The following is a 72,089-nucleotide window of genomic DNA, read 5'->3' as shown; positions in this document are numbered from 1 at the left end:
TTTCATGTCTATGCCCTTATGCTCGACCTTTATGGGGTGTATGACCGGAGGCTGGATCTTGTCTCTTCATCTCTTTCGCAATGAATATGTTTGCCTCTTTCAGTTGATAACAACCTTTACGCCACTTAGCGGCACTTTTTCTATCTTGGTTTATCTACATATCTCGGTCGCTAGGTGACAGCAGTTGTGTTGTTTACATTTTTCACGCAGCCAACACAGTCAACACAAAAACGTGCTAACATACCCCACCCCGTCAATCCTAAGTTGCGTAGGATTTACTCAAAATACTGGCACGTTTCTATGCTATGCTTCTTCTAAGCGTTAAAGTGTGTATGGACAATATATGCTGTAGGGGTTCAGTGCAGTGCTAATATATATGTTCATAATTCCGGTGCTAATATTTCTGTTTCTATAGAGGCAAGTTTTACCACTGCTCGTTTCAATAGTTTACCAGACGCTGTCCTTACTACTGCTTGTCTCACTCGTCCGTCTCGCCCAGTTATTGTTTCTTCTACAATTGCTCTCACCCAATCCTTTCGACTTCCTTCCGTAATAAATACCAAGTTTCCGACCCTGATTGGTATGTTGTCATCTCGCCACTTTTTCCTAAGATTGAGGTTAGGAAAATATTCCTTCAACCATCGGTCCCACATTTCGCTAGATAGTTTCCGGCTTCTTTTGTAGCTGTTTTGGAGTGTATCAGCCAGATCTGGGCATGTTGCTAATGTTGATTTGGAGCAGGAATCTCCTAAAAGGAAATGGTTTGGTATCAGTGCTTTTGCATCAGTGGTATTGTGTGGCATATAGAAAAGTGGTCGAGAGTTTATTAGACATTCCGCATCAATCAAGGCAGTATTTAGAGTTTAATCATTCAATTTTCGACCATCAACAAATGCATTCATGGACTCTTTAACGCTCCTTACCATCCCCTCCCATACTCCGCCCATATGTGGTGCTGACGGCGGATTAAAGTTCCAGTTTGTGCGTGAGTTTGTGAAGGTGTCTGCCAATTTAGAATTTAATGCTGTTATTTCTCTTTTTAGCTCGTTGTTTGCACCAACAAAATTGGTTCCATTGTCGGAGAATATCTCAATAGGCGGGCCCCTTCTTGACACAAACCATCTGACAGCCATTATGCATGAATCAGTGGAAAGGCTGAATGCAACCTCTAAATGAACCGCCCTCGTTACAAGACATGTAAACACAGCAACATATCGTTTTTCGGTTCTTCTGGCGTTGACGACATCTAGCGGACCTAAGTAATCCACTTCAACATAGCTGAAAGGACGAGCATATGATTGCAACCTCGCGTTAGGTAGAGGTGCCATTCGGGGATTATGTGGTTTGCATTTTTTTACCTTGCAATACTGACAGTCTCTCGCCCTTTTTCCAACCAAAACTCTCAGGTGAGGTACATAGTATCTTTGGCGAATCTCGTTAACTACAGTCTCATGATTTGCATGTCCTAGTCTGCAGTGAAATGCATTGATGATAAGGTTTGTCACTGGATGTTCTTTAGGCAAGATGATAGGATATCGAGCATCGTAAGCGAGATGATCAGCGTTTGCAGTACGGCCATCGATTCGTAAATTGCCATGGTCGTCTATAGTTGGTGTCAGCTGGTACAATTTGCTATTGTGCTCACGATTTTGTTCATGTGTTTCATTTGCTATAATCTTTAGCTCTCTCGAAAAGCTTTCTTGTTGCGCCACTTTTATTAGAGCTTTTTCGGCCTTTTGGTACCCGGAATTTTGTAAGGGCATTTGTTTGGTGGTTTGTGAACTCTTTATCATTTTTGCTTGACGTTTCGTGGGTATTAACGTTTCTAGTGGTAGTTTCAAAATTTTCCTGCGACAGTTACTTATGAATCGATATACGGTTGTTATAGTACGTACCAACACCGTCCATTTCGAGAACCTTTCTATTTCTATCAAGATATTATTTGCAACTTCGCTATGCACATTAAGTGTTCTGCGTTGTTCGTTTGTCTTCGCTATTTCCTTCTGTTCGGGCCAACTGTATGGCGGGAGATATAGGAATGAAGGACCATTGTACCACTTACTGTCCTTGACTAGAAGGGTATCTTTGCTCCATTTGGTTAAGCAGTCCGCTTGTTTTTTTTAGGGAATGTATTTCCACATGTGAGGCTCTGTTAGTGAGAGGATTTCACCTATCCTGCACGCTACAAATTGTTTGAATTCTCTAGTTGCTGATGCGATCCAAGAGAGCACGACTTCGGAATCAGTACGAAGGAATTTCTCACTTATGGGAAGAGTATGGTTCTCACTCACAGTACTCATTAATCTCGCGCCCATCAATGCTCCTTGCAGTTCCATTTGCGGGATCGTTAAAAGTTTTAAGGGAGCTACTTTGCTTCGAGCCATCACTATCGACCAGTGTACGCCGTGTTCATCTTCTACCCGTAAATAAGCTACACAGCCGTACCCGAGTTCACTCGCATCGGTAAAAACAAGTAGCTGTAGCGATTTGTATGCTTTAGAAGCTGTATTTCCAAAATAACACCTTGGTATTTCTATTTTGTAGATCAGAGGAATTAGGTCTACCCATCTATGCCATTTTAAAAGTTCGGCATCAGCCATTTCTTCATCCTAACCAAGTTTTGTACGCCAGAGGTCTTGCATGATCATACGACCATGTATTAGGATGGGAGCGAGTAGTCCCAATGGATCAAAAAGACCAAGCTGCAGTAAACTTAAACGTGTCTCTTACTGGATCCCAGGCCATTCCTAACACTCTTTGTTGTTTTTCTACGTCTCCGTATTTGATTGCTACAGATTGGTGTGAGGTGTTTTCGAGACTATTTAATACAGTTTGGCTGTTACTGATCCAATTTCGCATATTAAATCCGCCCTTAGAATAAATTAATTTTACTTCTTGTGCTCGTTTAATCGCTTCTTCTTCTTTATTGCAGCTATCAAAATAATCATCCATGTATGTTTTCCCTTTTATGGCTGCAGACGACTCAGGAAACTCAGTTGCATTTTCTTGCGCATTTCTATGCATGACATACTGTGCGGAGCAGGGTGAGCAAGATGCGCCGAAGGTTGCGACATCCATTATGTATACTGAAGGTGGTTGGCTAGGATCAGACCGAAACAGGAAACTTTGTGCGTGCTTGTCCTCTTCACGAATTTTTATCTGGTGCAACATTTTTTCAATATCCCCGCCAAAGGCCACTCTCTAAATTGGCTTAAGACACTGGGGAGCGTTACTAGTAGGTCTGGCCCTTTAAGTAGGAATGAGTTTAACGATACTCCGTTTACTTTTGCCGCTGCATCCCAAACTAAACGTTTTTTGTGGGGTTTACGCGAGTGCCCTACGACATTCAATGGTATCATACCCGGGAGGGGTTTGCTCCATGCACTTCCTTCTTTGTTGCCTTATGTGCGAATCCCATGTCTAGATATTGCTGAATTTGTTGGTGAACGTTCTGTCGCAGTTCTGGATCATTTGACAGCTTTCTTTCGAGACTTTGCAAGCGTTTTACAGCCATTGGGTAACTGTCAGGGAACACCACTTCATTTGTGTTCCAAAGTAGCCCTGTTACGAACCTCTAATCTTGACGTTTAGTGGTAATCTCAAGCAAATGTCCGGCCCTAGCTATCTCACTTCACAGCTATCAGGCAATGCGTTAAATTTAACACCAACCTCTTCTAACGTGAAATAATCACGGAGCAGCGTGTTCAGGTCTCCGTCGCTGTCTTTAGTGTCGCGTTGCACCGCATTGTCGGGTTGTACCGGACTAATATGCTGCATCAAGACGCCGCTCGTCGTGTTGTTGTACGGTCCGTACACAGCCCATCCGAGAGGGCTCCTCACAGCAACCGGCTCGCCTGTCTGCCCCGTCCGGGTCTCCTGTGGTGTAAGCAGCTCCATATGTTGCAGCCCGATCAATAAATTTGGCTCAGCTTTCAAAAACGACGGGATCGGCAATTTCTGAAAGTGAGAAAAGTTATTTGTTAGAATTTTGCGGTTTAGTTCTTGCTTCGGTAGACTTAGCTTTTCGACCGTACGAGCGCCGGAAAGCTCGTAACGTCTATCGTCGCCTCGCGCCGAAATCTGCACGTTTACTCGTTGTGATGCATTTTCCTTTCTCGTCACATCAGCTCTCCAGCTTAGTTCCAATAGCTCTGGTCTTCTGCTTACACCACTTTTCGGTCGATTACGACTGATACGATTCGGATCAGCACACCAGCCTTTGTCGTACCGCTATGAGCTAGTACCTCTGCACAATGTGTCGCTGACGGCAAATGCAGCAATGCGTTATGGCGAACTTCGCACCCGTTTATCTCGCATCGGAATCGCGATAAGCAACGTCGTAGGCCATGTTTGTTAAGGCACAGCTTGCATAATCCATGCCGATCTACTACATCCAAACGGTTCTGCACATTAATTTGTCGGAATTCTTGACAGTTCCTCACTCGATGACATGTATCACCACACGCAGGACATTTTCGCTCTTGACAGGGGTAACGTCGTGGTTGCGCCAGGGTTCCTCTTTCAAGAGTATCAGTGTGATGGTGTGTTCGATAGCAAGGAGGAGGAGGGTTTGTGGGTTGTTGTGGAATATAATTGCACACTTCGCAGGCATGCTCCATCAATTCATCCATGAACTCACCAAATTGTTGCAAACTGATATGTGGAAGACCTCATTTGTATCGCGACCACTCCAGTCTCCTTGATGCTGGGAGTTTCTCTACTAGTTCTCCTAGTATTGCTGGGTTCTGTAGGTGGTATAATAAGTCCGCTGCTACTAGATGGTCGCAGAAATGTTGCACTGCTAGCCCGTATTTAATCAGCGACTCTAGATTTTCTGGTTTGGGCGCTTCGGTTTGCCGTGCCTTGCCGATTAACTCTTGTACGATTAGGGCAGGACGTCCATAGAGTCGTTTCAACACTTTGATGATGTCTGGCACTGCGTTTGGCGTCGTGAGTTTTGATTGCACTACCTCTCTAGCTGCACCATGAAGGCACTCTTCGAGGCGCAGCAAATTTTCTCTATTAAAGAATCCGCAGGCTTCATTGGACTCGTTGTAGCAGCTAATGAACACGGCCCATTCTTTAGGAGAACCACTAAATTTTGGCAGCTGTTTTGGGTAGTGGTTCCTCGCAGTTATTTGGCTCGGGGTCAAGCCGTTTCTTTCCACCATCGCGTTTTCCAGATTATTTTCAGTCATTCGCCTTTTCGTTACTGGTGACTCTTCAGTTTGCGGATGAGTCTGCACTTGAGCAGGTTTAGCCAAGGCCTGATTTTGATACCTTCCCCAAATTTTTGCTCTTACATTTTTGCCACTTATGCTGGAACATTCCGAGCCTTCGATGTCGAGCTGCTCCTCGAGTTGCATCCTGAGCTCCTCCTGCTCGAGCTCCATTTTGGCCATCTTTAGCTCGAACTCCTTCTCGGCCATTTTCTTCTCAAGTTCCTGTTTCTTGGTCAGGCACTCTAAGGCGTTTCGCACAGATAGTTGAAAAGACGCTGAGCCGCCCGTCTTGTGCTTGGTACTTTAGATTTGGCCGTTTGGGGTGGACTTGGCTTATCCTGCACTACGGTTCGCTCCGAACTGCCACCCTCGCTATCAGCTGCTCCCTGCTTCTCTACGTTCTGGCAACTTTCGGCGGGCTTGTTGTCCTTTGCACTAACTTCCTCACGTAGCGTCGGTTTTGCCTCGCTTTTCCCGATCACAGGCACTTTCTTCACACACCGAACACAGAACCACTTTCTTTTCGCTACGTTTGCAGTGACGCCAGCACACCCGTAGTGATACCACTTCGCGCAACAGTCGCACAGCACCATATCGTCCACGGTGTTCGCCTTATCGCAGGCACCACAATCGAAGCGATTTTCTTCACTCTGAATTTTTATGCCGTAAATTAATAACTCGCAAAATTTTAAATGTGTAAGTTAAAAACTGTGTTACTTCGGTAACAATTTCTTTCCAGGTGATCGAAATAAGAAAATGATCTTTGACGTATGATTCAAATTCTATATTTTTCACTTGTCCGGTCACACTCGCTTTTGCTACCTTTAGTAAATTATTTAGCGGTCTTACCAATTCAGCAAAATGTTTAACGAACTTGGGATAGTAATTGCAGAACGCTACACTCCTTCTAACTTCATCAATATTTATTGGTACCGGGTATTTCTTCATCATTTCGAACTTGAAATCATCGGGATATATGCCTTTATCTGTTATTTTGTGACATAAATAGGTCTTTTATTGAGTTTTGTTAATGATGTTGCATTGTGCAACCCGTTATAATAATATCATATCTGTAAACAAAAGCACTCCACGGAGTTAGTCCCGCCATTGCTATCGTTATCATACGATGAAAGCTGTTAGGCCTTATATTCAACCCAAAAGGAAGTCTTGTAAATTGATAATGGCCTGAAGAAGTTAAGAAAGCAGTATATTTTCTAGAGTTCTTGTGTAAGGGTATCTGGTGAAACCCGGACATAAGGTCCAATGTAGTAAAATATTTTGCTCTTCCTAATTGGTTTAATATATCATCGATTCTAGGTAGCGGGAACTTATCAGGTATTATTTTTTTGTTCAACTGCCTGTAGTCTGCTACCAATCTCCATTTTTTTCGTTATTTTTCTGGCTTTATTTGGTACCAATAAAATTTTTGAATTACATGGAGAAACCGAATGCTCTAATATTGTGAACATGATTTTTTACCTCGTCACTTTGAGAAAATTTATAGTTATTTGTAATTTGGAATATAACATGGTACGTTATCTTTCAATTGTATCGATTACTCGTAAAAATGATTAGCTGAAATTTGATCATTATCGGTGCAGAAAATATCATGGTGTGGTAAATCACTTCCTATGGTACAGTATCGGGCAATAAGATAGGGCCTTTTTTTTCAACGCACCATGCACCCGTTTGGACAGGTTTATGTGTAATTTGTATTGATAGTAGTTTTTATTTGTATTTTGGGTTAGGTTTTTGTTGTTATTAGCAGGACCACCGCCCTCGCGATCAGTGTTTCTTCGACATATTAACAATCTTACGCTCTTCCTTCGCCGTGGTCTTCCGAGGACGTCCGGGTGACTTGCGCGTTTCGGTTGTCCGAAGCGCGTTTGCCACAAAAGTGCGCGATCGTTCCATCACGAATTCGATCGTTTTGCGCTTAATGCCAGCAGCCGCCATTCGCTTTATGATATGGCGCTGATAATCGGTACAATGTTTACCTCGACCTATTGTTGCTAGAATTGCTTTCTTGGACCGTCAAGAACGCACTGGTTAAAAACTTGGACACGACTGATGCCGTGCACTGCCTGCGTTCTGCTTTTATAAGCGATGAATTACATTGTTGTCGAGCAGTAAAAAAAGCGTATGGATAAAAACTATCAAAGAGTAAGCGAGTGAGCGTCTACCCAATCAAGTCGAGAACGGAATACTGCCGCGCTCATGAAACCAAACGAGCATTGAAAATAACACATGCGCGCTTGCTCAATGCACGTACTAAGTTTCCCATGCGCACACAACGTTCAACGCAGAGATGCACGCAGGCCTTTGAGTGGCGTGCACTGGCGAAACACCTGTGAGGGAATGCCGAGTTCATTGCTATTGTGCGCACGACTGTCGCATTCACATTCATCGAACAGAACACCTGCGTTCTCGTCCGACACACACATACACACACACACACACACACACACATACACACACACACACACACACACACACACACACACACACACACACACACACACACACACACACACACACACACACACACACACACACACACACGCATACACACACACACACACACACACACACCACACACACACACACACACACACACACACACACACACACACACACACGCATACACACACACACACACACACACACACACACACACACACACACACACACACACACACACACACACACATGAAGACTTGTCGTGGGAGTTGGGAGCAAACAGTATTTGTAAGGTATGTTTTGATCTAATCCTATGCGCTAAACTCTTTATAGTAATACATACTACATACATTCATTATTGCTTCATTCAGCCCCCAGTGAGGACGTCATTACTTAACAGAAGCTGGTTCAACAAGCGCAGCTCCTGTTCATGACGTTATCACGGATGGTACCCCGTCCGCGGTAGGAGGAAGGAAGAACGAGAGAAGGAAGAACGGTAAATTTGGAAGGGGGAAAGCGTTCTGCCGTCTACACAGCGGGAGTATGACAAAACACATGTGGGAAGGGAGAGAGATACTATTCAATAAACAGCATGCGAATGTGTGCATAAAGCAAATGTGAACAGCCTCATCATTTCTATAAGCAATCCAAAAAGGGGGTGGAGCAAACACATTGGTATGCGTGAGCGGCTGACGAACCCAAAACGTTTAGATGTGTGCGTGACGGATGGTTCGAGCGCCTGTGGCGAAGCTCTCGACAAGGCTGCAAACGAGAGCTTCGTGGAGAGCTTTGTAGAGAGCTCAGATTACACAGACCGCCGTCGGTTTATGCGTCCTTGGGCGAGAAACGAAAGAAACAAATATCTTTGGATGTGTTGGTAGCATGACTGGAAAGAACACGAACACTTTGAGAACTGCAGAGCGCAGTGTGCGTTACGGGTGGGGAGGGGGAGGGCTCGCGCGAGGGTGTAACTCATTGGTCGAAGAGACACTGTATTTCGCTAGCGTCACTCAAATCACTCAAAAAATACACTCATTTTGCATGACGGGAAATCACTAAAAAAATACACTCATTTTGCCGGACGGGATCTCCCGCGCGTGAGTTCCGGAAATTTAATGAGTCCTCCTCGAGGGTGATACAAAGGGGCATCATACTCGCAATTACGCATACTGTTCCATATGAGATGGTACGATACGCGCTAGCAACGCGTATGGCCATTTTTCTTTGCACCTTATTTATAGCGTACTGGTTCTGTTTATTTATTAGTATGTGTGCCCATACTGATGCTGCATACCTTATATTAGAAATGGCTACGTCGGCATGTAGGCGTCTTATTGTGCTGCTTGGACCACCTATGTTGGGTGTAAATTTAGCCAGCGCGTTTGCAATTTTTGTGGCCTTTATGCAAACTTTCTCAAGGTGCTTTCGGAAATTTAGTCTGTCATCTATGATAACTCCAAGGTATTTGAGGCTTCTTATTGATTCTATTTGCTTAGTGCCTACCATTATGTGCGCTTTTTGGACCTCTTTGTGGGTACTTATGAGAATAAATTCCGTTTTGGCGTAGACGGCTATTTCCTACTTCATTTCTCGCATCCAATCGTCAATCCTGCCGACAGCATCCGTAGACAGCAACTCAACCTCCTCTACACTATTTCCTACGACAGTCAGTGCAATATCGTCTGCAAACCCGATGACCTCAGCTCCTGTGGGTAGGGCCAAGGTCAATACTCCGTTGTACATAATGTTCCACAAGGTGGGGCCAAGTACTGATCCTTGCGGTACGCCAGCAGTGATGGTAGCTATTTTTGTTCCCTCTTCCGTGCTATACTGTAGAACGCGCCCGCTGAGATAGCTTCTCAGTAGCCGACACAAATGCAAGGGGATTTTCATGCGCTCTAGAACTTTTGCTATTTCCTCCCAGCTAGCAGTGTTGAAGGCGTTCTTCACATCAATGGTGATGATCGCCCAGTAACGAGTCCCACATCGCTTCCGTTGAAAGGCAGCATCACCCTTCACCAGTACCGCTTGTATCGCATCAACCGTGGAGCGCTTCTTGCGGAAACCGAACTGACGCTCTGATAAGCCGTGTTCTCCTTCTGTATAGGGTGTCAAGCGATCGAGAATTACCATTTCCAGTGCTTTGGCCAGTACGTCGATCAGTCCCAGGGGTCTTAGGGCTGATAAATCCCCTGGAGTCTTCCCTGGCTTTAGTATCAGGACTAACAACTGCTTCTTCCAAACTGTTGGAAACTGTCCTGTTGGAGAACGTAAACATTACAGAACGTAAACATTGGGGTGACGGGACGGCTCATGATAACAAGTAGTGGTTACACGCGCGAGTCGGAAAGCTGAAAAGCGTAGGCGGCGCAATTCGCTATAAAAAGGGCTGGGCTGGCGCCGTAGGGCCTTTTTCGACGGAAATTTTCTGTAGCTTGAACAATCACTAAAAGTGAGTAATATTTTGGCGTGGGTTAATAAAACGCAAAGTACCACTTATAATATTAACACTTTTCACACACGACCTAAAAAAGACTCACAACACAATCCGAAACGCTACATTCCAAAATATTATTCGAACTTTTCCGTGCTAATCAAAAAAGACTAACCGAGTGAAAGTGAGTGCAGTGAAATGTTCGGAGCTAATGGTGATAACCAGGAGACGGGAGCCGACTCGATGGCGGGACGCGTAGAAGTCCAAGCCAACCAAGCAGCGCCATGGAGTGAGCCAAGCCCCTCGACTGCGGAAGGGTCACATCGGGCATTGACCCCAAGGGTCACGCTGATCAAGCAATTCCAAGGAGCCCCATCACGCCTGTTATGTCAGAGGTAACGCAACACGGTATAAGGAGCGCGAACAGTCGCCGGGTTGAATCACAAACACGCACACTACCGAACGAAAATACCGCGGAACGCATTTTCACTAATGGTCATCGGGATGAGCCACCGCATCAGGCGCCATCGGACGAGCACCAAGCGTACTTAGCTGCGATACCGATGGAGTCGGCCATTGCAATCGAACAAGGTTCGATTTCCCAAAATGCCGAATTGGTTCGGAAAAGGATTGAGGTTGAAAGAAGGCAGATTGAGTTAAGGAAGATGGAGATGGAGTTGATTGAGCTCGAAGAGGCTGAAATGATGGCACTAGGTAGCAGCATGCGTGACAGTGTTCAGCGGCCTAAAGCCGAGCAGTGGGAAACCGCAACGGATCGCTTCGGTGTGGCTTCATCATTCCATCATTCAGGGTTACTCACGATTCCCAGACTACTACACCTGGAGGAGAAGTCACGATAGCGCGTATCGTATGGCATCGGTTATCCCGCCGATGGACCACACCATACCACCGCAGCATCGTTCGCGATCGTATAGGGCTCCTACCCAGTACGCGAATGCTAGCAACCTGTCGGAAGTACAGTGGTCGGCCCGACTGAGTGGAAACGTGACTGAGTTACCAACGTTCAGTGGTGAATCGCGAGAATGGCCCATGTACATCCGCATGTTCGAGAAGTCGACTGAAGTGAACCCGTACATTTCCGTCGACTTCTCGAACATGCGGATGAACATGGGCCATTCTCGCGATTCACCACTGAACGTTGGTAACCGACGAGGAGAATCTGCTACGGCTGCAACATGTCCTGAAAGGAGAAGCAATGGAGTCAGTTGGTCATTTGCTACTGCTTCCCAACAGTTTGAAGGATGTCCTTGAAATGCTAGAAGCGCAGTACGGGCGACCGGACCAAATAATAAAGGCCACGATCGAAAAGATTCGGAAGATGCCCGTGCCGAAGCCAGACTGCCTACGTTCTCTGGCTAGGTTCGGGTTTGCAGTGAGAAACCTCTGTGCTACGATTGAATCGCTGAGATTGCCGGAGTACGTCTATAACGTTGCGCTTCTCAGGGAGCTTGTGAGTAGGCTTCCGTCCGAACCTGCTCGTGAATGGGCGTGATACAAGAGGCAATTCGGGTGTGGTAGTGTTACCGATTTTGGCAGATGGATCGGCGAAGTGGCACGAGACGCGATAGATGTCAGTGTGGAGCCACTGCGCCGTGTTACGAACGAGCGTAAGGAAGAACCCGGCAAGCGTGAACAGAATTCTCAGCAACCGCGTCTGCCTGTTCGGGCTGGCTGATCAGGAAATCAGCCCCCTCGAACAACATACTGGAACGTGCACACGTCTCGGTGTTCGGAGCATCTACCGGTTGCTGCGGCCACCACCAATACAGCATCGCCACAATGTCAACTGTGTAAAGGTACGTGCAGCTCACTTTCGCAATGTGAACGGTTTCGGCAATTTTCAGTAGCAGCTCGAAGGAGCCACGTGAAGGAAAAAGGTCTGTGCAAGAAGTGTCTCGGCAGACATAGGACCGGCTGCTCGATTGTAACAGCGTGCGGCGTAAACGGATGCAACGGCATGCATCACGTCCTGTTGCACATCGCAGCGCCAGATGAAGAACGCGCTCCAGAGGTTGGTTCGTGCCACACGCATTCAGGAACCGTAGATCGCGCTCTTTTAAAAAACGTGCCGATCAAGGCGTATGGACCGCGCGGTGAGGTCGAAACATTTGCCTTTATGGACGATGGTTCCTCTTCGACGTTCATCGATAGCTCCTTGGTAGAGGAACTGGGGCTAACGGGCACACCTGTGCCGCTTTGTATCCAGTGGACCGGCGGAGTGACGCGTCAAGAGAACTGTTCCGTGCGCCTTAACCTCGAAGTATCTGGAAGAAACGGGACCCGTAAGTACGACCTGATCAACGCAAGAACGGTAAAAATGTTGGGGTTACCTACGCAAACGGTGGCGGTATCTTAGTTGGCTGACCAGTATTCGCACCTGAGAGGGCTGCCGATCGCCTCTTACAGCAACGTGCAGCCTCGTATTCTCATTGGTGTCGAAAATTGTCGAGTGACCAGACCATTGAAGACGGCTGAGAGGAGCGCACACGAGCCAGTCGCCTCGAAACCGCGTTTGGGATGTATTATTTACGGTCCGTGTCAAATGTCGTTTGACGTTTAACTGTTCGGCCGCACTTTCGTCGCGCTCCGTGATTTTTCAGTAATTTTCTTGTGTTTTCTGCGTCGCATCGCATTGTTGCTTATTCTACGGACTATTAAACTGCTTCATATCATCGTTGCGTGTTGGCGAATTGTTTAGTTGCACCACAACTGTGGTTTCCTGCTGTTTTTTCCTGCTCGGCTTAGCAGTGTTGTGCTGTGATTAAGCGTGATTTCGCGATTGTGGCTATTTGCTTCTCGTGTGCTGAACCGCTAGAGGCCACCAGCTCCATCATCTGTTGTGCATATTGTGACGCTACGTTCCACCGCGGCTGTTGCAATTGCCCCCCGAGCTGATTGACGCAGTATTGTCCAATGTCGACCTGCACTGGAGCTGCATTGGCTGCACTTCTTCTTCTTTGGCACAACAACCGATGTCGGTCAAGACCTGCCAGTACCCACTAATGAAGTGAGCTTGGCTTTCAGTGACTTATTGTTACCATAGCAGGATAGTCAGTCCTACGTATGGGGGTACGGTCTATTCGGGACTTGAACCCATGACGGGCATGTTGTTACGTCATACGAGTAGACGACTGTACCACCAGACCGGCCCCATTGGCTGCACTAACATTCTTAAAAATCCGCGCTGCCGTTCGGTAAAAGAAATAGGCGCTCAGCTCGGTTTCCAAGCCGCCCTCACCTCAGCTGTAGCAGCTATCGGCAAGCTCGTTGAGCCTATTGTCGCCTTAGTTCGCAGTGGTTTTACCCTCCTTCAAACTGCATCCACGCCTCACATTCGGAATCCTGATCCTCGACTGGCTACTGGTAGAAAGCGGAGGCGCGTAATCGAGGATTCGGCATCTCCAGGTGTAAACAGAATTGTAAACAGTCGCGGTAACATCCTTTGTGCCGCGTCATCACCAAATGCATACACCAATACCACGATTGCCGTCCAGCCGACACCTACACAACCGCATGAACTGGTGGGAACCGATCCGTTATCATCACCGCTTCAAGCTGCACCTCGTGAGCCATTCACAGATAGGATCTGGATCCGCCTATCCCGCTTATCAACGGCCGTCACTGTGGAACAAGTGGTCGCTTCTGTAAAGCGTCGCTTAGCCACCGATGACGTTATAGCGTATTGCCTGCTGAGAAGAGGGGTTAGTGTGGACAGCATGAATTGGTTTTCATTCAAAGTGAGAGTCCCGGCTATCCTTCGAGGTGTGGCACTCACACCATCCACTTGGCCCGTCGGTATCGGTGTACGTGAGTTTTTTCCATCCCGTCAACACGACCACCAAACCTCATCTCCTATAGCCACCCGAAACCGCTTTACAACACGCACACCAGCTACTAGTACTGATCAACGCTACACCACACGCACACCAACAACGACTCACCGTTTAGCCGCACGCACGTCTACTCCACCTGGTCCTGAAACAACATCATCACAACAGTGTCATCCCCCGGTGAATGATACCTTGGAAGCACCCAACTCAACACTTGTTTCTGGACCGCCCCAAAACCACCGCGCTTCATCTCCGCACCTGCACCAGTCTACAATCGATCGCTTTTTTCTCAACTAGACGAAGTTCCGCTCATTGCACGCAACAAACACGCCAAGCCTCATGCTCTGACAACGCAGCTCAATTGACTTACCGTATACCCGGTTCATCCAACCGCCACAATGACAACGCTACCGCTGAGTATTTAAGCTGCTATTATCAAAACGTTAGAGGTTTGCGTACTAAAACAAAAGAATTTCACCTAGCTGTATCGGAGGCTGACTTCGACCTCATCGCCCTCACGGAAACTTGGCTTGTTGACAACATTAAATCTGCTCTTCTCTTCAACAACAACTTACCGCTGTTTACTGTTTACCGCTGTGATCGCTCTCTCAGCGGCTCTAGCTCTCGCGGTGGTGGTGTTTTGCTAGCCGTTTCTAACGCATACGAGTCGATAGAATTACCTTCCCGTGATCGTTCTCTCGAGTATATTTGTTTGCGCGTCACCTGCAATAACGCTACGATTGAATCGCTGAGATTGCCGGAGTACGTCTATAACGTTGCGCTTCTCAGGGAGCTTGTGAGTAGGCTTCCGTCCGAACCTGCTCGTGAATGGGCGTGATACAAGAGGCAATTCGGGTGTGGTAGTGTTACCGATTTTGGCAGATGGATCGGCGAAGTGGCACGAGACGCGATAGATGTCAGTGTGGAGCCACTGCGCCGTGTTACGAACGAGCGTAAGGAAGAACCCGGCAAGCGTGAACAGAATTCTCAGCAACCGCGTCTGCCTGTTCGGGCTGGCTGATCAGGAAATCAGCCCCCTCGAACAACATACTGGAACGTGCACACGTCTCGGTGTTCGGAGCATCTACCGGTTGCTGCGGCCACCACCAATACAGCATCGCCACAATGTCAACTGTGTAAAGGTACGTGCAGCTCACTTTCGCAATGTGAACGGTTTCGGCAATTTTCAGTAGCAGCTCGAAGGAGCCACGTGAAGGAAAAAGGTCTGTGCAAGAAGTGTCTCGGCAGACATAGGACCGGCTGCTCGATTGTAACAGCGTGCGGCGTAAACGGATGCAACGGCATGCATCACGTCCTGTTGCACATCGCAGCGCCAGATGAAGAACGCGCTCCAGAGGTTGGTTCGTGCCACACGCATTCAGGAACCGTAGATCGCGCTCTTTTAAAAAACGTGCCGATCAAGGCGTATGGACCGCGCGGTGAGGTCGAAACATTTGCCTTTATGGACGATGGTTCCTCTTCGACGTTCATCGATAGCTCCTTGGTAGAGGAACTGGGGCTAACGGGCACACCTGTCCCGCTTTGTATCCAGTGGACCGGCGGAGTGACGCGTCAAGAGAACTGTTCCGTGCGCCTTAACCTCGAAGTATCTGGAAGAAACGGGACCCGTAAGTACGACCTGATCAACGCAAGAACGGTAAAAATGTTGGGGTTACCTACGCAAACGGTGGCGGTATCTTAGTTGGCTGACCAGTATTCGCACCTGAGAGGGCTGCCGATCGCCTCTTACAGCAACGTGCAGCCTCGTATTCTCATTGGTGTCGAAAATTGTCGAGTGACCAGACCATTGAAGACGGCTGAGAGGAGCGCACACGAGCCAGTCGCCTCGAAACCGCGTTTGGGATGTATTATTTACGGTCCGTGTCAAATGTCGTTTGACGTTTAACTGTTCGGCCGCACTTTCGTCGCGCTCCGTGATTTTTCAGTAATTTTCTTGTGTTTTCTGCGTCGCATCGCATTGTTGCTTATTCTACGGACTATTAAACTGCTTCATATCATCGTTGCGTGTTGGCGAATTGTTTAGTTGCACCACAACTGTGGTTTCCTGCTGTTTTTTCCTGCTCGGCTTAGCAGTGTTGTGCTGTGATTAAGCGTGATTTCGCGATTGTGGCTATTTGCTTCTCGTGTGCTGAACCGCTAGAGGCCACCAGCTCCATCATCTGTTGTGCATATTGTGACGCTACGTTCCACCGCGGCTGTTGCAAATTGCCCCCCGAGCTGATTGACGCAGTATTGTCCAATGTCGACCTGCACTGGAGCTGCATTGGCTGCACTTCTTCTTCTTTGGCACAACAACCGATGTCGGTCAAGACCTGCCAGTACCCACTAATGAAGTGAGCTTGGCTTTCAGTGACTTATTGTTACCATAGCAGGATAGTCAGTCCTACGTATGGGGGTACGGTCTATTCGGGACTTGAACCCATGACGGGCATGTTGTTACGTCATACGAGTAGACGACTGTACCACCAGACCGGCCCCATTGGCTGCACTAACATTCTTAAAAATCCGCGCTGCCGTTCGGTAAAAGAAATAGGCGCTCAGCTCGGTTTCCAAGCCGCCCTCACCTCAGCTGTAGCAGCTATCGGCAAGCTCGTTGAGCCTATTGTCGCCTTAGTTCGCAGTGGTTTTACCCTCCTTCAAACTGCATCCACGCCTCACATTCGGAATCCTGATCCTCGACTGGCTACTGGTAGAAAGCGGAGGCGCGTAATCGAGGATTCGGCATCTCCAGGTGTAAACAGAATTGTAAACAGTCGCGGTAACATCCTTTGTGCCGCGTCATCACCAAATGCATACACCAATACCACGATTGCCGTCCAGCCGACACCTACACAACCGCATGAACTGGTGGGAACCGATCCGTTATCATCACCGCTTCAAGCTGCACCTCGTGAGCCATTCACAGATAGGATCTGGATCCGCCTATCCCGCTTATCAACGGCCGTCACTGTGGAACAAGTGGTCGCTTCTGTAAAGCGTCGCTTAGCCACCGATGACGTTATAGCGTATTGCCTGCTGAGAAGAGGGGTTAGTGTGGACAGCATGAATTGGTTTTCATTCAAAGTGAGAGTCCCGGCTATCCTTCGAGGTGTGGCACTCACACCATCCACTTGGCCCGTCGGTATCGGTGTACGTGAGTTTTTTCCATCCCGTCAACACGACCACCAAACCTCATCTCCTATAGCCACCCGAAACCGCTTTACAACACGCACACCAGCTACTAGTACTGATCAACGCTACACCACACGCACACCAACAACGACTCACCGTTTAGCCGCACGCACGTCTACTCCACCTGGTCCTGAAACAACATCATCACAACAGTGTCATCCCCCGGTGAATGATACCTTGGAAGCACCCAACTCAACACTTGTTTCTGGACCGCCCCAAAACCACCGCGCTTCATCTCCGCACCTGCACCAGTCTACAATCGATCGCTTTTTTCTCAACTAGACGAAGTTCCGCTCATTGCACGCAACAAACACGCCAAGCCTCATGCTCTGACAACGCAGCTCAATTGACTTACCGTATACCCGGTTCATCCAACCGCCACAATGACAACGCTACCGCTGAGTATTTAAGCTGCTATTATCAAAACGTTAGAGGTTTGCGTACTAAAACAAAAGAATTTCACCTAGCTGTATCGGAGGCTGACTTCGACCTCATCGCCCTCACGGAAACTTGGCTTGTTGACAACATTCCATCTGCTCTTCTCTTCAACAACAACTTACCGCTGTTTACTGTTTACCGCTGTGATCGCTCTCTCAGCGGCTCTAGCTCTCGCGGTGGTGGTGTTTTGCTAGCCGTTTCTAACGCATACGAGTCGATAGAATTACCTTCCCGTGATCGTTCTCTCGAGTATATTTGTTTGCGCGTCACCTGCAATAACGCACATCTGTACGTCATGGTAGTATACATTCCACCGCAGCTTAGCTCCGAGATATCGACTCTTCGCTCTCTACATGATTGTATCAGCGGCTTCACTCTCACACTGAAGCCTTCGGATCTGCTGTTTGTTATTGGCGATTTCAATCAGCCTAGCATAAGCTGGGCCACAGCTGATCCTTCGTCCTCGCCAGCATACTCATCAATCACGCACTATGAACCAACTGCGCGCTCACTGGCCAGCAACACCTTTGTGGATGGATTTAAATTTAACGGATTAGTGCAACTTAATCACATCAATAATTCGCACGGACGCATGCTTGACCTGCTCTACGCTAACAATCCTGCAGCTAAATTGTGTTCGCCTGTCTTTCCATGTGTTGTTCCGCTTGTACCTCTTGATTCCTACCATCCGGCGTTTGACTTCAATATACGTATTAACTCGTCGACCCGACACAATTCTACGACTCAACAAAACTCGACGACAACCGCATTTTATCGTTATAACTTTGCTAAAGCTGACTATGTGAAACTGAACGACATGATTTCAATGTTTAACAATAGCTTTCATTGTTCCAATTTGTTTCACTTGATGAAGCAGTATGTTCATTCTCGTCCTTCATGCTGCAAGCCTTTGTTGTATGCGTCCCAGTTCAGCGTCCTAAACCTAACCCCCCCTGGGCGGACCGCACACTCAAACGACTCAAACGTGTAAAAAGAGCTGCTTATCGTCACTACCAAACACGCCGCTGCCAAAGATCTCGCTCGATCTACTTTGACACGCACTCTTTATACTGCAGCTATAACAGGTTTCGATATCGCAGATATTTGAGTAAAATTCAACGTAACCTCTGCAAGTGGCCTGACTCGTTTTGGCTTTTTTACAACAGCAAAACAAAATCCACGCATACACCGAAATCCATTATGTACAAAGGAGCAACAAGTGCCAACACTAATGAAATGTGCAATCTCTTCGCGGATCGCTTCGCAGATTGCTTTTCACCGGCCATGAATGATACCGATACCATTGATGCTGCTCTCGTCAACACTCCGGCTGGCGCAATTAACATGAGCACTCCTTTCATCGACAGTGAGATCGTTTTATCTGCCCTAGCGCAACTAAAGCCTTCCTTCGCTCCTGGACCCGACGGAATTCCTTTTACCGTCAAACGACAGTAGCACCTATCCTTGCAAAATTGTTCAATGCATCGCTAGCCAATGGCTACTTTCCCAAAACATGGAGGAAATCTTTGATGGCTCCTATTTACAAAAAGGGCGACAGGACAGATGCCATCAACTACCGGGGTATTACATCTTTGTGTGCCATTGCCAAGGTGTTCGAACTAGTGATATACAAACATCTGCTACATGCATGCCGCAGCTACCTAAGCCCGTATCAACATGGATTCGTGCCAAAAAAGTCGACTACCACGAACCTGGTTGAATTTGTAACCTATTGCACTAGTCAAATTGATGCCGGAGCTCAAGTCGATGCAATTTATACAGATCTGAAAACAGCATTCGACTCTCTTCCGCACGCAATTCTTCTCGCTAAACTCGATAAGCTAGGAGTTCTTAGCTCGCTCGTACAGTGGCTTAAGTCTTACCTAATTAATCGCACATACATCGTGAAAATTGATAAGCACATGTCCAAAGAAATAGTCAACAGCTCGGGTGTGCTACAAGGAAGCAATATTGGCCCGTTTCTCTTCATATTGTTTATCAACGATGTTACCCTCGCTTTACCTCCCGACAGTATCAGTCTGTTTGCCGACGACGCAAAAATTTTTGCGCCTGTTCACAACACAGGTGATTGTATATTCCTGCAAGACTGCATCGAAATTTTCTGTTCGTGGTGCAAGCGTAATGGACTGACTATCTGCATCGAGAAATGCTACTGTGTGTCTTTTAGTCGATGCAGGAGCCCAGTGACTGGGACCTACTTCATGGACGGCTCTGCAGTTAATCGACAGAATCATGCCAAAGACCTGGGCGTTCTGCTTGACTCTAGTTTGAACTTTAAACAGCATGTCGATGATGTTGTAGCCAGAGGAAATCAATTACTTGGCGTGGTTATCCGGACAACTAATGAATTCCGCAACCCCACGTGCATCAAAGCTGTGTACAACTGTATCGTTCGTTCGGTTCTGGAATATTCGTGCGTAGTCTGGAGCCCAACTACCGCTTCTTCAATTGCTCGACTTGAGGCGATTCAACGTAAGCTCACGTGATATGCCCTACGCCTACTTCCCTGGCAGGATCGCAATAATCTTCGTCCGTATGCTGCGCGGTGCCGTCTTCTAGGCCTTGAACCTCTTTCGGTTAGAAGACGCAATGCACAGTGCTCTTTCATCGCTGGATTGCTAAATGGCTCTATCGGCTCATCGCCTTTGTTGTATCGAGTCGATATCTATGCACCATCCCGAACACTTAGGTCTAGAGAAACTCTACGGCTCGCTCAACCCCGTTCCAGTGCTGGTCGGTCTGACCCTATGTTCCGCATGTCGGCTGTCTTCAACACTGTCTCGGATTGCTTCGACTTCGACATCTCAACTCAGTGCTTCAAGGAACGTCTCCGGCTTTTGCCGTGGCCGCAGAGAATTGCGATGCAAATCTTATTTTTGCTATGTATTTTTTTTAATGAACTGTTACATCATGGCCAAACGGCTCGTTGAAGATTAAATAAATAAATAATAATAATAATAATAGGGCAAGGGAATATTTTTTACTAATACTAACAGACCAAGTCTATATTGCCTGAAATATTTAGGGCCCCTGTCACACTGGAAAATAACCTCCGAGTGACTGTTGTGATCGAAAGGGTGTAGGGTTAACACTGACGCTTTATTACCATAAAATTTACCTATTTATACCTAAATGGTTACAAGCTAATTGTTCTTACTTGCTAAAATGCTGCATTGACAACATGCCGATCGACCACCGATCGTGCGCGTGCTCGCAGCATTGTTTATCATTATTTTATTTATTTATTTTAAAGCTCACACAGCCAAACCGTCTTCGATCGGTTGATCGACCGGATGGCTATCGCGACCTAGTAAACTAATTATTTTAACCGCCAGCGACAGCCCCAAAGTACTAGATCCTCTTAGCCAAGCGTTTGAGTTCAACTGATTCTTCGCAAAATGTGAGGAGAGCGTTCGGCCCCCCTTCAGATGCTCCGACAGAGTGAAGCTCCTCCCCTTCCTCCATTCGTCATCCATCAGTTTTCTCCGCGTACTCACACATCTAGAAGCGTAGCTGTTCGCTGTTGCCATATGTGAGAGGCGTGACATGCCTTCTCGCTCATCACAAAGGGTTTGCTTCGAAAGAGCTCGGCTTGGTTGGTTGGCTGTGTGTAAAAGCGGAATAAATATCCGACACCAATACTAACATACGACACTCACGCGTGCTACACTTATGTACTATTTATCCTTGGAAAGGATACACTAAAACCCTATAATTGTATGGGCTTCCGGGGTATAAAAAGGATCGAACTTTCAATAAACATTTTTAATATTGCATATTCGGATCACGAAAGAAATCTCTCTTCGCTTTTCACGCCTTTCTGCGGCATAGGCTCTTCAAATTACTCGAGACAGCAATTAGCGGGAAGGTTGATTATTGGTGTCGAACGGTTGAGAAGACCGCTGTTACCCGAGCGGGTTGGACTTACAAGGCCACCTCCTTCGCGTGGCCCACAGATCCATTCACCGTCGTAACATTGATTGATGTTATAAAAAAGTAGCATTTTGCAGTTCATATAACACGTCTTAAATATATTGTATTGTCTTTTTCCGAAACCAATTCAGATCCAACCAATGCCATAGCGAGAATGGAATTCGACGAGATAGATTTTCTTAACAACGACGCAACTGCAGTTCACTCCAAACAATTAGGTGACGCGATTCTACTCTCAAACTCCACGGCTTCAACTTGTAAGTCAACCACCATGCATGCGATAGGACAGCATTCAAATACATCTAAAATTGATAATCAACATCACTACACGCTTACTCTTCTCGAAAAAACGCGCGATCTTAAAAATTGGTTACGTCAAGCAAAAACTGAACATGACTTGTTAAAGAAACAATCTTTTAGGTTTTCTGAAACGAATACTCAAGTTTAAGTCTAGAACAAAGCACCAAACGAAGAAAAAATAGCTGCATAATGTCAAAGATGATTTTCAAACCATACATATATTGCATGAAAGTGTTTGCAAAACGGTTATATTCTTGCAAGAAGTTGTTTAATAAACTACACTATTTTTCAAATCTCTTGCTTCAGTAAATTGTCAAGTTTTTTCAATTTTTGTTATCCAATACATATGGTGACGAGGCTATTGTTTTTTATTCAAAGAGCTTAGTACAATTATCGTAATATAACTAAAACATTCGAGGCTGAATCGACCAGAATACAAACATGTTAAGCAATATTTGTCATGGCAAGAAAATGATAAGAAAATTATGCTTTTTTACAATTCCTGGCTAGATTTGTTTATCATATAAAACTTGTTCTAAATATTCTTTAAAAAATCAAAACATTTTAGCCAATAAAACTTGTTCAAAAATCTTCATAGCTGCTCAAATCAGAAAATACAAGAAAACTTAAAATAATCATTACCACAGCTGGTTTTGGACATTTAAACAATAGTGTAGTCGCTGACCGTACAAAAATAAATTTAAAATACATGCAAATTAATTTAATAAATAAAGTTACTTAAAGAAATACATTGCTCTATAGATATCGTGATTTGAGAAACAACAGTCCATGATGACATCTACAAAACCAATAAGCCAGTTATAACTTTAAACTAGTGCACTGTTTGCAGCGTTACGTTACGGCACGTAATTTTTTGTATAAATAAGTAAAAAAAACAATATATATTCATTTTTTTTTCTTTGGCACAACAACCTGTGGTGAATATATAAAGATATGAACGCTCAACTTGACGACATAAACAGGTCTCTGAGCCGACCACACAATCTCCCCACGATTATACGAATAAACGCTCTATTCTATTTCACCAACCTAAGAGAACGGACGTGAGTAAAACCGCTACAAACTCATCATCCGAAACCCTACTTGGAAAACCCCCAAAAACCGCTGTCGGCCAAGGTCTGCTTGTACCACCTAGTAAAGTGTGCTTGGCTTTCAGTGACGTATTGTTACCATTGGTAACATACCATAGCAGGATAGTCAGTCCTACGTATGGCGGCACAGTCTATTAGTACACAGTCCGGGTTAGTACCGAACTTGACCCACAGGGGGCGCTGTGGTGCAACATTTCATCTGAGATTGCTCGACTATTTTTCATGCAGCTGAGCGGCTGTCAGATCGTTGCTGCCACAAATTGTAAATAAGTGTTTGTTTCACACATCTTCATACTCCTGCTCCTCTTGGTAAGAAATACAACTTTCCTAAACTAGTCGTGATAAATGTTGTTTAATGGTTTGTGGTTTTGCAGACACACATGGCTACTGCATCGCGTCACCCACCGCCGTCGTGGGGAATGGATAATTTTCACGCAAACTGGCGGTATGGTGTATAATGGAAAGGGCAAAGATGACGCTACCTGCATCCTGCTTGGCGCGATGGCCAATAACGATATTGATGATGTTCGGCGCCGGTACCGTCATGCGTAACGAGTTCTGTTCCACGCGCCAGTAGAGTGTCCACGAGTGATTTCGTCGATCAGGCCTGCCCGAAGTTAACTTATTTTGTCTGCAACTTTACACCCAGTACATCATCAACCAGTACGAGAATCCGATGCCGATTTCGGTGCAATCCTGGATCCGCATCGACGGATCGGGTAACATCAACACCGCTGGACGCAGAGCAATGACTAACACGCAATCCCGTACCGGAAACTGGAACCTGCAGGCCGTCGTAGGCAGTGCTGGTACTGGTTTTCGCACTTGGACTGTCCGTTTGTTGGCGTTCACAACGACCTGAATCATCGTGCTCAATCAACTGTGGCCTGAAGAAGCCAACGACGTCAATGCGGCCCCAAGTCCATCGCTTTACGCATGTACCCCCCTCCCCCCCTCCCCGGTGCTGGAGGAAAAAATCGCAAAGTGCGGGAAAAGGTTACTACGGCCGTACTATCGGATGAAACTCGTGCCGAACACCGCGAAGGCGACAAGAAGGAAGCGAAGGAAGGTGCCAAGACGGCCTCAAAGGGTAAAACGCAGCGTTCGGTAGCAAGCATAACACGGCCAAGGCGGAGGTGCAAGCTTTATACATCGCAACACCGGTCAAGGAGGAATTGAAGACGGATAATTCGACTAACTCTGGAACTGCTTTTCCCGCACCAGCTATTGCTACCGGGAACGACCGGCAACAGATAAGGTAGCAGGACAGTGAACAAAACGTCCAGAAAACCGGAAGTGCTGTAATGTTCGAGTGTGTGAAACATGATGCTTAAAACCTGTACCTTGAACCCATTGATGCGGCGTGCTTTTCTTGCGTTTGATTTGTGATTGTACAATACAATTTGTACTACAATGTTTCAATTCGTTTTAAATATTAAAAACAAGCTGTGTGCTCTCTCTGAATGTATCATTAATAACGGGTCAATGTTTCATTTTTATCTTGGATCCTTGGTATTTTGTTTCACAAGTTTCTATTCATCGGAAGTGCGTTATTATGACGTTAACGGTAATCGGTAACAGCTGCTGAATGGTGCTAATGTGGTGAAACGATGGCGCCTTTTCACGGACAGATAACCAGCAGTGGGCAGAATACTAGCCAACAACGATCATCACCGAGACGATGCGCTTACTTTGCGTGGTTCGTGGGTTGGACAGTGAGTGTCGCGTCTTGAGGCACCGTTGTTGGCGGCGATCAGAAGCAGCACACTCGCGGCAGCTGTGAAGGATGTCTTCAGCAGGACACACACTTTGCAGATGACATGTTCGTCGCGCTTTACTAATATTTATCTCGTTGCGCAAATGGTGTTAGGTGAAACGCTGTGCGATGCTGTGATGCTGCGTCGTTTATCGATTATGATAATGATAATGTTTCCTTGCGCTACGTTGTTCAACGGATGTTGTTTTTTTTTTTGTATCGTTAAGTCATTGTCGTTAGTTATGTCCCTGTAATGTTATCGATCGTAGCGAGGCCGTCCAGGACCGTTTTGCGGGAGGTTAGTTTTAGGGATACATTCTGAATGCTTATGAAATGAAAGTCGTAGAGGAGTTTTACAGCAAGCGTAACATCCTATCCTAACAGCCCGAACGAATCTGGTCTGCCTTGATCGGATATGGTTTTATTTGTACTCAAAAAAAAAAGTTTATTAATTCCGTACATTTGGTTGTGGTTTGTGGTTTTGTTCTGCTTAAAGCCAACTGTTTAGCTTCTGCTTGGTGTTGGACAAAACTCGGGTTTTGATACTGTAGGCCGTTCTATTTTCCGCGGTGTGTTTCTATGTGTTTTGGTTTACAATGTGTGCGGTATAGTGTGAGGTGTTTTTGTGTGGAGTGTCACAAAACTGTCTCTTTTTGGTGTTGTGGGTTCTAACGCATATGGTGTTCCTGCCTTCGGCTCCCTGTGTGGCTATTGGTGATAAGATGCTATGCGTTGTGAGTTCACCTACTTTTGCATAAGTGTGTCTCAATCGTCTCATCTGCGAAATGTACAAAAGATGCTAGGGATAAAGGGATAAGTGGATGGTGCATGCAACCCAACCATGTAAAGAGAAAGACACGGAAATTTCTTCGCGTGAAAGTACGGTTCCATTCACTCTCGAGAGTTGCACCCAAAAATGGTCGCATGCAAGAATGCCCTTAAGGGTCACCGAGACTTAACAGTCATCATTACACAACTTACCTGGTGCACCATCGTCTTATTTGCACGTCAGCCTCCTTGCGGGCGATTCACATGAGACATCTACTTGGCTGGAAGAATAGTAAAGTACTTTGCATTCAAATTAGTAAGTTTTCATTGGTTCGATTTTGTTTTTTTTTTTTTGTTTTTTTTTTTTTTTTTTTTTTTTTTTTTAGGGAGGAAACCATGCATAGGGACCCGCATCCAGTTGGACGGCTGCACAGCAGGGACCACCCCCGGGTACTGTCGGATGCCTTCCGACTAAAACCTCCCCGAGCCTTCACCATTTTTTTGTGCAGAAAAATGGTATAGACGAATCAGCAGATATCGTCTCGGCGCCGCGCTGTGACGTCGTGGTTAGAGACGTCTGGCGTATGAGCCTTACGACTTTGTACCAAATAGTGTAAGGGCTAATGAGACCCTTACACTACCGAGCACAAGTCCGCTTCTCCTGACACTGTATTTATTGACGGATGCACCCTATTAGATCCTCCCAACCTTTGCCAAGTTACATGAAAATCGGTGACTACTTTGCTCGCGTTGCCGTCAGCGCATTAAGGCTTTGGCCTACTGCAGATGGTATGTGCAGGACTGCTCACGGTAGCCCAAAGGAAATCAAAGTAGTCTACTGATTCAAATGCAACTGGGCAACGGCAGCAAAAGTTTCATTAAGGGGAAAAGGACGAAAGCAAAGCTGGTAAAAAGGGAAGCAACAGCGCTTCAAGCAAAAGTAAGTGCTGCACAGAGTGCAGCAAATACGTTGTCCTTATGCTTCCGGCGAAAAGCATACTCCGCCAGGTAAAAATTTAAGCGGGTAGACCTATTGGTACCCTTTTTCTTAAGGAAGTGCTTAAGCCACCTCCATAAATTTTCCACCGTTTGCGTGTGGACAGTGTCATCATCTGGATTTATGAAATGCGTAGTGTGGTTCACGGTGGCATGCAAATATCCCACTTGGTCCAGTTGATTGTAACCGCGCCAACAGTCGGTTAAAATCCTGGTCCCCGCAGCAACGTTGGACCGTATAAGGTTGCCCAATATTGGTGCGGTCCTCTTGGCTACGCGACAGAGGAATATATCTTTCGTCTCGCGGCAAATACCTCCAACCAACCATTCTTCGTTGGAGGGATTAATTCTGCCGCGATTGTATTTCCTCTTGACCAGCTTTGTTTCGTCTATCTCGACAGTTTTACCGGGACCACCAATCATCGATCCGGTGTACTGATCGAGATACATCAACTCGGAGCGGATTTTACGGTAAAACGACATCACAGTTTTACGGTTTACATCCGCTTCGATTGCGGCTCTGTCGACGCCTATCTCCATGCTCCAAAAATACATTAGCATCATTATTGTTTGTAGCGAAAGTTTCGACCCAGCGAAAAACGATCCATTTCGCACACTTAATGAGGCGTTTCGACAGAGCCGCTTCCCACATACCCATCTACATCCGTCAATACATACCCCTACCCGAAGATTCGTCCGGAGGTTCATCAGGTCACCGCATCGCCGGCATTCCTGGCTCGGTTTCAGCAGCTTCCACCGCAGTAGCCACTCCACAGCATCCTGCGGATCCGCTAGATCCTGCATGATGTTAACAAGCGGAATATGCTCCCTGCAAATATATTAATAAAATGTGTGTGTGAACAATAGCGTATGCGTAATGCAATTTTTGTTATTATTTGTTAAGTCAGCTAAGTTAGTTGATGTGTTAAACATTATGGTTGCATGTCTTTTTGTTTTTATTTCATGTTAGTGTTTTGTTAGCGGAAAATAAAAATATGCCAGGCTCATACTCGAAGTGATTCCTTTCGCATGGCATGCCAGCATCTCAAACATTGACTTCATGGCCGTGTGGGGGCGGCCTCTTCGGATGCTTACCTTATTTTTTAGATGGTTAATTAATTAATTTTTTTCATGCGTAACGCCTTTGTTACTTTGTTAGCGTATGGTAGTAGGATTGGGAAAAATAAAAACCAATGATACTTACATGCTGTTTCCAAGGTAATGTAAAAAATTTGCACAATTGTCGCAGAGATTATTCATACGCATAGAGCGGTGATAAAACGCTTTTGGCGGTATATTTGTTATGATCGATTAGCTCTTGACATTCATGTGGGGTTATGTGCACACACACGCACATGAGATCGGTGTGTTTTTGTTATTTTAGTTTGTTCGATTGTACTATTTCCTTAAATTGGGGCTATCGTGCGCGAGACAAACATTCATTTTCTCGTTTTCGATTCATGCTCAGGTATTCCATGCCTCGATTGCTGGTGCAATAGATCGCAACACAATCGAACAGCAAGCACAACACATTTTCACGCACGGTATAAGCATACCGAACACGCACCAACAAGTGCATCCACTTTTCATCTGTGGTGTGCGTTTCTGTAATTTTGGCATTTTATCGCATCGGAAAATAATGTTGCGCATTCGTCTTAACATGCAGCACCGGTAGCGCATTATCAATGCAACTAATTCTAAGCATTCACATTCGCGGCCAAATGCAACGGCTGTACCCAATTCCCAACGGCTATTCAAACCTCTCGAATCGAGCAATATTTGAATTCAAACTACTCGAATCGAGCTGTTCAGCTTGAGGTTAAATTCAAATATTGCTCGATTCGAGAGGTTTGAATAGCCGTTGGGAATTGGGTACAGCCGTTGCATTTGGCCGCGAATGTGAATGCTTAGAATTAGTTGCATTGATAATGCGCTACCGGTGCTGCATGTTAAGACGAATGCGCAACATTATTTTCCGATGCGATAAAATGCTAAAATTACAGAAACGCACACCACAGATGAAAAGTGGATGCACTTGTTGGTGCGTGTTCGGTATGCTTATACCGTGCGTGAAAATGTGTTGTGCTTGCTGTTCGATTGTGTTGCGATCTATTGCACCAGCAATCGAGGCATGGAATACCTGAGCATGAATCGAAAACGAGAAAATGAATGTTTGTCTCGCGCACGATAGCCCCAATTTAAGGAAATAGTACAATCGAACAAACTAAAATAACAAAAACACACCGATCTCATGTGCGTGTGTGTGCACATAACCCCACATGAATGTCAAGAGCTAATCGATCATAACAAATATACCGCCAAAAGCGTTTTATCACCGCTCTATGCGTATGAATAATCTCTGCGACAATTGTGCAAATTTTTTACATTACCTTGGAAACAGCATGTAAGTATCATTGGTTTTTATTTTTCCCAATCCTACTACCATACGCTAACAAAGTAACAAAGGCGTTACGCATGAAAAAAATTAATTAATTAACCATCTAAAAAATAAGGTAAGCATCCGAAGAGGCCGCCCCCACACGGCCATGAAGTCAATGTTTGAGATGCTGGCATGCCATGCGAAAGGAATCACTTCGAGTATGAGCCTGGCATATTTTTATTTTCCGCTAACAAAACACTAACATGAAATAAAAACAAAAAGACATGCAACCATAATGTTTAACACATCAACTAACTTAGCTGACTTAACAAATAATAACAAAAATTGCATTACGCATACGCTATTGTTCACACACACATTTTATTAATATATTTGCAGGGAGCATATTCGGCTTGTTAACATCATGCAGGATCTAGCGGATCCGCAGGATGCTGTGGAGTGGCTACTGCGGTGGAAGCTGCTGAAACCGAGCCAGGAATGCCGGCGATGCGGTGACCCGATGAACCTCCGGACGAATCTTCGGGTAGGGGTATGTATTGACGGATGTAGATGGGTATGTGGGAAGCGGCTCTGTCGAAACGCCTCATTAAGTGTGCGAAATGGATCGTTTTTCGCTGGGTCGAAACTTTCGCTACAAACAATAATGATGCTAATGTATTTTTGGAGCATGGAGATAGGCGTCGACAGAGCCGCAATCGAAGCGGATGTAAACCGTAAAACTGTGATGTCGTTTTACCGTAAAATCCGCTCCGAGTTGATGTATCTCGATCAGTACACCGGATCGATGATTGGTGGTCCCGGTAAAACTGTCGAGATAGACGAAACAAAGCTGGTCAAGAGGAAATACAATCGCGGCAGAATTAATCCCTCCAACGAAGAATGGTTGGTTGGAGGTATTTGCCGCGAGACGAAAGATATATTCCTCTGTCGCGTAGCCAAGAGGACCGCACCAATATTGGGCAACCTTATACGGTCCAACGTTGCTGCGGGGACCAGGATTTTAACCGACTGTTGGCGCGGTTACAATCAACTGGACCAAGTGGGATATTTGCATGCCACCGTGAACCACACTACGCATTTCATAAATCCAGATGATGACACTGTCCACACGCAAACGGTGGAAAATTTATGGAGGTGGCTTAAGCACTTCCTTAAGAAAAAGGGTACCAATAGGTCTACCCGCTTAAATTTTTACCTGGCGGAGTATGCTTTTCGCCGGAAGCATAAGGACAACGTATTTGCTGCACTCTGTGCAGCACTTACTTTTGCTTGAAGCGCTGTTGCTTCCCTTTTTACCAGCTTTGCTTTCGTCCTTTTCCCTTAATGAAACTTTTGCTGCCGTTGCCCAGTTGCATTTGAATCAGTAGACTACTTTGATTTCCTTAGGGCTACCGTGAGCAGTCCTGCACATACCATCTGCAGTAGGCCAAAGCCTTAATGCGCTGACGGCAACGCGAGCAAAGTAGTCACCGATTTTCATGTAACTTGGCAAAGGTTGGGAGGATCTAATAGGGTGCATCCGTCAATAAATACAGTGTCAGGAGAAGCGGACTTGTGCTCGGTAGTGTAAGGGTCTCATTAGCCCTTACACTATTTGGTACAAAGTCGTAAGGCTCATACGCCAGACGTCTCTAACCACGACGTCACAGCGCGGCGCCGAGACGATATCTGCTGATTCGTCTATACCATTTTTCTGCACAAAAAAATGGTGAAGGCTCGGGGAGGTTTTAGTCGGAAGGCATCCGACAGTACCCGGGGGGTGGTCCCTGCTGTGCAGCCGTCCAACTGGATGCGGGTCCCTATGCATGGTTTCCTCCCTGATAAAAAAAAAAAAAAAAACAAAATCGAACCAATGAAAACTTACTAATTTGAATGCAAAGTACTTTACTATTCTTCCAGCCAAGTAGATGTCTCATGTGAATCGCCCGCAAGGAGGCTGCCGTGCAAATAAGACGATGGTGCACCAGGTAAGTTGTGTAATGATGACTGTTAAGTCTCGGTGACCCTTAAGGGCATTCTTGCATGCAACCATTTTTGGGTGCAACTCTCGAGAGTGAATGGAACCGTACTTTCACGCGAAGAAATTTCCGTGTCTTTCTCTTTACATGGTTGGGTTGCATGCAATTACGCCGTTCGTTGCATGAACCATCCACTTATCCCTTTATCCCTAGCATCTTTTGTACATTTCGCAGATGAGACGATTGAGACACACTTATGCAAAAGTAGGTGAACTCACAACGCATAGCATCTTATCACCAATAGCCACACAGGGAGCCGAAGGCAGGAACACCATATGCGTTAGAACCCACAACACCAAAAAGAGACAGTTTTGTGACACTCCACACAAAAACACCTCACACTATACCGCACACATTGTAAACCAAAACACATAGAAACACACCGCGGAAAATAGAACGGCCTACAGTATCAAAACCCGAGTTTTGTCCAACACCAAGCAGAAGCTAAACAGTTGGCTTTAAGCAGAACAAAAACACAAACCACAACCAAATGTACGGAATTAATAACTTTTTTTTTGAGTACAAATAAAACCATATCCTATCAAGGCAGACCAGATTCGTTCGGGCTGTTAGGATAGGATGTTACGCTTGCTGTAAAACTCCTCTACGACTTTCATTTCATAAGCATTCAGAATGTATCCCTAAAAATAACCTCCCGCAAAACGGTCCTGGACGGCCTCGCTACGATCGATAACATTACAGGGACATAACTAACGACAATGACTTAACGATACAAAAAAAAAACAACATCCGTTGAACAACGTAGCGCAAGGAAACATTATCATTATCATAATCGATAAACGACGCAGCATCACAGCATCGCACAGCGTTTCACCTAACACCATTTGCGCAACGAGATAAATATTAGTAAAGCGCGACGAACATGTCATCTGCAAAGTGTGTGTCCTGCTGAAGACATCCTTCACAGCTGCCGCGAGTGTGCTGCTTCTGATCGCCGCCAACAACGGTGCCTCAAGACGCGACACTCACTGTCCAACCCACGAACCACGCAAAGTAAGCGCATCGTCTCGGTGATGATCGTTGTTGGCTAGTATTCTGCCCACTGCTGGTTATCTGTCCGTGAAAAGGCGCCATCGTTTCACCACATTAGCACCATTCAGCAGCTGTTACCGATTACCGTTAACGTCATAATAACGCACTTCCGATGAATAGAAACTTGTGAAACAAAATACCAAGGATCCAAGATAAAAATGAAACATTGACCCGTTATTAATGATACATTCAGAGAGAGCACACAGCTTGTTTTTAATATTTAAAACGAATTGAAACATTGTAGTACAAATTGTATTGTACAATCACAAATCAAACGCAAGAAAAGCACGCCGCATCAATGGGTTCAAGGTACAGGTTTTAAGCATCATGTTTCACACACTCGAACATTACAGCACTTCCGGTTTTCTGGACGTTTTGTTCACTGTCCTGCTACCTTATCTGTTGCCGGTCGTTCCCGGTAGCAATAGCTGGTGCGGGAAAAGCAGTTCCAGAGTTAGTCGAATTATCCGTCTTCAATTCCTCCTTGACCGGTGTTGCGATGTATAAAGCTTGCACCTCCGCCTTGGCCGTGTTATGCTTGCTACCGAACGCTGCGTTTTACCCTTTGAGGCCGTCTTGGCACCTTCCTTCGCTTCCTTCTTGTCGCCTTCGCGGTGTTCGGCACGAGTTTCATCCGATAGTACGGCCGTAGTAACCTTTTCCCGCACTTTGCGATTTTTTCCTCCAGCACCGGGGAGGGGGGGAGGGGGGTACATGCGTAAAGCGATGGACTTGGGGCCGCATTGACGTCGTTGGCTTCTTCAGGCCACAGTTGATTGAGCACGATGATTCAGGTCGTTGTGAACGCCAACAAACGGACAGTCCAAGTGCGAAAACCAGTACCAGCACTGCCTACGACGGCCTGCAGGTTCCAGTTTCCGGTACGGGATTGCGGGTTAGTCATTGCTCTGCGTCCAGCGGTGTTGATGTTACCCGATCCGTCGATGCGGATCCAGGATTGCACCGAAATCGGCATCGGATTCTCGTACTGGTTGATGATGTACTGGGTGTAAAGTTGCAGACAAAATAAGTTAACTTCGGGCAGGCCTGATCGACGAAATCACTCGTGGACACTCTACTGGCGCGTGGAACAGAACTCGTTACGCATGACGGTACCGGCGCCGAACATCATCAATATCGTTATTGGCCATCGCGCCAAGCAGGATGCAGGTAGCGTCATCTTTGCCCGTTCCATTATACACCATACCGCCAGTTTGCGTGAAAATTATCCATTCCCCACGACGGCGGTGGGTGACGCGATGCAGTAGCCATGTGTGTCTGCAAAACCACAAACCATTAAACAACATTTATCACGACTAGTTTAGGAAAGTTGTATTTCTTACCAAGAGGAGCAGGAGTATGAAGATGTGTGAAACAAACACTTATTTACAATTTGTGGCAGCAACGATCTGACAGCCGCTCAGCTGCATGAAAAATAGTCGAGCAATCTCAGATGAAATGTTGCACCACAGCGCCCCCTGTGGGTCAAGTTCGGTACTAACCGTCGATGGCCGCCTGCACCCGCTTCCGGAACCCCGCGCAAGCCCGGACAACCATGTCTCTGGGGATGGCCACAAACACGGCCTTTATTCTGGCCACCAGCTCCGCTTTGGTATTGCAGGACGCCCTGTTGGTGTCCCGCTCAACTGTGCCCCACACAAAATAATCCATAGGATTAAGGTCAGGGGAGTTGGGTGGCCAAACGTCGGTGCTGGTGTACCGGTCGATATTGGCATTGAGCCATCGGCGTGTTTTTACGGCCGTATGGCATGGTGCAGAATCCTGCTGCCAAACGTACGGCCGCCCATTGGCCACCGTATTGTTTTTACGGTGTTCAGCGAACACATCGCCGCCTTCCGAATTTCGGCATTCGTATGGCCGGCACGAACCATCATAACACACGTTACGCGCGTGTACAGTTCGGACGGGTTCCACATATTTACGGAGCTAGACATTTTTTTCACTTGTTCGCACAACTTTTAGCAATCGAATGGTATATCAATCATTTCGATACGTCAACTCAACCCTGAGATATAAACCCAAAGGCCAGGTGTCAAATTTATCTCGAACACTCTGTATATACGTAATGGTAAGTTTCTTTAATCTATCATATGAATTATTCATGCAGTCGTATGTGTGCGTAAAAGGATAGGATAGAATAAGTGTATTAGTGTTATCTCTTAATAAGCTAGCAGTAGAAAGTAATAAGTGTATTAGTTTAAGCTTTCGATAGACCCACGGAAAAAGAACGATTGGAAGCTCATGGAACACATGGAACTGCAAAACTCTCTTATCGGATGTGAAGACTCGAATTGCGCTCGATGAGGTCTGGGCCCACAGCTTTGAAATAGTAGTACTTCAGGAGGCGTGACGGTGCGCCAGTACCGTAGCAACTGCACGATCTACCACAGCGGTGGAGAGACGCGCGAGCTCGGTACAACGTTCACGGTGCTGGGTGCGATGCAGCAGAGAGTGATCGGGTGGTGGCCGATGTGCAGATGTGTAGGAAGAGGTTTCGTGGCAGATTCTTCAACCTGAGCATTATAAATGTGCATAGTCCGCACATTGGGAGGACCGAGGACGAGAAGGAGGCAGCTGGAGAGGGAGTACGACCGCTGCCCAAAACATGACGTGAAGGTCGTCATCGGAGATATTAATGCTCAGGTCGGACAGGAGGAGGCATAAAACCAACAATCGGAAGTTTCAGCGTCCACCAGCTGACAAACGATAACGGCCTCACGCTCATAAACTTTGCCTCCTCCAAGCACATGAGCATCTGCAGCACCTTCTTCCAGCATGCATGCCGCCTTAGTTACTCCTGGAGACACCCAAGGGCTGATTCAAATTCAAAATCGACCACGTTCTTATTGACGTCCATTTCCTGGTCATGGTGAAGCTGCGCCAGAAACTCTCCGTGGTTCCCCAAGGCTCAACCTATACCAGCTGAAGTGTGCTGATGTGGTGGAGGGGTACGCGACAGCACTCGGGGAAGCGCTTTCGGCCGACAACAACATCGCCGCGATGTCCCTCGCAGACAACCGGCGTATGGTGGAACAAGCCATCAGCAGTGGCGGATCAAGCCTCTCCGAGGCCCTAGGCGTTATGGTAGACGGGCCCCATAACCAAATCATTGAGATTGGGTACCGTTTTTTGACTAACAGCTTTCCGTCAGGTGAAAGATACAGAAAGCGTTTTGTTTCACGGGTTAACTACGGAAAACATTTATTTAAAAACACAAATTGCATGTAATTACATTAAGAAGAGAGTTTTTGTAATTATTTACTATAAAAAGTGTGAGAATAACAAAATGCACAGATAGTAGAGAAATACAACACAACCACTACTTTGTATGACATTGCGTAACACAGTTAAATAACAATACAGGGGCTCGAATCATATAATGAACTATTTGATCCACTCGGTAGAATAATTCAAATGGTTAGGGGATGTTTGCAACGTTGCTATGGAGGTTTGCAAGAATATAGGGGCATATGTCAAATGCGTAGGAGAAGTGTGCAAAACAGCTATGGAGTTTTGCATCCAGCTATGGAGCGCTCGGATGTAGCGCTGCAGAAATTAATCCTAGATGTTTTGCAAAAAGCACTGTGTGATGATTTATATGTCTTGGGTGGCAAGGACATGGCAAAAGAGACACAGAAAAGTTTCCTCTCGGCTACACATGTCCTCTTGACGCGTTGTCTATTCGTCTTGCTCGGTATGACAGCGACATACGGTGGGTAAGCAGTACAAATGCTGCTACCTGTTACGCACACATGTTTATCGAACACAACTATTCGGTTCGGCTCGGTAAACTTCACGAGGACGCCGGAACAAATGGGCGCAGACTTTCTCATGATTTTGTATGGCTATGACTTTGTATGACGGCTGTTTTGGAACACGCGTGTAGGCGCTTTTTTTATAACAATCGAGTTAGTTTATTTCAGTAAATTTACAATATTTACATATTCCCCAACCCTATTCCTGCCTGTGCCCCGCGAGGGGTCTAGGTCTAGGAGGGGATGTTATAGCTCTTAGTAGCGCATCCTTAATCATCCGTGGTCTCGCTGGTAATTTGCACTCGCTGCCCTTGTGTGGGGCAATTTCGCACCAATTTTGGCATTCCTTCACGTGCTTCCGTGTGATTTTTGGTTGACTAGCGGGAGGCCACGACCGCCTCCACCGCCGCCGCCTTCTCTGCCGAGGTCAAACCGCCTTGCCGGTTGTAAGAAGAGCTGGCCAGCTCAGGATAGACAGACTCCCCACTGTCTATACCACCTCCTTCAACACCTCGTCGCTCATCCTGTTGATGCTGGCGATGTCGCTGCCGAAGTCTTGCCATCCGAGCGCGGATATTCGCCCGGCGCTCCGACGTTCGTGGTGACGATGAAGGCGCAGATGGCCGTTCGCCACGCTGCTCCTCCCTTTGACGCACCGTCTGCGTCCTTCTCACTACATTTCGAAGGTCATTCCGGGCACGCCGGACTGCTTCGGGGTCGAGCCGGTTGGCGGGTTCCTCCAGCATGGCCTGTGCGGCGAGAATGGCGCGTTCCTCGTCCCAGCAGCGTTGGAGTTCTGAGGTGATGTGCTTGGCGGCCTCGCACACGTTGCTCCAGTTGGTGGGTGATTGAAGCATGTGCGCCTCCAACGTTTCTGGCAAAACTCCATCCAATACCTCACTCCTCACCTCAGCAAAGCGAGGGCATTCGAACATTACATGTTCTACTTCCTCAACTACACCAGGGCAACGAGGGCAGGCCGGAGACGAGGTGAATCTCATTTTGTTCAGGTATTCGCGGAAAAATCCGTGTCCTGACAACACCTGAGACAAATGAAACGTCACCTCTCCGTGATTCCGCAACTGCCAGGCTCCCACGTCCGGAATTACGCGGTATGCCCACCCGACATATCTGCTGGCGTTGTCTGTTGCGGCGTCTGCATCCCAAGTCGTCTGCCACTCTTCAATAGTCCGCTGTCGCTCCTCTTTCCGGAGCTCGCTACTACTTACACCGGTCCCGCGTCTGCTGTGAACTCGGGTATCCTCCGCTACGGCTCTGCAGATTGGCACCAGCCCCGCGAGCAGCACGGCGGTCTCATACCTTACCGTCCGGAACGTTCGAGCCACGCGGATCGCTGCCTTTCGCTGCACGCGCTTTAGCAGACTGCGGCACTCTCTGTTAGTCAAGGCTCCGTGCCAGACGGGTGCAGCGTATCGCATTGTCGAGTCGGCGACTGCTGCAAGCAAGCGGCATCGTGACGTCTTTGGTCCTCGGTGGTTCGGCATCAATCGTATGACCGCCTGTACAATCTGCGTTGCCTTCTGAATAACCGCCTTCACATGAGGAACCCACGACAGGTTGTAGTGTAAGCGTACCCCGAGGTATTTAAGGGTACGCGAGAACGGCACCACTGTACCTCCTACGGTGATGGTGATGTCCTCCGGAGGCTGCTGCAGGCTAGAGATCACTGTCATCTCCGTTTTCGCATGTGCGAGTCCAAGTGACCGGTCTACCGCTGACACAGCTTCCTCAGCTACTACTGCTGCTGCTGCCGGCGTTGTACCTGGAGCCAGCAAAACGAGGTCATCGGCATAGCCGATAAGTTCCGCCCCAGGTGGTAGCTCAACGCTAAGGACTCCGTCGTACATCACGTTCCACAGGGTCGGGCCCAAGATAGACCCCTGTGGAACTCCCGCGCTGATGTGACGCTCGACCGGGCCCGCGCTGGTGTTGTATATCAGCTTGCGTTCCTCGAAGTAGCTTCCTAATATATTTAGGAGCGCTGATGGGACCCCCTTATTCCGCAACGCATCAGCTATAGATTGCCAACTAGCGGTGTTAAACGCGTTGCGAATATCCAATGCGACCACCATCAGACAGAGCTTGTCGCGATTGTTGGTACGACGGAACGACTTGGCCCTTCTCCCTGCGTCTACAACACGCTGGATCGCACTGATGGGGGAGAGTACTCGGCGGAAACCGTATTGGGCATCGGACAACCGCGGTGAATCCGGGTCCTCGAGGTGCTTGTTAAGCCGGTTCAGGATTAGTCGCTCCAATACCTTGCCGAGTGCGTCGAGTATGCACAGCGGCCGATATGAGCTGCTTTCCCCGGGTGATTTGCCCGTCTTCGGAAGCAGTACCAGGCGCTGGCGCTTCCACTCGGACGGGAACGTGCCGCGAGTTAAGCAGTCCTGGTACATTCGGCAAAAAACATCCGGGTATGTCCCGATCGCCGCCTTCACCGCGGCGTTGGGAATTCTATCCAGTACTGGTGCCTTCAGTACTGGAACAGGTCAGACACGATCCGCCCCAGCTCGATTGGGTCTTTCTCTTGCGGCACTCGACTGCCGCGCAGCGTGGACATCACCACCCTGTACCCGCCACCAAACTCATTATCCTCGGCGGTACCGATCAGTGCGTCAATCTGCTGACGTTTGCTGGCACGAATCGCCTTCTCCAGGTTGCGTTTCGCCGTGCGATGGTCTGCTGCAGCAAAACTCCTCTCTTGTAGATCGGTGATGAGTCTAAGCCGCTCGCGCGCGGCTAGACATATTCCACGTAGCCGCTCCAGCTCAGGAGACCACTAGTAAAGGTCACGATAAGAGTTGCTGGGCACGTGGTTGGCTCGTTGCATCACTTCATCACATGCCCTCGTCATCATCTCGACTATATCCGCATCAGTCACAGCTTGCTCGGCGAAGTTCACGTCTCTGAGTGCTAGGAGGAAAGAATTTTTGCTGAATTGCTTAGTTTTCCACCTCCTACCGGCACATGGAGTGTGCTGCCGGTTGATTGGTGGATCACGGCGGGGAGATCGTTGCTGCGACCGATTCCGCTGGGAAAGCTGAACTCTCCTTGCGGCCAGTGCAGGGCTGTTGGTCTCGAACCGGATCAGCTGGTGGTCGGATCTGGCGAAATCTAGTACCTCCCAGGTGTCATGCAGTACTAGCGACGGAGTTGCGAAGGTCACGTCAATGACACTGGGCCTTGCTGCTCATCTGCCGATGAACGTCGGTGCGCTGCCACTATTGAGGATGGAGAGTCCCAGCACCTCCACCATCTGCAGTAATTCCTCGCCACGCAGGTTATTCGTATTTCTGTGGAGGAGCGTAGACGCTGATAAAGATGATCCCGGCCACTTTAGCAGCCACCAGTCCCGGCACTGTACTGGCCCATACCCGTTGTATTAGGTAGGAGCCGGTGGCTACTATAGCTACTTTCCTCGATGCGTCGTATGCCCATCGCCCGTTGTTGTTGGGAGGCGTAAACATGTCCGACAAGATCAGGACATCAGCACGGTGCTCCCGCGCGGATTGCAGTGCTAGGCCCTGTCCTTCCCGACAATGATCCACATTGAGTTGAAGTACCCTTAGTGAGGACTAGTGATGGGTAATCCGGAGCGGAGTCATGGATCAACTCCGACTCCGGTGCGCAAAATATGACTCCGGCTCCGGAAGATAACTGGATTCGACTCCGGATCAGTCCGGATCAGTCCAGATCACTCCGGATTACTCCGGATCACTTCGGATTACTCCGGATCACTCCGGATTACTCTGGATCACTCCGGATTACTCCGGATCACTCCGGATCACTCCAGATCACTCCGGATCACTCCAGATCACTCCGGATCACTCCAGATCACTCCAGATCACTCCGGATCAGTCCGGATCAATTTTCGTAAATATTCGATGTACAACTTCAAAGTCAATGAACTCATCAAGAATTTTCTAAACGATAATGGACAGTCATTCCGGATCCGGAGTGATCCGGAGTGATCCGTAGTGATTCGGAGTGATCCGGAGTGATCCGGAGTGATCCGGAGTAATTCGGAGTGATCCGGAGTAATCCGGAGTGATCCGGAGTAATCCGGAGTAATCCGGACTGATCCGGACTCGGAGTCGATGGGTCCGAGGGTTTTCCCGTACGCAACCCCCCCCCCCCCCCCCTGCTAAACAGTCCGGAGTAACTCCGAGTCCGACTCCGAGGGGTGCCGAAGTCGGATCAATCCGACTCCGGAAAAAAAATTATATTTACCTATCACTAGTGAGGACATCGCAGCATGGGGCGTACACAATCTCTGTGGCCGACGCGATGAGGACCACTGTACACGGCGCACTTCACCTCGGCGTTGCAGTCTTTAGCCAAGTGGCCTTCTGCTCCACACCGAATGCATGCTTTCTGTCGGTCGACCGGAGAACGACATTCACGAGCAATATGGCTACGCTCCAGGCAGCGGTAACAGCGCTGCTGTTGGAGATTGATGGCCGGGGCTTCCTTGATATGGCTTATACAGCAACTTACCGTCAACTTTTGCCCCACGAGTTGTTTGGCTGCCTTTGTCGGTAGTCTAACGCGGGCTCGTTTTGTGCCATCGGACAGTTGCCACATGCTGACCTTAGTAACGCCTGCACTAGCTTGCAACTTTCTGTCTACGGCCTCCTTTAATTCTTCTTCGCTTGCGAGAGGATCGATGTGAGTGATGAGAATCTCACCCATCTCTGTTATCACTCGCGCAATACCAGCATTTCCAATAATTTGTTGCACTTCCTGTAGCACCAGCGTTGAGTCTGCCGTGCGACTGAGCTGTACCCGAAGACGGGCAGCGTGAGTGCAGCGGCCGATTACTACGTTATCCACCAGATCCTTATGCGCCGGGTCGAAATTAATGGCATCCTTAACCTTTTGGTAAACAGTTTCCCAGGTCTGATTCTCGCCTGGGATGACTTCTACCTTATCGACATTATGCCGACGCACCGTATGCTGTTGCTGGCGTTGATGTTGTTGTTCCGGTTGCAGGCACTCCTGCTGCGTGCCGATAACCACCTGTCGGTGAGACTGGCTTTGCTGCTGCTGGTTTGCCGGAATTCCGCCCCCATTTGCGCCTCACCACCTCAGCGAAACTGCCTTGACCATCATCCCCCTCCGGGTCGAACGATGCTCCCGACGCTAGGAGTTGAGGCGGTGCAGCCGAGGTAGATGGGCCTATTTGCTGGTGCTGCTGCTGTGGCGGCTGCCGTTGTTTCTCCTGATGCTGCTGCATTCGGCGTGGCTGAGGTGTTGGTGTTGTTGGTGTTGCTGCTGCCCGATGGCTGCTAGTACCGGCCCCCTGCATAAGCAACTTGTTGAGCGCAGTACGCTCGCGCTCATGTGCTGCACGCATCTTCTCCATTTCTTCCTGGGCAATCAATTCCCGGCGCTCCGCATACTCCTGCTGTTTGGTCATGAGGATGCGCATCTGTGTTAGCTCCTCATTGATGCGTTCGTTTTTTGCATTCGCCTCGGCCAACGAGTTAGTGAGCTGCCTGATTGCCTTTCTCATCTCCGTAAGCACTGGCGAAGCTGCTTGCTTCTGCGTTGCTCCGCTGTTCTGCAGCCACGGGACCGGTGCCAAGCTTCGGCACTGTTGCGTTGCTGGCATTCGAACGTAACGCCTTCCCGAAGGTCGACATCACGCTACTTCAATCTACCCACCTTGCTATTTGTCCGCCTCTTGTTCTTATCTGAGCGTTATCTGACTCTTGTCTGACACTTTTACTAGTAGCTCCCCCTTTAGATGAAGTTTTGTCCTTTGGGATTGTTTTTTTTTGTCAGTTGGGCGTGACGTCTTTCCAATGTCACCCAGTTTACGCCATATTGTTGTATTATTGTTTCAGACTGTGGACCTTGCACTTTTATCTTTTTAATGAAAAATACTCCACTTTTCACTCGGTACTTGTGCTGCGCACATACTCTATCACTGCACATATCTACCAATGTTTCTTTTTAGGACTATACTGGTGTTTTAACTATAATTTCCTAGTTGAACATGGAGCGCACTTTTGGACGTCAGCACTGTTTTGACAACAACCTGGGCTACGCGTGTAGGCGCTGGCACTCAGGTAGTTACGTTTGTCTTTTGTTGGCAAGAACGATGGTTCTAAACGATATTTTCTTTCCTATTTTACAGTTTCCAGCACGTTTTTCATAATACGGACGATTTGATTTTAAATCTTGACAGTAACAAAACACAATTTTGTTTTACCCGAACCAAATTTAAAACTTCATAAACAATCTTCCCTTGAATTCCGGAAAAAAATCTAAAGTGGTCATTCGTAAGAATGTGAGCATAACACGAAAACAATATTTTGATTTTACGTTGGTGTTTACCGTTACAATGGATATTGATGTACCGTCTTGCTTCGAATTACGGCCATTTGAGGCAATTTTTGAAATTTCATTTGTTCTTACTAATTTATTTTCAATCGCTCTAAACAATGTATATTTTTTTTTACTGTAGCAAACACTCTACATTTGAGAAAAGGAATCCAATTATTTTATTCAAACCATCGTGAAAAATTACCAAATTTCACCGACATTTTGATTCATATTCCGAACAGTTTCGAGTTCATGTTTCAAAATCCGGACAGTCTCAAAATGAGATCTATTTTCTTCAAATTCGCATACACCTTTTTTAGTGTTTATTTATTTTCTCCTGAAAACTCCTAAATAACTTTTTATGAATTATTCCGTCTCTCCTTATTACGATAATAAAAGATGGAAGATTAATGCGGTATCAAAAGTCAAAAGATTTTCAGTTTTTTTCACACAGAAAAAACGGCTTCGGCCGTATTGATAAATATTCAGTAATTTTTATACGAATAGTTTCTTCTCGTCTTTGAAACCCAGTCAAATTCATAAGTTGACTAGATTTAATTTTGCGGCGAGCCGGACTTTGGCGACTATTATTCTACGTCAAGCATCGACCTGGTGAGGAGCGATCGCGATGAAGTTGAAAATTTAAGGCTGGAGAATAGCGCCGGCGAGTCAACACGGTTGAGCAGCAATCCCGCAACTGCTCGTCTCGAGTTCTAGCATTGCAAAGCGACCGTCATAATCCACTTGGACTCTCCAGAAGCGCAAAGCGAACCGCCGGAATTTGCGCTGTATCGACTCCGAGCGGGCCAGCGGGCGAGCAGCTTAAAGTCACCGAACTACCGAAGCGTAGTCCAGCATTGGCTGCATATCGATGCTGTATTGGGCTAGTGATGTAACGTGCAATTTGTTTTAGTAAAACACATCAATTGGTTTTTAGTTATTCGTAATTGCAACCGTACTGGCGTTGTACAGTCGTCAACTCGTGCAATTCCAAAATTCCAAACTGAGACAAAACAAGGAACGGGGGAGGGAGTTCAACATATATATATCAACATATATATATATATATATATATATATATATATATATTATATATATATATATATATCAGATTGCGCATATATTCGTTTTATCAAAATACATGTCATTTCGCGTAGCCAACTCTGAGCTATAAACGTCATTTCCATACAATTTCAGATTGCGCCAAGATTGCGCATAAATTTTCAAGATTATATGTCCGAGATATATAATTTTTTTTTGACGTCTTGCCTCGAATTACGGCCATTTGAGGCAATTTTTGAAATTTCATTTGTTCTTACTAATTTATTTTCAATCGCTCTAAACAATGTATATTTTTTTTACTGTAGCAAACACTCTACATTTGAGAAAAGGAATCCAATTATTTTATTCAAACCATCGTGAAAAATTACCAATTTCACCGACATTTTGATTCATATTCCGAACAGTTTCGAGTTCATGTTTCAAAATCCGGACAGTCTCAAAATGAGATCTATTTTCTTCAAATTCGCATACACCTTTTTTAGTGTTTATTTATTTTCTCCTGAAAACTCCTAAATAACTTTTTATGAATTATTCCGTCTCTCCTTATTACGATAATAAAAGATGGAAGATTAATACGGTATCAAAAGTCAAAAGATTTTCAGTTTTTTCACACAGAAAAAACGGCTTCGGCCGTATTGATAAATATTCAGTAATTTTTATACGAATAGTTTCTTCTCGTCTTTGAAACCCAGTCAAATTCATAAGTTGGCTAGATTTAATTTTGCGGCGAGCCGGACTTTGGCGACTATTATTCTACGTCAAGCATCGACCTGGTGAGGAGCGATCGCGATGAAGTTGAAAATTTAAGGCTGGAGAATAGCGCCGGCGAGTCAACACGGTTGAGCAGCAATCCCGCAACTGCTCGTCTCGAGTTCTAGCATTGCAAAGCGACCGTCATAATCCACTTGGACTCTCCAGAAGCGCAAAGCGAACCGCCGGAATTTGCGCTGTATCGACTCCGAGCGGGCCAGCGGGCGAGCAGCTTAAAGTCACCGAACTACCGAAGCGTAGTCCAGCATTGGCTGCATATCGATGCTGTATTGGGCTAGTGATGTAACGTGCAATTTGTTTTAGTAAAACACATCAATTGGTTTTTAGTTATTCGTAATTGCAACCGTACTGGCGTTGTACAGTCGTCAACTCGTGCCATTCCAAAAGGATAACCGTACCCTGATCCGTAAGACTTGACTAACTGACTGATTAATACAAATTCACTGTTACAATGCATGAAACATGTACCAAGTGATACGTGAACGAGCCACGTACAAAAAAAAACTGGGACAAAACAAGGAACGGGGGAGGGAGTTTCAACATATATATATATATATATATATATATATATATATATATATATATATATATATATATATATATATATATATATATATATATATATATATATATATATATATATATATATATATATATATATATATATATATATATATATATATATATATATATATATATATATATATATATATATATATATATATATATATATATATATATATATATATATATATATATATATATGTTGAACTCCCTCCCCCGTTCCTTGTTTTGTCCCAGTTTTTTTTTGTACGTGGCTCGTTCACGTATCACTTGGTACATGTTTCATGCATTGTAACAGTGAATTTGTATTAATCAGTCAGTTAGTCAAGTCTTACGGATCAGGGTACGGTTATCCTTTTGGAATGGCACGAGTTGACGACTGTACAACGCCAGTACGGTTGCAATTACGAATAACTAAAACCAATTGATGTGTTTTACTAAAACAAATTGCACGTTACATCACTAGCCCAATACAGCATCGATATGCAGCCAATGCTGGACTACGCTTCGGTAGTTCGGTGACTTTAAGCTGCTCGCCCGCTGGCCCGCTCGGAGTCGATACAGCGCAAATTCCGGCGGTTCGCTTTGCGCTTCTGGAGAGTCCAAGTGGATTATGACGGTCGCTTTGCAATGCTAGAACTCGAGACGAGCAGTTGCGGGATTGCTGCTCAACCGTGTTGACTCGCCGGCGCTATTCTCCAGCCTTAAATTTTCAACTTCATCGCGATCGCTCCTCACCAGGTCGATGCTTGACGTAGAATAATAGTCGCCAAAGTCCGGCTCGCCGCAAAATTAAATCTAGCCAACTTATGAATTTGACTGGGTTTCAAAGACGAGAAGAAACTATTCGTATAAAAATTACTGAATATTTATCAATACGGCCGAAGCCGTTTTTTCTGTGTGAAAAAACTGAAAATCTTTTGACTTTTGATACCGTATTAATCTTCCATCTTTTATTATCGTAATAAGGAGAGACGGAATAATTCATAAAAAGTTATTTAGGAGTTTTCAGGAGAAAATAAATAAACACTAAAAAAGGTGTATGCGAATTTGAAGAAAATAGATCTCATTTTGAGACTGTCCGGATTTTGAAACATGAACTCGAAACTGTTCGGAATATGAATCAAAATGTCGGTGAAATTTGGTAATTTTTCACGATGGTTTGAATAAAATAATTGGATTCCTTTTCTCAAATGTAGAGTGTTTGCTACAGTAAAAAAAATATACATTGTTTAGAGCGATTGAAAATAAATTAGTAAGAACAAATGAAATTTCAAAAATTGCCTCAAATGGCCGTAATTCGAGGCAAGACGTCAAAAAAAAATTATATATCTCGGACATATAATCTTGAAAATTTATGCGCAATCTTGGCGCAATCTGAAATTGTATGGAAATGACGTTTATAGCTCAGAGTTGGCTACGCGAAATGACATGTATTTTGATAAAACGAATATATGCGCAATCTGAGATTGCGCATCGTGTATTAATACGGTTACGAACAGAGTTGAGCGGCACTGACAGTGTAGGATGGCTAGAGCTATGCCATAGGATTGAGAGATCGGAAGTGTGAAATATTAGCGAAGGATAATCGGCCAAAACGATAGAAAAAGGTTTGATGGAAACGGAATGGCGGTAAACGGAAAGATTATAAATAGGAGCAAATGCTATACGAACGTTCTTTTCGGATCGAATCTGGGTAAATAGATTTTAATTTTGGCGCTCGCCTCAAGCTGCCTAAAATAAGTCTACGGCTTGCAGAAGTTTGAAAAACATCCGAAAGCAGTTATAACATTCCTAAATTAAATCTGCAGTTGTGAAGAAACCCGTTGAGAATTTGTTTGTGAGTGCAGTTCAACGGATAATGTTCGGTGTTACGTCCATCCAGCAGAAGGAAACCCGAGAGGTTGCTAGTTCGGTGGTGAGGCAGGAGAGTGGCCAAGGTGAAGCGGTCGTGCCGCGGAGCGACAAAGTCGTTGGTGGAATTGCGAGCGGAGGTTTTCCGACTGCGGAAGGGTCATCGAACACGGAAGCGAGCACGGCACAGCCGAACGGCCCACGGAACGAGGCGGATTTGCGATCACCGTTGCGCAACTCAATGGCGGAGTGCATTGCGACGTCAGAGGAGTCAGTTTGGTTGATTGAAGAGGAGTCAGGAGCAGAAGGTCATGTGACGGAAAAACGCACCGCCGTTCCTACGGCACACCATTCTCGGCGTGCCGAGATTTTAAGAAAGAGAGTTGAAGTGGAGAAGCAGCAGTTGAAGTTGAGACAGATGGAACTGGAGTTGATAGAGCTTGAAGATGCAGGCTACACAGAAGCCAGTGAGCGCGATGGCGCAGCGCAACGGGTTAAAGCAGAAGAATGGCTGTCCGCTACCGATCACTGTGGCGCAAACTCGGCTCCGGGTATGGTACCCCCTACTCCATGTTTCGCTAGCACCGCCAACCCACCACGAATGTTATATCAGGATCATCCCCAGGTTCCTGACTATATTACCTGGAGAAAGTACCATGATGAGGCTCATAGAAGAACTTCCTTCCAAATGCCGCCGAGTTATCGCTCTAGAACTTACGCTGGCACCACCATATATTCAAGCGTTAACCTCACACAATCGCAAATTTCGGCCCGACAAGGTGCGGTTGGAAAAGAACTACCGGTATTCAGTGGTGCGGTGGAAGAGTGGCCGATGTTCATTCGGATGTTTGAGCGATCGACGGAGTTATGTGTTTTTTCGGAGGCAGAAAACTTACTACGGCTTCAGCTGCTTTGCTGCTATTGCCCGATGGGCTGAATGAAGTGATGGAAACGCTAGAAGTGCAGTTCGGTCGTCCCGACCAGATCATCGAAGCGACGGTTGAGAAAGTGAGAAGAATGCCGGCTCCAAATCCTGGTTGTTTAAGGTCCCTTGCGAAATTTGGGTTTTCTGTACGAAATATGTGCGCGACAATAGAGGCTCTCAATTTACCCGAATATGCATACGATGTTGCACTACTACGTGAGCTCGTTTCGAAACTACCATCGGAAGCCGCACTTGATTGGGCACGGTATAAACGGCAGCTGCGGTTTGTAAGTTTGTCAGAATTTGGGCACTGGATTAGTCAATTGGCACGCGACGCTAGCGACGCTATCGTAGACCCTCCTAGTCGTAACGCAAACGAGCAGCGGATTAGTACGGGAAGGCGGCAGCCATCTCAAGACTTTCGTGCACAAAATCATCAACCGTCTCGTCAGCCTCCTCGAATTCACAGACCAGCGATTCGCGCGCCTCAAACCACCTACTGGAACACACACATGGCACATACCCAATTTAACGATTCGATACGCCCAACACCAGGTTCACCGGGTGTAATAGTTCAGTGCTTGTTGTGCAAAGGAACGTGTGATAACTTATCCAACTGCAGCGCGTTTTTACAGTTTTCGGTGGGAGCACGGAGAGCGTTCGTTCACGCAAAGCAGCTATGCATTAAGTGCCTAAGTGCCCACCAGACGCCTTGTTTTGTAACTGCCGTTTGTGGAGTGGATGGGTGCGAAGCCAGTCATCATGCTCTTCTACACGACGGTGTACCGGCGCACGCACCCGCGCCATCAGTGGAACTTTGTAGCACGCATTCAGGCACCGAAGATCGAGTTTTACTGAAATATGTACCAATCAAAGTATACGGCCCTCGTGGTTCTGTCGACACTCATGCGCTTATAGACGACGGGTCGTCGTCAACGTTTATGGACAGTTCGCTTTTAATGAGGTTGGATTGAGTGGTACTCCTGCCCCCCTTTGTCTGCAATGGACTGGCGGAGTGACTCGACAGGAGAATGATTCGGTAAGGCTGAAGATCGTCATATCTGCAAGGAATGGAAACCGTAAATACGAGCTACAGAACACCAGAACGGTAAACAATCTAGCCTTACCTGATTAGTCGTTGTTAGTACCTCAGTTGTCATCCAATTACGAGCATTTAAAGGGCCTGCCGATTGACTCGTACACTGCCGTTCAGCCACGAATTCTGATAGGAATCGCCAAGAATGTTCCAGGAACTACATATTTGAACTTCCATGTGTGCTTATGCGATGGAGTGAGTGAAGAGTTGCTAAATACGGCGTTGAAGGAGTACTTCGCACTGGAAACTATCGGGGTTGAGAAGCCGGTCAAAGAGTGGCGTTGTAAGGAAGATGAAAGGGCGATTATGATATTAGAAAAGGAAACATCGCTTTGCAATAATCGATATGAAAGTGGATTGCTGTGGCGGTACGATAATATCAGTCTTCCATGCAACCGGGCTATGGCTTTGAGGCGCTACAACTGCTTAAAGAGGCGAATGCAACGAGATCCACTCTTGGCGAAGGCGGTTAGAGACACGATGAGAAGCTACGAAGAAAAGGGTTACATTCGGCGTATGACGAAAGACGAGGTATCTGTTCGAAAACCCAGAGACTGGTTCCTGCCCGTTTTCCCAGTAACTAACGCCAACAAACCGGGCAAGATTCGTCTAGTATTCGACGCCGCCGCCGCCGTCAATGGAACAAGCCTAAATAGTGTACTTCTCTCCGGGCCAGATCTTGCGACCAGTCTGTTAACCGTACTGTTCAAATTTCGAGAAAACAGCGTAGCCGTGGTTGGAGACATAAAAAAAATGTTCCATCAGGTGATGATAAAGGATGATGATCAGCGGTCTCAGATGATTTTATGGGAAGGAGACACGCCCGATGAAGAGCCGATTCAATACGTGGTCAAGGTTATGACCTTTGGGGCTGCCTGCTCTCCTAGCACGGCGCAATACGTCAAGAATCGCAATGCCGACCGCTTTCAGTCGAAGTGGCCACGGGCGGTGGAGTGTATAAAGAGCGAGCACTATGTGGATGATATGCTCTTTTGTGTAGAAACGGAGGAAGAAGCGGTTTCGCTCGCTGAAGAAGTGCGGAAAATACATTCGATGGGAGGATTCGAGATTCGCAATTGGATCTCCAACTCAACGCGAGTAGCCAAGCACATGCAGGTACAAGCTGAAACGGAGAAAAGTTTTATTATGGGAAGCGAAGCCGTAGCGGAAAAGGTGTTAGGAATGTGGTGGGACACTTCGAGTGATACCTTCAGCTTTCGACTATCTCCGAGGTACGACGAGGGTCTATTGTCTGGCGACTGCTTACCAACGAAACGACAAGTGCTACGGACTCTCATGAGCATCTACGATCCAATGGGGCTTATTGGACATTTCCTTATGTATCTTAAGTATCTTCTGCAAGAGATTTGGCGCAGTGGTTGCGAATGGGACCAGAGAATCGGCGATCGCCTGGCAGAAAAATGGTGCACATGGAGCAAGGTACTTCGCCACGTTCCCGGCGTGCGGGTTCCTAGATGTTACCGCAAGCTCACATCGAATCGAGCTAAGGCCGAGCTTCATGTGTTTTGCGATGCGAGCGAGGATGTCATGGCCGCTGTAGCGTATCTTAGATTCGAAGAGGATGGTATCGTCGAGTGCGCGTTGGTCGGCTCTAAAACACGCGTTGCACCACTTAAATTCGTATCGATTCCCAGACTGGAACTACAAGCTGCTGTCATCGGTGCACGCTTGGGCCGTACGATAATCCAATCCCATCGACTAGAAATCCAGCGCACCACGTATTGGACAGATTCGAAAAACGTAATGAGCTGGCTGAATTCCGACCATCGCCGCTATCATCAATTCGTCGCCTTTCGCATCGGTGAACTGCTCGAGACAACAGATGTCGACCAGTGGCGGTGGCTGCCGACAAAACATAACGTTGCTGACGAAGGTACCAAGTGGGCAAAAACCCTAGACTTGGCGTCCACAAGTCGATGGTTTAGGGGCCCAGCCTTTCTCTGGTGCACGAAGAGTGAGTGGCCTGTGAGTACCACACCCGTTAACGAGACGGCCGAGGAGCTTCGATCGAGTTTAAACGCACCATCAGATAGTGGAATCGTCGCCTGGCTCCACTCCTTTCGTTCTTTTCGAAAGATTCAGCAAATGGAAACGTTTGCTCAGAGCAGTGGCGTTCGTCATCCGTTTCACGAGGAACGCTCGGGCCCGAGCGCACAACGGCACAAAACAACTCGGAATGTTGACCCAACAGGAGCTAGCGGATGCAGAAAAAACCTTGTTTAAGCAGATTCAACGGGAAGCGTACTCACGTGAGATTCGTAGTCTAAAACATCTAGCTGAGAAAGCTCATCCCTGGCGCAGCGGCGTGGAGAAGGATAGTCCGCTCTATAAACTGACACCCGTCATCGACGATCGTGGGCTGCTGTTAATGAACGGGCGTTTGGCCAACGCCAGTGACGTGAGCCCGCAAACGAGACGCCCAATCATATTGCCTCCAAACCATCGTGGTACGTTTCTATTAATCCATGAGCTTCATGATCGTTTCAGGCACTGCAATCACACGTCGGTTATTAACGAAGTCCGTTCTCGCTTCTGGATACCACGATTACTGAAAAAGTACAAGAGTGTACGACAAGCCTGTCAGGTCTGCCGCATACGGGAGGCCAAGCCCGACCCCCCGATGATGGAAAATTTACCGGATCCCCGACTGGCCATGGGACAACGCGCATTTACGTACACTGGGATCGATTACTTCGGACCCATAAGCGTTTCAGTAGGACGACGTGTGGAGAAGCGGTGGGGCGTACTATTTACGTGTCTTACGGTCAGGGCGGTACACCTGGAAGTAGCGCACTCACTCACCACTGGATCGTGTATCGCCGCAATCCGACGGTTTATCGCCAGGCGCGGCATGCCGCGTGAAAAAGTCAGCGACCGCGGGACAAACTTCGTGGGAGCAGCTCGCGAGTTGATGGAAGCGGTTGCCGAGGTTGACCACGAAGCGTTGATGGTGGAGTTCTGCAGCCCGGAGGTGAAGTGGACGTTTAACCCACCGGGATCGCCCCACTTCGGAGGATGCTGGGAGCGCTTGGTGCGTTCGGTGAAGAAGGTGCTTGGAAAACTCAACCTTCCAATTCGGCCGACGGATGAGATACTCGAAACCGCGCTGGCCGAGATCGAACTAATCATCAATTCAAGGCCGCTGACGTACGTTCCAGTAGACGATGCGTCAGCCGCCCCCTGACTCCAAACGACATTCTTCTGGGAAGCTCTGATGGAAGTAAACCGCCGATCTGGTACAGCGACACGTCGGATGCTGTGAGGTCGATGTGGAGATCGTCGCAACTCATAGCGGATGTTTTCTGGAAAAAATGGGTCTCCGAATACCTTCCGACCTTAGCGCGACGCACGAAATGGTTTAAGCCGGCGCGACCGATCCAGGAAGGCGATGTTGTAATCGTTGTTGATGAATGCTTACCGCGTAACTGTTGGCCTAAGGGACGAGTAGTATCCGTAGTTCGTGCAAAAGACGGGCAAGTTAGACAAGCCGTGGTGAGAACACAAAAGGGTTTTTATAAACGGCCAGCAACAAAATTGGCCGTATTAGACGTGAGAGGTGGGAAAACAGAAGTAGATTTTAGCCCGGCGAGATGGAATAGTGGCGTGGTCGAGCACATGGTAGCAGCTGTCAGTGTGCATGAGAGGGAGTGAGACGCAAGAATTTGTTTACCTTGACGTCACACTGCGGAAGGGAATGTTACGAACAGAGTTGAGCGGCACTGACAGTGTAGGATGGCTAGAGCTATGCCATAGGATTGAGAGATCGGAAGCGTGAAATATTAGCGAAGGATAATCGGCCAAAACGATAGAAAAAGGTTTGATGGAAACGGAATGGCGGTAAACGGAAAGATTATAAATAGGAGCGAATGCTATACGAACGTTCTTTTCGGATCGAATCTGGGTAAATAGATTTTAATTTTGGCGCTCGCCTCAAGCTGCCTAAAATAAGTCTACGGCTTGCAGAAGTTTGAAAAACATCCGAAAGCAGTTATAACACCAACGTAAAATCAAAATATTGTTTTCGTGTTATGCTCACATTCTTACGAATGACCACTTTAGATTTTTTTCCGGAATTCAAGGGAAGATTGTTTATGAAGTTTTAAATTTGGTTCGGGTAAAACAAAATTGTGTTTTGTTACTGTCAAGATTTAAAATCAAATCGTCCGTATTATGAAAAACGTGCTGGAAACTGTAAAATAGGAAAGAAAATATCGTTTAGAACCATCGTTCTTGCCAACAAAAGACAAACGTAACTACCTGAGTGCCAGCGCCTACACGCGTAGCCCAGGTTGTTGTCAAAACAGTGCTGACGTCCAAAAGTGCGCTCCATGTTCAACTAGGAAATTATAGTTAAAACACCAGTATAGTCCTAAAAAGAAACATTGGTAGATATGTGCAGTGATAGAGTATGTGCGCAGCACAAGTACCGAGTGAAAAGTGGAGTATTTTTCATTAAAAAGATAAAAGTGCGAGGTCCAAGGTCTGAAACAATAATACAACAATATGGCGTAAACTGGGTGACATTGGAAAGACGTCACGCCCAACTGACAAAAAAAAACAATCCCAAAGGACAAAACTTCATCTAAAGGGGGAGCTACTAGTAAAAGTGTCAGACAAGAGTCAGATAACGCTCAGATAAGAACAAGAGGCGGACAAATAGCAAGGTGGGTAGATTGAAGTAGCGTGATGTCGACCTTCGGGAGGGCGTTACGTTCGAATGCCAGCAACGCAACAGTGCCGAAGCTTGGCACCGGTCCCGTGGCTGCAGAACAGCGGAGCAACGCAGAAGCAAGCAGCTTCGCCAGTGCTTACGGAGATGAGAAAGGCAATCAGGCAGCTCACTAACTCGTTGGCCGAGGCGAATGCAAAAAACGAACGCATCAATGAGGAGCTAACACAGATGCGCATCCTCATGACCAACAGCAGGAGTATGCGGAGCGCCGGGAATTGATTGCCCAGGAAGAAATGGAGAAGAAATGGGGGCGGAATTCCGGCAAACCAGCAGCAGCAAAGCCAGTCTCACCGACAGGTGGTTATCGGCACGCAGCAGGAGTGCCTGCAACCGGAACAACAACATCAACGCCAGCAACAGCATACGGTGCGTCGGCATAATGTCGATAAGGTAGAAGTCATCCCAGGCGAGAATCAGACCTGGGAAACTGTTTACCAAAAGGTTAAGGATGCCATTAATTTCGACCCGGCGCATAAGGATCTGGTGGATAACGTAGTAATCGGCCGCTGCACTCACGCTGCAAGCATCGACCTGGTGAGGAGCGATCGCGATGAAGTTGAAAATTTAAGGCAGGAGAATAGCGCCGGCGAGTCAACACGGTTGAGCAGCAATCCCGCAACATACTCGTCTCGAGTTCTAGCATTGCAAAGCGACCGTCATAATCCACTTGGACTCTCCAGAAGCGCAAAGCGAACCGCCGGAACTGTATTGGGCTAGTGATGTGACGTGCAATTTGTTTTAGTAAAACACATCAATTGGTTTTTAGTTATTCGTAATTGCAACCGTACTGGCGTTGTACAGTCGTCAACTCGTGCAATTCCAAAAGGATAACCGTACCCTGATCCGTAAGACTTGACTAACTGACTGATTAAAACAAATTCACTGTTACAATGCATGAAACATGTACCAAGTGATACGTGAACGAGCCACGTACAAAAAAAAAACTGGGACAAAACAAGGAACGGGGGAGGGAGTTCAACATATATATATATATATATAGATATATATATATATATATATATATATATATATATATATATATATATATATATATATATATATATATATATAGATATCTATATATATATATATATATATATATATATATATATATATATATATATATATATATATATATATATATATATATATATATATGTTGAACTCCCTCCCCCGTTCCTTGTTTTGTCCCAGTTTTTTTTTGTACGTGGCTCGTTCACGTATCACTTGGTACATGTTTCATGCATTGTAACAGTGAATTTGTATTAATCAGTCAGTTAGTCAAGTCTTACGGATCAGGGTACGGTTATCCTTTTGGAATGGCACGAGTTGACGACTGTACAACGCCAGTACGGTTGCAATTACGAATAACTAAAAACCAATTGATGTGTTTTACTAAAACAAATTGCACGTTACATCACTAGCCCAATACAGCATCGATATGCAGCCAATGCTGGATTACGCTTCGGTAGTTCGGTGACTTTAAGCTGCTCGCCCGCTGGCCCGCTCGGAGTCGATACAGCGCAAATTCCGGCGGTTCGCTTTGGGCTTCTGGAGAGTCCAAGTGGATTATGACGGTCGCTTTGCAATGCTAGAACTCGAGACGAGCAGTTGCGGGATTGCTGCTCAACCGTGTTGACTCGCCGGCGCTATTCTCCAGCCTTAAATTTTCAACTTCATCGCGATCGCTCCTCACCAGGTCGATGCTTGACGTAGAATAATAGTCGCCAAAGTCCGGCTCGCCGCAAAATTAAATCTAGCCAACTTATGAATTGACTGGGTTTCAAAGACGAGAAGAAACTATTCGTATAAAAATTACTGAATATTTATCAATACGGCCGAAGCCATTTTTTCTGTGTGAAAAAACTGAAAATCTTTTGACTTTGATACCGTATTAATCTTCCATCTTTTATTATCGTAATAAGGAGAGACGGAATAATTCATAAAAAGTTATTTAGGAGTTTTCAGGAGAAAATAAATAAACACTAAAAAAGGTGTATGCGAATTTGAAGAAAATAGATCTCATTTTGAGACTGTCCGGATTTTGAAACATGAACTCGAAACTGTTCGGAATATGAATCAAAATGTCGGTGAAATTTGGTAATTTTTCACGATGGTTTGAATAAAATAATTGGATTCCTTTTCTCAAATGTAGAGTGTTTGCTACAGTAAAAAAAATATACATTGTTTAGAGCGATTGAAAATAAATTAGTAAGAACAATGAAATTTCAAAAATTGCCTCAAATGGCCGTAATTCGAAGCAAGACGGTACATCAATATCCATTGTAACGGTAAACACCAACTGTTACGAACAGAGTTGAGCGGCACTGACAGTGTAGGATGGCTAGAGCTATGCCACAGGATTGAGAGATCGGAAGTGTGAAATATTAGCGAAGGATAATCGGCCAAAACGATAGAAAAAGGTTTGATGGAAACGGAATGGCGGTAAACGGAAAGATTATAAATAGGAGCGAATGCTATACGAACGTTCTTTTCGGATCGAATCTGGGTAAATAGATTTTAATTTTGGCGCTCGCCTCAAGCTGCCTAAAATAAGTCTACGGCTTGCAGAAGTTTGAAAAACATCCGAAAGCAGTTATAACATTCCAAAATTAAATCTGCAGTTGTGAAGAAACCCGTTGAGAATTTGTTTGTGAGTGCAGTTCAACGGATAATGTTCGGTGTTACGTCCATCCAGCAGAAGGAAACCCGAGAGGTTGCTAGTTCGGTGGTGAGGCAGGAGAGTGGCCAAGGTGAAGCGGTCGTGCCGCGGAGCGACAAAGTCGTTGGTGGAATTGCGAGCGGAGGTTTTCCGACTGCGGAAGGGTCATCGAACACGGAAGCGAGCACGGCACAGCCGAACGGCCCACGGAACGAGGCGGATTTGCGATCACCGTTGCGCAACTCAATGGCGGAGTGCATTGCGACGTCAGAGGAGTCAGTTTGGTTGATTGAAGAGGAGTCAGGAGCAGAAGGTCATGTGACGGAAAAACGCACCGCCGTTCCTACGGCACACCATTCTCGGCGTGCCGAGATTTTAAGAAAGAGAGTTGAAGTGGAGAAGCAGCAGTTGAAGTTGAGACAGATGGAACTGGAGTTGATAGAGCTTGAAGATGCAGGCTACACAGAAGCCAGTGAGCGCGATGGCGCAGCGCAACGGGTTAAAGCAGAAGAATGGCTGTCCGCTACCGATCACTGTGGCGCAAACTCGGCTCCGGGTATGGTACCCCCTACTCCATGTTTCGCTAGCACCGCCAACCCACCACGAATGTTATATCAGGATCATCCCCAGGTTCCTGACTATATTACCTGGAGAAAGTACCATGATGAGGCTCATAGAAGAACTTCCTTCCAAATGCCGCCGAGTTATCGCTCTAGAACTTACGCTGGCACCACCATATATTCAAGCGTTAACCTCACACAATCGCAAATTTCGGCCCGACAAGGTGCGGTTGGAAAAGAACTACCGGTATTCAGTGGTGCGGTGGAAGAGTGGCCGATGTTCATTCGGATGTTTGAGCGATCGACGGAGTTATGTGGTTTTTCGGAGGCAGAAAACTTACTACGGCTTCAGCTGCTTTGCTGCTATTGCCCGATGGGCTGAATGAAGTGATGGAAACGCTAGAGGTGCAGTTCGGTCGTCCCGACCAGATCATCGAAGCGACGGTTGAGAAAGTGAGAAGAATGCCGGCTCCAAATCCTGGTTGTTTAAGGTCCCTTGCGAAATTTGGGTTTTCTGTGCGAAATATGTGCGCGACAATAGAGGCTCTCAATTTACCCGAATATGCATACGATGTTGCACTACTACGTGAGCTCGTTTCGAAACTACCATCGGAAGCCGCACTTGATTGGGCACGGTATAAACGGCAGCTGCGGTTTGTAAGTTTGTCAGAATTTGGGCACTGGATTAGTCAATTGGCACGCGACGCTAGCGACGCTATCGTAGACCCTCCTAGTCGTAACGCAAACGAGCAGCGGATTAGTACGGGAAGGCGGCAGCCATCTCAAGACTTTCGTGCACAAAATCATCAACCGTCTCGTCAGCCTCCTCGAATTCACAGACCAGCGATTCGCGCGCCTCAAACCACCTACTGGAACACACACATGGCACATACCCAATTTAACGATTCGATACGCCCAACACCAGGTTCACCGGGTGTAATAGTTCAGTGCTTGTTGTGCAAAGGAACGTGTGATAACTTATCCAACTGCAGCGCGTTTTTACAGTTTTCGGTGGGAGCACGGAGAGCGTTCGTTCACGCAAAGCAGCTATGCATTAAGTGCCTAAGTGCCCACCAGACGCCTTGTTTTGTAACTGCCGTTTGTGGAGTGGATGGGTGCGAAGCCAGTCATCATGCTCTTCTACACGACGGTGTACCGGCGCACGCACCCGCGCCATTAGTGGAACTTTGTAGCACGCATTCAGGCACCGAAGATCGAGTTTTACTGAAATATGTACCAATCTAAGTATACGGCCCTCGTGGTTCTGTCGACACTCATGCGCTTATAGACGACGGGTCGTCGTCAACGTTTATGGACAGTTCGCTTTTAAATGAGGTTGGATTGAGTGGTACTCCTGCCCCCCTTTGTCTGCAATGGACTGGCGGAGTGACTCGACAGGAGAATGATTCGGTAAGGCTGAAGATCGTCATATCTGCAAGGAATGGAAACCGTAAATACGAGCTACAGAACACCAGAACGGTAAACAATCTAGCCTTACCTGAGCAGTCGTTGTTAGTACCTCAGTTGTCATCCAATTACGAGCATTTAAAGGGCCTGCCGATTGACTCGTACACTGCCGTTCAGCCACGAATTCTGATAGGAATCGCCAAGAATGTTCCAGGAACTACATATTTGAACTTCCATGTGTGCTTATGCGATGGAGTGAGTGAAGAGTTGCTAAATACGGCGTTGAAGGAGTACTTCGCACTGGAAACTATCGGGGTTGAGAAGCCGGTCAAAGAGTGGCGTTGTAAGGAAGATGAAAGGGCGATTATGATATTAGAAAAGGAAACATCGCTTTGCAATAATCGATATGAAAGTGGATTGCTGTGGCGGTACGATAATATCAGTCTTCCATGCAACCGGGCTATGGCTTTGAGGCGCTACAACTGCTTAAAGAGGCGAATGCAACGAGATCCACTCTTGGCGAAGGCGGTTAGAGACACGATGAGAAGCTACGAAGAAAAGGGTTACATTCGGCGTATGACGAAAGACGAGGTATCTGTTCGAAAACCCAGAGACTGGTTCCTGCCCGTTTTCCCAGTAACTAACGCCAACAAACCGGGCAAGATTCGTCTAGTATTCGACGCCGCCGCCGCCGTCAATGGAACAAGCCTAAATAGTGTACTTCTCACCGGGCCAGATCTTGCGACCAGTCTGTTAACCGTACTGTTCAAATTTCGAGTAAACAGCGTAGCCGTGGTTGGAGACATAAAAAAAATGTTCCATCAGGTGATGATAAAGGATGATGATCAGCGGTCTCAGATGATTTTATGGGAAGGAGACACGCCCGATGAAGAGCCGATTCAATACGTGGTCAAGGTTATGACCTTTGGGGCTGCCTGCTCTCCTAGCACGGCGCAATACGTCAAGAATCGCAATGCCGACCGCTTTCAGTCGAAGTGGCCACGGGAGGTGGAGTGTATAAAGAGCGAGCACTATGTGGATGATATGCTCTTTTGTGTAGAAACGGAGGAAGAAGCGGTTTCGCTCGCTGAAGAAGTGCGGAAAATACATTCGATGGGAGGATTCGAGATTCGCAATTGGATCTCCAACTCAACGCGAGTAGCCAAGCACATGCAGGTACAAGCTGAAACGGAGAAAAGTTTTATTATGGGAAGCGAAGCCGTAGCGGAAAAGGTGTTAGCAATGTGGTGGGACACTTCGAGTGATACCTTCAGCTTTCGACTATCTCCGAGGTACGACGAGAGTCTATTGTCTGGCGACTGCTTACCAACGAAACGACAAGTGCTACGGACTCTCATGAGCATCTACGATCCAATGGGGCTTATTGGACATTTCCTTATGTATCTTAAGTATCTTCTGCAAGAGATTTGGCGCAGTGGTTGCGAATGGGACCAGAGAATCGGCGATCGCTTGGCAGAAAAATGGTGCACATGGAGCAAGGTACTTCGCCACGTTCCCGGCGTGCGGGTTCCTAGATGTTACCGCAAGCTCACATCGAATCGAGCTAAGGCCGAGCTTCATGTGTTTTGCGATGCGAGCGAGGATGTCATGGCCGCTGTAGCGTATCTTAGATTCGAAGAGGATGGTATCGTCGAGTGCGCGTTGGTCGGCTCTAAAACACGCGTTGCACCACTTAAATTCGTATCGATTCCCAGACTGGAACTACAAGCTGCTGTCATCGGTGCACGCTTGGGCCGTGCGATAATCCAATCCCATCGACTAGAAATCCAGCGCACCACGTATTGGACAGATTCGAAAAACGTAATGAGCTGGCTGAATTCCGACCATCGCCGCTATCATCAATTCGTCGCCTTTCGCATCGGTGAACTGCTCGAGACAACAGATGTCGACCAGTGGCGGTGGCTGCCGACAAAACATAACGTTGCTGACGAAGGTACCAAGTGGGCAAAAACCCTAGACTTGGCGTCCACAAGTCGATGGTTTAGGGGCCCAGCCTTTCTCTGGTGCACGAAGAGTGAGTGGCCTGTGAGTACCACACCCGTTAACGAGACGGCCGAGGAGCTTCGATCGAGTTTAACGCACCATCAGATAGTGGAATCGTCGCCTGGCTCCACTCCTTTCGTTCTTTTCGAAAGATTCAGCAAATGGAAACGTTTGCTCAGAGCAGTGGCGTTCGTCATCCGTTTCACGAGGAACGCTCGGGCCCGAGCGCACAACGGCACAAAACAACTCGGAATGTTGACCCAACAGGAGCTAGCGGATGCAGAAAAAACCTTGTTTAAGCAGATTCAACGGGAAGCGTACTCACGTGAGATTCGTAGTCTAAAACATCTAGCTGAGAAAGCTCATCCCTGGCGCAGCGGCGTGGAGAAGGATAGTCCGCTCTATAAACTGACACCCGTCATCGACGATCGTGGGCTGCTGTTAATGAACGGGCGTTTGGCCAACGCCAGTGACGTGAGCCCGCAAACTAGACGCCCAATCATATTGCCTCCAAACCATCGTGGTACGTTTCTATTAATCCATGAGCTTCATGATCGTTTCAGGCACTGCAATCACACGTCGGTTACTAACGAAGTCCGTTCTCGCTTCTGGATACCACGATTACTGAAAACGTACAAGAGTGTACGACAAGCCTGTCAGGTCTGCCGCATACGGGAGGCCAAGCCCGACCCCCCGATGATGGAAAATTTACCGGATCCCCGACTGGCCATGGGACAACGCGCATTTACATACACTGGGATCGATTACTTCGGACCCATAAGCGTTTCAGTAGGACGACGTGTGGAGAAGCGGTGGGGCGTACTATTTACGTGTCTTACGGTCAGGGCGGTACACCTGGAAGTAGCGCACACACTCACCACTGGATCGTGTATCGCCGCAATCCGACGGTTTATCGCCAGGCGCGGCATGCCGCGTGAAATAGTCAGCGACCGCGGGACAAACTTCGTGGGAGCAGCTCGCGAGTTGATGGAAGCGGTTGCCGAGGTTGACCACGAAGCGTTGATGGTGGAGTTCTGCAGCCCGGAGGTGAAGTGGACGTTTAACCCACCGGGATCGCCCCACTTCGGAGGATGCTGGGAGCGCTTGGTGCGTTCGGTGAAGAAGGTGCTTGGAAAACTCAACCTTCCAATTCGGCCGACGGATGAGATACTCGAAACCGCGCTGGCCGAGATCGAACTAATCATCAATTCAAGGCCGCTGACGTACGTTCCAGTAGACGATGCGTCAGCCGCCCCCCTGACTCCAAACGACATTCTTCTGGGAAGCTCTGATGGAAGTAAACCGCCGATCTGGTACAGCGACACGTCGGATGCTGTGAGGTCGATGTGAAGATCGTCGCAACTCATAGCGGATGTTTTCTGGAAAAAATGGGTCTCCGAATACCTTCCGACCTTAGCGCGACGCACGAAATGGTTTAAGCCGGCGCGACCGATCCAGGAAGGCGATGTTGTAATCGTTGTTGATGAATGCTTACCGCGTAACTGTTGGCCTAAGGGACGAGTAGTATCCGTAGTTCGTGCAAAAGACGGGCAAGTTAGACAAGCCGTGGTGAGAACACAAAAGGGTTTTTATAAACGGCCAGCAACAAAATTGGCCGTATTAGACGTGAGAGGTGGGAAAACAGAAGTAGATTTTAGCACCGGCGAGATGGAATAGTGGCGTGGTCGAGCACATGGTAGCAGCTGTCAGTGTGCATGAGAGGGAGTGAGACGCAAGAATTTGTTTACCTTGACGTCACACTGCGGAAGGGAATGTTACGAACAGAGTTGAGCGGCACTGACAGTGTAGGATGGCTAGAGCTATGCCATAGGATTGAGAGATCGGAAGCGTGAAATATTAGCGAAGGATAATCGGCCAAAACGATAGAAAAAGGTTTGATGGAAACGGAATGGCGGTAAACGGAAAGATTATAAATAGGAGCGAATGCTATACGAACGTTCTTTTCGGATCGAATCTGGGTAAATAGATTTTAATTTTGGCGCTCGCCTCAAGCTGCCTAAAATAAGTCTACGGCTTGCAGAAGTTTGAAAAACATCCGAAAGCAGTTATAACACCAACGTAAAATCAAAATATTGTTTTCGTGTTATGCTCACATTCTTACGAATGACCACTTTAGATTTTTTTCCGGAATTCAAGGGAAGATTGTTTATGAAGTTTTAAATTTGGTTCGGGTAAAACAAAATTGTGTTTTGTTACTGTCAAGATTTAAAATCAAATCGTCCGTATTATGAAAAACGTGCTGGAAACTGTAAAATAGGAAAGAAAATATCGTTTAGAACCATCGTTCTTGCCAACAAAAGACAAACGTAACTACCTGAGTGCCAGCGCCTACACGCGTAGCCCAGGTTGTTGTCAAAACAGTGCTGACGTCCAAAAGTGCGCTCCATGTTCAACTAGGAAATTATAGTTAAAACACCAGTATAGTCCTAAAAAGAAACATTGGTAGATGTGTGCAGTGATAGAGTATGTGCGCAGCACAAGTACCGAGTGAAAAGTGGAGTATTTTTCATTAAAAAGATAAAAGTGCGAGGTCCAAAGTCTGAAACAATAATACAACAATATGGCGTAAACCGGGTGACATTGGAAAGACGTCACGCCCAACTGACAAAAAAAAAACAATCCCAAAGGACAAAACTTCATCTAAAGGGGGAGCTACTAGTAAAAGTGTCAGACAAGAGTCAGATAACGCTCAGATAAGAACAAGAGGCGGACAAATAGCAAGGTGGGTAGATTGAAGTAGCGTGATGTCGACCTTCGGGAGGGCGTTACGTTCGAATGCCAGCAACGCAACAGTGCCGAAGCTTGGCACCGGTCCCGTGGCTGCAGAACAGCGGAGCAACGCAGAAGCAAGCAGCTTCGCCAGTGCTTACGGAGATGAGAAAGGCAATCAGGCAGCTCACTAACTCGTTGGCCGAGGCGAATGCAAAAAACGAACGCATCAATGAGGAGCTAACACAGATGCGCATCCTCATGACCAAACAGCAGGAGTATGCGGAGCGCCGGGAATTGATTGCCCAGGAAGAAATGGAGAAGAAATGGGGGCGGAATTCCGGCAAACCAGCAGCAGCAAAGCCAGTCTCACCGACAGGTGGTTATCGGCACGCAGCAGGAGTGCCTGCAACCGGAACAACAACATCAACGCCAGCAACAGCATACGGTGCGTCGGCATAATGTCGATAAGGTAGAAGTCATCCCAGGCGAGAATCAGACCTGGGAAACTGTTTACCAAAAGGTTAAGGATGCCATTAATTTCGACCCGGCGCATAAGGATCTGGTGGATAACGTAGTAATCGGCCGCTGCACTCACGCTGCAAGCATCGACCTGGTGAGGAGCGATCGCGATGAAGTTGAAAATTCGTTGGTTCGTTCCATCACGTTTTTCATAATACGGACGATTTGATTTTAAATCTTGACAGTAACAAAACACAATTTTGTTTTACCCGAACCAAATTTAAAACTTCATAAACAATCTTCCCTTGAATTCCGGAAAAAAATCTAAAGTGGTCATTCGTAAGAATGTGAGCATAACACGAAAACAATATTTTGATTTTACGTTGGTGTTATAACTGCTTTCGGATGTTTTTCAAACTTCTGCAAGCCGTAGACTTATTTTAGGCAGCTTGAGGCGAGCGCCAAAATTAAAATCTATTTACCCAGATTCGATCCGAAAAGAACGTTCGTATAGCATTCGCTCCTATTTATAATCTTTCCGTTTACCGCCATTCCGTTTCCATCAAACCTTTTTCTATCGTTTTGGCCGATTATCCTTCGCTAATATTTCACGCTTCCGATCTCTCAATCCTATGGCATAGCTCTAGCCATCCTACACTGTCAGTGCCGCTCAACTCTGTTCGTAACATTCCCTTCCGCAGTGTGACGTCAAGGTAAACAAATTCTTGCGTCTCACTCCCTCTCATGCACACTGACAGCTGCTACCATGTGCTCGACCACGCCACTATTCCATCTCGCCGGTGCTAAAATCTACTTCTGTTTTCCCACCTCTCACGTCTAATACGGCCAATTTTGTTGCTGGCCGTTTATAAAAACCCTTTTGTGTTCTCACCACGGCTTGTCTAACTTGCCCGTCTTTTGCACGAACTACGGATACTACTCGTCCCTTAGGCCAACAGTTACGCGGTAAGCATTCATCAACAACGATTACAACATCGCCTTCCTGGATCGGTCGCGCCGGCTTAAACCATTTCGTGCGTCGCGCTAAGGTCGGAAGGTATTCGGAGACCCATTTTTTCCAGAAAACATCCGCTATGAGTTGCGACGATCTCCACATCGACCTCACAGCATCCGACGTGTCGCTGTACCAGATCGGCGGTTTACTTCCATCAGAGCTTCCCAGAAGAATGTCGTTTGGAGTCAGGGGGGCGGCTGACGCATCGTCTACTGGAACGTACGTCAGCGGCCTTGAATTGATGATTAGTTCGATCTCGGCCAGCGCGGTTTCGAGTATCTCATCCGTCGGCCGAATTGGAAGGTTGAGTTTTCCAAGCACCTTCTTCACCGAACGCACCAAGCGCTCCCAGCATCCTCCGAAGTGGGGCGATCCCGGTGGGTTAAACGTCCACTTCACCTCCGGGCTGCAGAACTCCACCATCAACGCTTCGTGGTCAACCTCGGCAACCGCTTCCATCAACTCGCGAGCTGCTCCCACGAAGTTTGTCCCGCGGTCGCTGACTATTTCACGCGGCATGCCGCGCCTGGCGATAAACCGTCGGATTGCGGCGATACACGATCCAGTGGTGAGTGAGTGCGCTACTTCCAGGTGTACCGCCCTGACCGTAAGACACGTAAATAGTACGCCCCACCGCTTCTCCACACGTCGTCCTACTGAAACGCTTATGGGTCCGAAGTAATCGATCCCAGTGTACGTAATGCAATTTGTTTTAGTAAAACACATCAATTGGTTTTTAGTTATTCGTAATTGCAACCGTACTGGCGTTGTACAGTCGTCAACTCGTGCAATTCCAAAAGGATAACTGTTGTTTACCAACAGCGGTTCTAGTTTGACAGATGCGTTGTGGTGAAGTGAGAGAGAGGGACAGGTAGCACAGGCGAAACAAACACGGGCGAAATAGAGAGAGTAGGAATGGTTCATCCCGAAGGAGCTTCGCGTGCAACGGATGAACCTGCGCAAATTAAGTGGAATGACCGCAATCGGTTTTGCGTGAAGTTTTAAAACGGGCACGAAGACGAAAATCGACCTCTTTCTACCATCGCGCCAAGAGAAGAAAGTTCAGTGAATTTTTAATACAGTTTAATGAAATTAAGTGAATTAAGAAAACTGATGTTTCAACTTTAAATTCGCGAAAGAAAGAGCTTTGTTGCTGGACGCAACAATAACCGTACCCTGATCCGTAAGACTTGACTAACTGACTGATTAAAACAAATTCACTGTAACAATGCATGAAACATGTACCAAGTGAACGAGCCACGTACAAAAAAAAACTGGGACAAAACAAGGAACGGGGGAGGGAGTTCAACATATATATATATATATATATATATATATATGTATATGTATATATATGTATATTTCTTTATTTATATATATATATATATATATATATATATATATATATATATATATATATATATATATATATATATATATATATATATATATATATATATATATATATATATATATATATATATATATATATATATATATATATATATATATATATATGGTACATGTTTCATGCATTGTAACAGTGAATTTGTTTTAATCAGTCAGTTAGTCAAGTCTTACGGATCAGGGTACGGTTATCCTTTTGGAATTGCACGAGTTGACGACTGTACAACGCCAGTACGGTTGCAATTACGAATAACTAAAAACCAATTGATGTGTTTTACTAAAACAAATTGCATTACGTACACTGGGATCGATTACTTCGGACCCATAAGCGTTTCAGTAGGACGACGTGTGGATATATATATATATATAAATTCTGTCAGTCATCAAATTATTCTTGCGATAGCATTTTTGTAATTCCATTATTTCAATAATTATTATTTCCATGATTCATATATATATATATATATATATATATATATATATATATATATATATATATATATATATATATATATATATATAATATATATATATATATATATATATATATATATTTAGCGTTTACTTCAATTTTCTTTATTTTTACTTTTCCAAATCGGTCTGCTCTCAAAATGGGCGCCAAACAGAATGGTCGTTCACGCCACGGAATTCTGACAGCTCTTGATGACAGCTCGTACTCTGCGTACGAGCCACGCGAACTGCACAGTGGGCTGCTACATATATAAATTCGGAACGAATCGAAAGAGTTAGACAGGCTAAATACTTAGGGGTAATCCTAGATGACAGGTTAAAGTTCCACGCTCACATTGACTGGGTCATCGCTAAAGTGGCTAAGAAGTGTGGAGTAATAAGTAGATTGGCGAAGGATCTCGACTTCTTTGGGAAAGTTCACCTCTACAAATCATTGGTATCGCCGCACTTTGACTTTTGCTCGTCCATTCTATTTCTTGGCAACAAGGGGCAAATTAAAAGGCTTCAAAGGTTGCAAAATCACATCATGAAGTTAGTACTAGGGTGTGGTCGACGTACGCCGACCACTGTTATGCTAGATATCCTTCAATGGATGTCGGTAGAGCAGAGGATTGTATATCAGACCATGATCTTTATTTTTAAAATGTTAAAAGGCCTGTTGCCTGGGTGTCTGGGGGAGAGCATAATTCGGGGGTACGTCGTCCACCGGCACTGCACACGCAGGGCTAATCAGCCTAGGGTACCCAACTTGCAGTCACAAAGTGCCAGAAACTCTTTGTTCTTCAAAGGGATTCAACGGAACAACAGATTACCCGGAGAAATTAAGAATGCGAGAAACTTATTTGTTTTCAAACGTAAGTGCGTCATTTATGTTAAGCAAACTGTGTAACGTGAAATATGTGTAGATGTCCTATGTCACTATGTAATGTGTAACTACAGTTGTCATCACGATCTTGATGATGATGATAAGATTTTTTCTTTATATATGAAAATTTTAATTAGAAAAAAATATATAAGAAAGAGACAACATAGGTTTGAGACACGCGCGCGTTGAAGTGGACATTCGGGATCTATTTGGGAGAATTTACGGTTTGCACACGGTCTGGGAAGTCACAACAGGATTCACTCATTGATGATTGTATTCCAGATACATTAGGTTCACCTGCTTCGGAAGGTAGTACCCTAGAGCCAACCATTGGCACTAGTGGAACTGGCCATATGCATGTTGCAGTTGTGTTCCGATAAGTAGTGCTCCGGATCCACTAGTTGGTTCTTGGCGAGCTACGTAAGGGATACATTAAATTCTCCTGCTTCGGAAGATAGTGCCCTGGAGCCAGCCATTGATGCCAGAGATCCTGGAGTCAGCGGTTGCCACTAGTGGAACTGACCATATGCATGTCGCAGTTGTGTCCTGATAAGTGGTGCGCCGGATCCATTTATTGGTTCTTGGCGGACTACGTAAAGGATGCTAGAGAATACCATTGTATTCGATGGATTATGACCCGTTTTTTTTCTTGATGAAACTATGTTGGTCATCTTGGGTGTGTGTATGACTCGGACGGTTCCTCTGAGAGTTTTCCGAAGCCACCACTTGCTCGTTTTTTTATTTCATAACAACTATTATAGTAAAATTATCTTATAGATACTTCCGTCCTTCTCAAACCTGTGTTGGGGTAAAAGGTGGAGGACTTATCATCATCATCATCATCATCATCTCCTGTAGAACAAGCGGGTGTCCCCCGACTGAGAAAGCTGCTCCAGCAGCTGTTTGTCTGAGTCTTCAAAACGGCGCTGCTTGGCCTATAAGAGCAGGGTCTGCTGTTTCCTCAGTCGTCTGTAGATCTCCACGTTCTGACGGGTTTCATGCCGTAGCATGCGGGCGCACGCTGCATTCTTCTCGGATAGTGCTCGTCTGCATTATTTGTCGAACGATTCTTTTTTCTCTCTTCGTGGTAAGCGGTCGATCTTGTGTTTGACTGCAGTGCTGATGGCCAGTGGCGCGTTAAACAGTGGGCGGACTGGGCGGCCGCCAGGGCCCCGGCGATCTATGAAGCCCCGTTATAGTGGATGTTCGACTTCGTCTCAATTCTGCACCCCCCCCCCCCGCCTCTTATTTAAGAATCATTTTCAATGAATTAAGTTTTCCCATCGCTTCCCTCACTGTATTTTTTCTAGGGCCCCGAGCTGTAGAAAACCGGGGCCACATACTACTCAAAGTAGCACACTAAATGTTCTAAGAAATCTGCCAATACTTTTACCAAAGCCGCAAGCGAAGAACGCTGCGACACGCGCGAACAGCTCAAATCAATACCATTTCATCATCGTAGGCGAAAAGCATTGGACAGAGCGAGAAACCGTCATTTTTAGCTGGTGTGGATGCCGGTGCACGAGACACCCAAACCATGCAGAGACACTTGCTGCTAAAATCGAATCCACAGAACGCTGCACTTAACCACCACCGAAAACCCGTTAAACAACAACAAGTATACAAAACACCCAGACAAAAATTTAAAGGCCCCTACACCAAATATCAATACACCGGCTCGTAGCCGGAGAAATTAGCAGGAAAAATTGACTTACACCGAGCAAGCAATGGTGCTCCAGTGGGTAGAGGTTTCATTCGAGAAAAGATTCCATCGATATAGATGTGTGCGCTTTTCAATTTAGCTTGGATGAAACGTGCCTGTGCTTGTCTGGGTGCCCCTATGCTTGTTTTGCAGATGTGTTCCGAAAACAGACACCTGTTTTCACACGAAAAAGGGTATTCAAATCCCAAGCCTGGGATCGTGGAGCGTGCCTGCTTTTAACGCAAAAACTTAAATCTTCATTCGGAGCCCGTAGTTGGGTGTTTTGTGGTCAACTGACAACCACCAGATAAAACCCGTTACAACAGCCACTAGCACACATCATACACAGACAAACATTAAAATGCCCCTACACAAAATTTCAATACACCGGTTCGTAGCCGGAGAAATTGGCAGGAAAAATTGACACCAAGCAGGCGTCGCTTTAAAAAGCCTAAGAAGGTCGTTTGGTCAACGGTGCTTCAGTGGGTTGAGGTTTCATTCTAGAAACGATTAAATCGATGTCATTGTGTGCGCTCTTGGCTGGAAGACCCGTCCTGGTTTTTTTCGACTATTCCAATTTTTTAAAATACAACAAGATCAAAAACCGTTACAGCTGCATCTACATACAGCCCTATACAGCCATAATACCAGTGCACATTGGGCAAACGCCTGTATAAAAATCGAAAAACCAACTTCGCAGGTTAACACCATAAACATTTTCTTAAAATAGATACTTAAACTTAGTTGAAACCAATTTTTTTACGTTTTTATTTTAAACTTACTGAGTTATAGGCCATCAAACCACAAACTTTGTGTTTTTTGTCCCAAATTTGAGCTATTTTTCGATTGAACAAAAACCATAATATTTTAGTACATGATTGTTAGATTTTGATAATTAATGTGTTGTTGGAAAGGTTTTTTGTCATACTTTGATGTTATGTATGAATATTTGGCAAAAACTTGTTTTTGAAGTTCATAAATGATTGAAAACCAAACATCTTTGCTGAATTTTTGGATATTTTTATTTCGGAGAGTGATTTTTTATGATTCGACTCGATTTCACTCGCGAGCCGTATATCATAAGAAAGATCAACATTCTTCCTACGTTTTGTCGTTAAAACTAGCTGCGACCATCTGCGACCCCGAAAATTATTAAACTTTATCTTGAAAATAGCGCGAGCGATTTTGACGTGTTGTTGTATGAGCCATACACCACCAGTATCCAACTACCTGTCATAAACGGGTATTTGAAACAAACAGGCAAAAAATAAAGCTGAAGAGAGGAAAAACAGTTCAAAATAGGTCGCAAGATAGGAATTAGTTTTTTTTTCAAACCCAACCATGAAAAACACAACTTTTCTAGTACCTAATACTTTAAAAATTCATTTTCAGTAAGAAACTTATTCCGCCTTCGTTTGAATTCCTAACAATTGTTGTTAATGCTGTTGACTACTACGCATTAGTACAATGTTGTGAGCGATAATTATTATTCTTATTCGCTGTCTTGACGATTTTAGTATACGACTGCCCTGTATAGTAATAGCAATTGTATAGAATGACGAAAAAATGCAATAGCACGAGGAATTGATTTTCATCCCAGCGTTTGTATGGCCGTTGCCCACTGTGCAGTGGCAGATTAAGGGTATCGGGGCCCTAGGCGGAAAGACGAGTTGAGGCCCCCTGTAAATGGTAAATGTTGTTGGGGCGAGGAGGGGGGAGGGGTTAGCGGCACTAAACTTGGTGTTGGGATATTGAACAGCAAACTTGAAATGCCGTCGGGGGCCCCTTCGATCATCAGTCACAGGTTCTAAAATTTTTGTTGACGGGGGGGGGGGGGGGCCAACGTCCATCCTTCCGGATTCGCCAGCCTCGAGGCCCCAACGGCGATCCTTCCGGGGTCCCTTGTCGCTAATACTCTGTCCATACGGCATACTATAGAATGGCGATCTACAGGGCCCCTAAATCGGTGGGGCCCCAGGCGACCGCCTAGTCCGCCTACCATTAGATCCGCCACTGCATAATACGAAGAACAATCTTCATTGCCTCGGCCAGTTGGGGCCCGGTTGATGATTCCGTCGATAGAGGGACCCCTTCCATTTGATGTCGTCAACCCAATGAATATGGTCAAATTTGAGGATAAATTTGAAAAGAAACGAATATTTCTCAAAAAAAACATTTTTGATTTTACGAGAACAATGGTTACACACTACTGCTTTTTAAAAGCAGAACGATCTTCTAGGATTGTACGTTTGTCTCGATATTTTTTCAGCTGTGAAGGTATTTGTACCATCTTCAGAATATCCTGAAAACAATTTGCAACATGGAAGGAAGGGTACGTTAAGAAGCGATATTGCGATTTTTCTTTGTTGTTTAGAACTTTTAATGAGTTTTGCACACTTTGATGCTGACTCTTAACTGAAGAATCTTTACAATCAATTTTAATAATTGTAATTTTATAAAATGAATTCGTTACTTGCTTGAATGATACAATAATTTAAGAAAAACAACAATATAACCAATTGTTTTGTTTTATATCATTAACCAGTTATTTTGTTTATTAACTGAAATAATGAAACAATGTATGTGTAAAAGAAAAAAATGCATTCTCCTGGCCAGCAACGCTCGATCATTTAGGAAGCAGCTGGTCTATAGCAGTGGTGTCTCCAACCTGTGGTCCGCGAACCACTTGAGATAAACATACTGCAATACAGGGTGTTTCCAGTTACTTTCGAATGAAAATATTGTTTTTCACGAGCTATTGACCGATACACGTAAAATAAATAATAAATAAATAAACCAAATAAATAAATAAATGAGCATGGGCGATCTGAAATGATCACGATGTCGCCCGATTGTAATTAAGGACAAAGTATATTTAGCGTTTAATTCAATTTTCTTTATTTTTACTTTTCCAAATCGGTCTGCTCTCAAAATGGGCGCCAAACAGAATGGTCGTTCACGCCACGGAATTCTGACAGCTCTTGATGACAGCTCGTACTCTGCGTACGAGCCACGCGAACTGCACAGTGGGCTGCTACAGTACTCCCCTTCGAGACTAGGATACGTACTGTTGGTGATGGGTAGGAAACACCACTCTTCGGCCTGAACGAGTGGTCCTAGTCGGTGGTAACTCAGAAGAACTGGTAGGTGGAGCAGGAACACTTGCAGAAGATTCTTGTAGGATGTGGGCTGGTTTGAGGCGGTCTATTGATATAAATACTGTACGACCTTTCACGTTGACCTTGAAGATTTTTTCTGTTCGATCCATAACCTCATAAGGCCCTTCGTACGGTGGTGAAAGTGTTGGTCGTATGGAATCATTGCGAATAAAGACGAATTTACATGATTTTAGTTCGGTGGGAATAAAAATATTCCGAGAACCATGCCATGAGGTTTGTCTGGGGCGTAATGATCGCATGGCATTTCGTAAATTAGCTACAAACTCAGCTTCATTTGTTGTTTCGCCAATATCGTTGAAAAATTCAGAGGGGATACGAAGTGTGGTGCCATAAACCATCTCAGCTGGTGATGCTTTAATATCTTCTTTGTATGTTGTTCTTAAGCCAAGTAGTATCACTGCGAGATTTTCACACCAGTGTTCATTATCGTGGCAGAGAAGAGCTGCTTTAAATGTTCTATGGAATCTTTCGATGATTCCATTGCTTTGAGGATGGTATGCAGTTGTACGCAG

General features: G+C 46.2%; 3 long non-coding RNA genes across 3 annotated transcripts; 1 reads left to right on the top strand and 2 right to left on the bottom strand.

Moving 5' to 3' along the window:
* Positions 1-41,584: 41,584 nt before the first annotated feature.
* Positions 41,585-42,118, top strand: LOC121594666. The gene is made up of 3 exons (XR_006005002.1): positions 41,585-41,662; positions 41,721-41,832; positions 41,901-42,118. It is a non-coding gene; the product is annotated as an uncharacterized LOC121594666 (long non-coding RNA).
* A 6,119-nt stretch (positions 42,119-48,237) lies between these two features.
* On the bottom strand, positions 48,238-51,967 carry LOC121594149. The gene is made up of 3 exons (XR_006004908.1): positions 51,800-51,967; positions 48,392-48,607; positions 48,238-48,325 (listed from the first exon to the last, which is right to left on the bottom strand). It is a non-coding gene; the product is annotated as an uncharacterized LOC121594149 (long non-coding RNA).
* A 5,716-nt stretch (positions 51,968-57,683) lies between these two features.
* LOC121594254 lies at positions 57,684-61,419 on the bottom strand. The gene is made up of 3 exons (XR_006004930.1): positions 61,242-61,419; positions 57,834-58,049; positions 57,684-57,767 (listed from the first exon to the last, which is right to left on the bottom strand). It is a non-coding gene; the product is annotated as an uncharacterized LOC121594254 (long non-coding RNA).
* Between the last annotated feature and the right edge of the window lie 10,670 nt (positions 61,420-72,089).

This window comes from Anopheles merus, chromosome 2L (genome assembly GCF_017562075.2).
Source record: "Anopheles merus strain MAF chromosome 2L, AmerM5.1, whole genome shotgun sequence".
NCBI classification, from domain to species: Eukaryota; Metazoa; Arthropoda; class Insecta; order Diptera; family Culicidae; genus Anopheles; species Anopheles merus.
Note: the sequence above shows the minus strand (reverse complement) of the source record. Positions and strands in the feature narration are given on the sequence as shown.